This window comes from Pistacia vera, unplaced genomic scaffold (assembly GCF_008641045.1).
Source record: "Pistacia vera cultivar Batoury unplaced genomic scaffold, PisVer_v2 Contig973, whole genome shotgun sequence".
Classification (NCBI taxonomy): domain Eukaryota; kingdom Viridiplantae; phylum Streptophyta; class Magnoliopsida; order Sapindales; family Anacardiaceae; genus Pistacia; species Pistacia vera.
The window spans coordinates 204396-276484 of record NW_022196860.1 but is presented as its reverse complement, the minus strand read 5'-3'; the positions used below and the strand labels follow the sequence as shown (position 1 = coordinate 276484).

Genomic DNA, 72089 nt, shown 5'->3' with positions numbered 1-72089 from the left:
TATATCAAAAAATTGATTTAAGATTTTTTTAACCCTAAACCCAAAATTCATTCTCATTTCACTCAAATCTTCACTCTCTTCTCTGCAACCTTCACTCTTCTCCACAACTTTCACTCTTCTCACACAAATCGATCAAAACTTCAATCGTTCTTCTATTTTCTTGCACAAATTGATTAAAGAAACCACTCAATCACACAAACCTTTTGCAGCCTTTGATCTCTCCAAGACTCCACTGCTAAAGGTTTCTTCTCACTCTCTCTCTCTCTCTCTCTCTCTCTCTCTCTCTTTATGAACTTAGAGATTAAATTAGTTTTATGTATAATGTCAGTTTCTTGATGAGGTGATTTGGTTTGTTCTAGAGTGTTGGCTGATGGTGCTGAAGCTTGCATTTATTTTTTTCTCCTGTTGCTATTTGGTTTTTACTAGTTGCTTTGGATTTTTATGCTTCTGCTATTTGCTGGTTTGTTGTGGTCTTGTGTTAAGGTTTGGTATGGCTAGTCAGGGGAGGTTGGTTTTGGATATTACTATAGGGGTTCCTCTGTGGGAGGTTGGTTTTGGATATTACTATAGGGGTTCCTCTGTTGGATGTCAGTTTGGTTTTTCTAGTGGTCTAGGTTCTTTCCTCATGGTCGTGGGGTTGGCTTTCTGCTGAGTGCTAGGTCTGTTTTTTTTAGGCTGGTGGTTGGGTTGACTAGAGTTGTGTTAGTCGTGGGGCAAGGCCTTGGGTCTAGAATCTCTCAACTCTCATTTGATCTGTTCTCCATCTTCTTTTTGCTGGGTTTGTTGGCGTTTGGGTTGGCTATTGCTGGATCTTAGTTTGGAGTTCTTGGAGGTTCTAGGTTGGAGAGCTACTATTGATGTTCTTCTAGGATTTGTTTATGGTTTCTTTGGAATTTATACAATTGCCTAGTTTGTATTGGTTTGTGAAGTTGCTGGTGTGTTGTCGGCTCTTGTCTTTTGGAATTGGTGTTGCTTTGGAGTAGAGTTGGGTGTTGTTGGGTTCTTTTAAAAAAAATTACAGGTTATTAGGTTTAAAAACTGCAAGCTGATGGAGGTTTTTTTTTTTTGTTGCTTACTTGGTGCTTTGCTGATTCTTTGTGTAGATGCTTCTGGTGTTTTTATTTTCTAGTTTTTTTAATTTGTTTTGGCTTTGATCTAGCTCCCCTTGCTCTTGATCTGCTTTGGGTTTTTTTCAAACTAAGAAATAATAAACACATAACATAAGATTCTTTCAAACTAAGAAAACTGGAGTGGTATGAGAATCGTTTATAGAAAAGATAAAGTCTAATTAAATAATTTGTTTTTTTTTGTTTTTGTTTTTTTTTTTTTTTTTGTTTCCACTCAAGGATTGGATGGTGTTAATGGAGCTTGGTTTAGATTAGTTTTCATTTCTTTTTTAATTTTTTGTCATGCTAACTCAACATGATGATGTTACTGGTCCAACTGATCAGTTAAACTGGTCGACCTATGACCTGGCTCCCTAGCCGAGTTAGCAGAAAGGTCGGGTTCCTAAACATTGCATGTAATAGTGATTTTGGCTTCTTTTATAGTTAGTGAATTTGGACAATATTATTTCAGTCCAAAACTTTACATGACATTCCTGCAAGTATTCCTCCACCAGTCATATATGTTTTAGCCCACTATTATCTCATACTTGACATGACAATCATATAAGTCTTTCTTCACAAATATATTAAACTATTTAATACATTTAATGCATATCTCTGAATACCCTCTAATTTAATTTTTCGAACTATTCTAAATAGTCAAATTAAATTAGAATAAATTATTTTTCACACATGTTATCCTGGATAACTTTTATCAGCTACTTAAAGGACCCATATATGGAAATGTTTAATAACAGGCTTCAATGAATTTGGTTCCGTACACCTTTATCTCATAAATATAAGGTACCGAATGTGTTAGCGTTATCCAACTCCACTATAGGGACAACATGCACTTCTGAATTAAACATTTTGTTTATTTAGAAACTTTAATAATTTAATCTAATTAAATTATCTCATTAAAGCATTTCCATTTAGCGATATCTCAATATATATCCTAATGGAATACCAAAAATTGGAACTAGGTCACTATACCGATATACCCTCTAGTTACATCTTTTCCTTGCGACTAGTTTTACTCCTACTAAATGATAAATGATTAATGAATTGAACACTTCATTAAATGCTTCGCCAAGTCCCATCATCCAGGACCTTGTAAAACCCACAAGGCGGTATCGCTTAAACTTTTCAGAGTTATGAATTCCGTATCTATGGAATAGTGTACTCGAAGCCATAAAGCTACAATCCCAATCAACTGGGGTATTGATATGTTAAATAATAGAATTCATCTTCTACTCTAATCAAAGACTGCAGTCTACAAATCAAAGGTACCATTTAGGATTAAGGTACATATGCCTAAGCGCTAAGGTGTGAAGTTTATATCTTTTATGTTACGGTAGTTACACAAAATTACTAACTTTGCTTGGTCCAATTCAATGCATATCGAATGCACAAGTGTCTTTGTCTTAAAATCCTTACTTTAGTGATTCGAGATTATCACCCCCACAGAGGTAGACAACATAACAACCTTATAAAAACAGAGTGCCCAACTCTTGTTTCTTGGTTGTGAACATAATTTCGAGCTACGATAAAATCTTGTATCTCCTATACATGACTATTTCATATAAACGAGGATTTTATCTTATTCAGTAGCTTAGGAACCTTTGACCGTTGATGTACATACATATACATATGTGTTATAAAGGACATATAAGATGGTAATATATATATAAAAAAATTATTTATTTAACAATTGTTTATACCGTTTTAGAAAAACATTGTACTCTTAAGGCATAACCCCAACAGAGAACACCCTTTCAACTGTTACAGTAGCCATGGGCAAAACCAAATGCTAATTTAATAAGCAAAAAAATTTCTTGTAAGCAACACCCTTCTTAAACTCAACCATTTTTTTTAGCAAGGTTGGCAATCCCTTCGACATGAGTGAAATTAGTGTTGGTTCTAGTTTTCAAGTTAATCATCGAGCAACCAAATATCGTGTGAGGAAAATCGGCAGGATAGAACTTTGCAAATTCAAGTAATCTATCTTTGTTAAATGCAGCAAAAGAGTTACTTGGATCAAGAGATGTCATACATTGAAGCAACCTCATATTTACTTCATCAAAACGATTATTGAGTTCTTATTGTGTTATTTAAAACTATATACATGAATTCCACATCAAAATGATGTTTATTCCTAATTGACGCAATCCCCCATTTTGTCCTCCCAAAGTTATCTTCCATGTTCTCTGGGATTGGTATGTTATTATCTTTGAATAGATCAGAAGCTTCTTTTAACAATATGTCGAAGCAAGTGTCTTCATTTCTCATTTTATGCAATCGATGCTTCGAAATCTATACAAACTGCATGACATTAAGAAGACCCTGATATTTTCTTTGTAATGTTTGTGATAGTTCATTTGTGATTCCCAATACTCTTTTCATTAAGAATAACAAAAAGATGAATTCAAAATTCTCCATGATTCGTAATAAACTCATTGCTTGACTTTTGCTTTGCCAATCGTCTCCTTCAATCTCAATCACCTTGAGCACATCAACAACAGAAGAAAATAAGTTTGTGACACTATGAATTGTCCTTATGTACATGTGAACCCCAACGTGTATATCCTAGTCATTTACTAGTGTATTCTTGAATCAAACCTCATCTGGTCTGAAGATCACCATTAGAAATCAAAGATATCACATATTCATACTATTTATCACGTAGAAGATCTATGTGCTTGCAAAATGCTACTACGGTGTTTGATAACATAGAAAGAGATTGAAAAATTCACCCAATGTTGAATGGTTACTTACAACTTTGACTAGCGCCAGTTAGAGTTGATGAGAGAAAAAAAGAGTACAGAAAGCTGATTTATTTTCTCTCAATATCAAAATCTTCAAACCATTGAACTCACCTCATATTGCTTACTCCATCATAACCTTGCCCTCGTAAACTTGTCAAACTCAATCCATGCTTTACAAAAAAGGCATCTATTGCAATTTTCAAAGACTTTGCAGAAGTATTCTTAATGTGCACAACCCCAATAAAACATTCAATAACACAATCTATTTTGTCCACATAGCAAAAAACAATAGACATTTGTTCTTCCACTGTCACATCACGAGATTCATCAACTAGTAAAAAGAACGGTTGTTTATCTCTCACAATTTTTGTAATAATTTTCTTGGTCGTCTGATAAGCAAAAACACTAGTTAGATCCTTTTGGATTTTGGTGACCGTCATTTGATGGTTTTTCGGAGTATTTTCCTGCACAACTTTCTTTATATCATCATTGTGATTGGATAGAAACTTATATAGTTATATAAAGTTACCTTGATTTTCATATTCAATTCACTTGTCATTACCACAAAATGCCAATCCTCGATGTAAAAGAAATCTAATGCAATCAATTGATGCATTCAAGCGAATGCGATAGTCCAATTTGGCCTTTTTCGACATGCAAACAAGATTTACATCGATGCCTTTGGTTCATCAAATCAACACACTTGGCATGAAATTGGTTATAAGTACTAGAATGATCTCCAACATGTTTTTTCACTTTTGCTTTATCTTTCCAATTACTAAATCCCTTACTTAAAAAAACTTCACCACCTGCTTGATCACCATAATCAGTTTTGAAAAGATAACAATTCAAACAAAAGATACAATCTTTTGTAACACTATGTTCCATCCAACTTAGACCTTCTTTGTACCACTTTGATGTAAACCTATACTTTTTATCTCCGAAAAGACTGAAAGGAAAGTTATGATCTTTAGGTTGGCAAGGACCGTTAAGCAAATATGCTCTTCAATCTTCCTCCTTTTACTTGTCAGTACAACAAATCTCGTTAATTGGTAACCTCAATCCTGGATCAATTTCAAGTTCATCTAAATTGAACACCTCGATCGAAGGTTAAGCTTCTTTTACTTGGTGCTGTTGTCATTGTTGTGGGGCTTCTTCTTCTAATTGGATTTGATTAACCTCAATATCAGTAGAGTCTCTATCAATGTTTTCTGCAAGACTTTTCTTTAATTTCTTGAAATAATTGGATATCATAGCTATTAAATAAAAAAATATAATATGATACATGTAATATATTGTAATTTTTGTAACTTGAATTTAGAAAGAAGCTAGTAACACTATAAAAAAATTTCTATATTCAGACATAAAAGTTGTGTTACAAACGGAGCCATTAATTAATGTAATGGGTCCAAATGATATGCAGATTGATAATGAATGGTATGAGTTTCCGAATTGGGTAGCAAGATGGCGTGAGCATACAGAGGTTACTGGCTTAGGAAAAGGTTTAGCCTCTTAAAAATAAAGAGTACTAACTTGACATAAATAATTAAATTAATGGTAAGTTGGAGATCAAATTGATCTAAATTAAATAGGCAATCATATTATAAATGTATTTAATTGTGACAACTATAGTTTCTATTAAAATATGGTAACGAAGCAGGTTGACTTACTAAAGAAAGACTGATGAAACTTTAATTAACAAAATTACAAAGACTGACTTATCACGTTTTTAGATGTAACAATTAGATCTAACTAAAAGATCATTTTAGTAATTAATTAATCATTTTATTGTGTTAATTTTCTTCATGAATATATTTAAAAATCGTTTTAGTGAAATTTAAAAACTTATATAATTAGCAAATCAATTTCCTGGCTTATTTAAATTATTGGCGTAGATCAGGCTAGATTTAATTTATAATTACTATTAGAACACACTTAGCCAACTAATCACTTTATAAAATTATAAAAATATCATTATTGATATATTAACGGTTGGTGCAAATCAAGTTGTCTTTTAATTATATAAGAAACTAGTTTTATAAATGTATTTGTGATATCTAAAGTCAATGTATATAATGTATTTGTGATATCTAAAGTTAGTGTATGCAATGTATTTGTGATATCTAAAGTTAGTGTATACAATGTATTTGTCAATGGATATCAAGTTGTCCTTTAACTATATAAGAAACTAGTTTTATAAATGTATTTGTGATATCTAAAGTCAAAAAATTGATAATAATTTTTTCAACCAATAACAAAATCAAACAAACACAAGACAAATTCACAAGATCCATGTCTTTTCCATGAAATTAGAATAAAAAACCTCCACCAAACAAGCATGATTCAACCCTAAAATAAACTAAATTGAAATGAGTAATACACATACCTAAAATTGATAAAACAAAAAATGGAACTAATTGTGGTCCCTTGAGTAGTGAAAGCTTCAACAATTTTAGTCTTCAAAAGTTTTAAGAGCCAACGGGAAGAGAAAGAGAAAGAAAGACTAAGAGAGTAAAGAAATTTCGAGATAAAAAGCAGGTGGAGTTGTGGAGAAAACTGGAGAGAGTTTTAAACTTTTACTATGATATGGGCCTAACATATATATATTAATAGCAATTTTTTTGTGGGCTTAACCTATATGTATAATATCAATTTTTTTTTTAAAAAAAAAAAATTGAGGGTAAGCTTGGCTGCTTGGGCCTACCCTCAGAGGGGCTGGGTCCGCCCTTGGTTGTAGAACGAGATGGCTCCACCTTGGTAAGAGGTGGTTGTAGCTTGGCAAGAGGTGGCTGCAGTGACATGAGGTAGTTGCAACTTCCTTAGCAATGAAGAAACAGGTAACCTCCTTGAAGCTTTCTTATTAGCGAAGAAAATGCTTAGCAGCTTCTAGGAAGTTGTTGTTCAAGTAACCCACGACATTGCATAGGATGCTTATGTCATCGAGCAAGCTACTCGTGACATTAAGCACAAAACAGAGTAGCCAAACAGATAAGAAAAATATCCTTGGCTGCTGTAGAAACAAAAAAAAAAAAAACCCATATCCTTTACACGAGCAACAAAAGACTAATTAGACATAACATTATACAGTTGTGGCCCACACTAACTTGCAAAACCAGACTACAAAAACCAACAAGAGAAGGCAGTTGTCGATTGAAAAAGATTGCACCACCACTCCAGTTAGCAATAAGAAGGAAACACTAACTTCCATATCCTCTCACCTTGTTCAACTGGAAAAATATAGTTGCTGGCTACTGTCGTATTATGAACCACCAAGTTTTGCAACTACCAGCAATTTGTACACTACCCAACTATATCAACAAAACAAGAGAAAACTTTAATAGACCCTAAAGAGTCTATATAGAAAGAGCCAAGAAAAAAAGTAACAAGAACCACACTAGAGCCAGTTGTACAAAAAAAGATTGACCAAAAAACTGACAAAAGACAGAGATCAATTGTACAATCTCCATACCAAATTAGACCTTTAAGCACACCACTAGTACAGTCACCAATGGGGACGTAGCCAGAAATAAAACATAGGAGGGTCAAAGTTGAAAAACAATAAAAAATTAAATTAATATAAGCACAAATTTTGTATTTATAAAATTCTCATTAACTAATACATTTATAATTGTCCTCGATGAGATTTCATTTTTGAAAGTATTGTATAATGACTTCATTATCAATACTATCAAATACATATTTCTCTATATACACAACTAAGCTATCATTCAACCATTGATTACTCATTCTATTTGCAAACGATTCTTCACAAAATTCATTTTTGAAAATGCTTTCTCTACACTAGCAGTGGTAAAGGGTAGAATCAATGCTAATTTCATCAACAAATAAACTAATGGAAACACACTATCATTCTTAGTTTCAACAATCATTTTTGCAAGATCTTCAATCCCTTTCAATCCCACAAATTTGACATTAGATTGCATATCCAAAATGTAAACATCAAGTTAAGAATCAAGTGCCATGAGTTCTAAGTCAGAAAAATCATCTAAATAAAATTTGGCAAGGCACATCGATTTTTCTTTATCAAAAGCAACAAATGTTCATTTGGACAGAAAATATGCCAAACAAATAAGCAATTCAGTGTTTACCTCATTGAAACGATTATTCAACTCTTGAAATTGCATATTTAAGACATTATAAAATAATCGCCCTTGAATAAAAAACTTATCATCCATATTAGGAACATCAATGTCATGATTGGCACAAAAAGAGCAAACTTTGCTTAATAAAGTCTCCCATCCACTATTTCTCATCAATTGTAAAGCTTGCTTACATGCTTCAACTAAATTCATAGCATTTACAATATCTTGATCTTTTCTTTGTAGTGCTTGAGAAAGTTCATTTGTAAAGCCAAGTATACCTTTCATCAAAAATAGACTAAACACAAGTCGAATGATTACATCAATTTCAATATGTTTTTTGCATGAAATCTTTGCTCAGAGTTTGACCCATCTTTTGCCATAATTTCAAGAACATCGACAATGGATGAAAACATTAAGATTATGCTCACTAACGTACTATAATGCAAGCCCCAATGCGCATCATTGGCACATTGTAGATTAGTCTCTTGATTGAGTCCTTTTCCACTTGAAAGTTCACCAATAGAAAGAGCTTCAATAACTTTACAAACTTGCTTATCTTTAAGAATATCGCAACGCTTTGATGAAGCATCGACAATATTAACCACAATCATCATGATATTAAAAAGATCATTAACATGATCGTGGTTCTTTGCTAAAGCCAGAAGAGCCAACTGGTGTTGACGGGCAAAAATTGAATATAATAAGCACATCTATTCTCTTTCAAAACAAGTGTCTTCAAACCATTAAATTCTCCTTGCATATTTCTAGCTCCATCATAACCTTGTCCTCGCAGTCTAGAAAAACTCAACCCATGCCTTGAAAAGAAATTATCAAGTGATGCCTTGAGTGAGAAAGTTGTGGTATTGGTAACGTGTTTAACACCCAGAAAATGCTCCACAACAAGTCCATTCTTGTTAACATAACGTAATACAATAGCCATTTGTTCTTTTCTAGAGATATCACGAGATTCATCAATCATTATAACGAATAATGAATCTACTAAATCTCTAATGATAGCAGTTATGGTTTCATTTGAAGCACTTACAATGTCTTTTTGAATCACAAGTGATGTCACTTTGAGATTATCAGGAGCATTCTTGAAAGCTAAAGCATTGTAATCTTCATTATGATTAGCAAGAAATCATAGAAGCTCGAGAAAATTCCCTTGGTTGCTTGAATCATATGATTCATTATTACCACGAAATGCAAGTTCTTGCCTTAGAAGAAAATGAATACAGTCAACTATAGCATTTAAACGAGTTCGATACTTTGTTCATGCTTGAGAAGAGTGTTAATAAAAAAATGTATGAATATGTTGGTCTTGATTCAATAATGATTCACACATTCTTCGAGCTTTGTTATGAGTATTATCATAACCTCTAATGTGAATATTCAATTTTTCTTTCTTTTTCCAATTTGAAAACCCTTGACCAACAAAGCGATCATCACCCCCTTTATCACCATCTGGCTTAAAAAGATAGCAATAAAGACAAAACGTAGCATCTTTTGCTATGCTATATTCCAACCGTTGTTCAAATTCACTAAACCAAGAAACAATAAATCGTCTTGAAAATTCACCAAAATACCTGGAAAGAAACCCATGGCCCTTAGGTTGACAAGGACCCCTTTCAAAATATATTTTTTGGATTTGATCCTGAATATTAGGATCATAATCTAAAATTGGGGGTCTTAATCCTAGATCCGTAGGAATATCTCACAAATCAACATCCACTCTTTTACTTGAATCACCAATGTTTTCCTCATGTTCAAACGATGAGGTCATTGTTGATTTTCTTTTGAAATATCTCTCCATACTATTTCAAAACAACAATATATTATTACTTGATATAGAAAAATGCAACAACAAAATGGGTAAAAAAATGTGGTCCCAAGAACCCATCTTCTCCATTTAAAAAAAAACAAAAAAACAAAAAAAAAAGACCAATATGGGTAAAACAATGTGGTTCCAAGGCCAACTTCAAATGTATTAAACACTTTTATATAACAAAGATAAAAACGGGTAAAACAATGTGGTCCCAAGAACTCATCTTCTCCAAAAAAAAAAAAAAAAAAAAAAAAAAAAAAAATCGGCAATATGGGTAAACAATGTAGTCCCAAGGTCTCCTCCAAAATAACTTTAAAAACTATCTTCTTACTTCCTCTAACTTCAATGTATCATTACAAACAAATATAAAATTGATGCAATTTGTGGTCTCAATGGCAATGACAATTTAATAAATCATAATCTATAATTTAACCTTGAACTTTCAAAATTAAAAGAATACAAATAGAAAATTTATTACCTGAAAAATTGAAGAAAAAAGGGGCTCGTTGGCTTCGTAGGGGGAGAAAACTACACTTGGTGGATAAAAGGAAAAAATTGGCTTTATAGGTTGCTAAAGAGAAAGAAGTCGTCTAGGGAAGAAGAAGGTGGGATTTAGCACTTTAGTTTGAGTTTGATAGGCCCAAAATAGAAAATAGTTTAATTTATTGGGTGTAGTGAAGTTTTTGGGTATTTTAGGCTCCGTTTGTTTTGTTATTTTAGATAGGATTTCGGGAATAATATTGGGTAATTGAGTAGGGTTATTATTACGAGAATAGGATTTAAAGAATATGTGTTTGGTAGAGTATTTTGACCTTGTTATTTATGTTGAATATTTGATTGATATATATATATTTTTTAAAATGATTTATTAATATAATATTTTGGTGCATTTTGTTAAAATAATGTATTATTATAACCTTAAAACTTATTAATTTACATTTTAATAATATTAAACATTTTATTGGTAATTTTGTAACAAGTAAATATTAAAAAACAAAAACTCATATTAATTTCAAGTACTAATCCAACTGTTTAAAAACATCACATTAATACATATATGACAAAAGTACTAATTATCAACCCTTACAATCGTTCATACACATATACTCCATTAACAACTACGACATGGTCATATGTGCTGCCCACAGCGCAGTGGTTATGTTATCCCGTACAGTCGTCATGTTGTCTATAATACCTTGCTGCGGTTGACTCAATCCTTCTCCATTTCGGCCATCTTCTGCCCCATTTTGGGGATCACAATATACTTGCTCATTACCCGTATTTTCAGTATACAGTTCAAAGATAGGGTCCTCCATATTATACATTCTGATAAAATTATGAAGTACACAACATGCCATAACAATCTTCCCTTGTTTGTCCAACGGGTAATTGTTTATTCCATTTAGAATATGGAACCGTCTTTTCAAAACACCAAAGGTTCTCTCAACAACATTGCGGAGTGAAGCATGTCTGTAGTTAAACAACTCTTGTGGCCCTTTTCGGTTACTTTGTTGATCAGAAATATGGTAAGCCACTCGCCTATGAGGGGCGAGTAACCCCTCTATATTTGGATAACCCGCATCAACGAAATAGTATTCCCCTGTAATAAAATCAGACATGTTATTTGAATTCCAGGGCCTTAACAGTAGAGCAAATATGCTATAATACATCAAGAAAATACTTATACCTGGTGGAGGATGTGGGAATCCAGAATTAGAATCATCAAGAATTTAATTTAAAACTCTTGAATCATGCGCAAATCCTTCCCATCCAGTAACAACATAAGTGAACATCATCCTAAAGTTGCATACATCTATTACATTATGTGACAACGTTCCTTTGTGATTCTGGTACCTATCACCAAATTCATGTGGAACCGAAGCGTATACATGTGTGTCATCAATGGCTCCAATATAGTACTATCATCAAAATTGAATTTTACTCATATTAATTGACTATCAACATTAATAACATAATGAACTTAACTATCCACTAATAGAAAACATAATGAACCAGTACCTTAAAGAAAGGGTAATATTTTCGATTGGGTGATATTTCCCACGGAACATCATTGAAGTCAGGTTGTCTAATAAACTCTGTCTTCAACTCATATATCGCCTCGCAAACTGCGCTAACATATCTAGAGATCGTCTCACCCGAATGTTGGAAATCCTCCATCATCGTTTTGATTGTCTCGTTTTTACCAACGATTGTTAGAAATATCATAACTTGTTCTTCCAAACTCGTCTTCTTGGTTGGTCGCAATTTGCCTTGCTGTGCCAAAATGTCACATAAGTATGTAAAACAGTCTTTGTCCATGCGGCACTTGTCAAAGATCCTATCAGGATGACCATTGAGTACTTCCAACATGTACTCATGACCAGTTAATATGGATGTATGTCGTAGTTGACGCCTAGTTGTTTCTAACGCGGCAACACCACAGAGTGCAATGGCTATATCTATCAGTATTTCTTCTTCGTAATCTTTAGAACGTTGTCTTCTTCCTGTACGGCTAGACAATGCCATTTAAACTTGCACATTTGCAAAACATTGATCAACAATTAACAATTGTTGTACTACTTAGCAAAATATAACAATCAATATTTAATTCTAATAACAATCCAAAACTCATATGAAGCATGTAATCTCACATAAAACAATAACACAATTAATAAGTTCATACAGTAGCACACATTTGGGGACATTTTCAAATCAATGTGCTGCATAGAAGTTTGGTTTAGCCATAAAAGGACAAGTGCCTACTGACGCATACAAAAGTGTTGACAAACACTTATGACATATAGTGTCATCTACAAATTGCAAAAGTCGTTATAAATCCAATTAGCCTTTTCCTCGGGTAGGAGTTTCACGAATATCTCCCGCCACCCTAGATTTTGATATAAGTACTTGACAACTGGCATGTAAAACTTTGTGGGTACTAGCATGGCCGTCATGATGTCAATACAATTGCTCATGGAAAATGGATTAGATGGACCACTGGTGTTCTCTTCGTCCCTCTCATCTCCACTGCGATTGCTAGCCCTCGATCTCATACTCTGCCTTTCCACAAGCTCGTCCGTCAATCTACTAATGACATTCGCAAGTGATTGTCTCGAACCGCTTCTATTCCTCCTATTTCTCGCTCTTCCATGGCCAGATGTGTTTGCCCGGTTTTCCCTTGTCGTTCGATCTAGATCAGGTTCAAAGTCGCTATCATCCATGTCAACTATGCCCTAATTGGAATAAGTAAAGGTCTCCACCTGTTGAGACGTAGATGTGTACGCATATCTCCCAATGGCAGTTTACTTCTCAAATATGATTTCATAAAACTTCTTGTGAGGAAGTCCCTTGTGGTAGAATTGTTGCGCCAGTGGGTTTTGCTAGTAATGCAAAAGAATAATATATTAATATTTGGCAATAAAAAAAAAATGCATACAAATACGGTGTCGTTGATTAATATGAGTTAAAAAAGTTGAAAATTTAAATTGACATATTCTTGCCAAACCTCTACGGGACACATTGGACTCTGCGACTCATGATCCCACCCGAACCCCGTGTGTTGCAGCAATTTCTGCCATGCTTGATATACTCTTCGCAGACAAAAGTACTTAGAGGTTAGTTGTGTGACGTTGAGTCTCCTCCTGGCCACTGATGATAAGTCGTCCAATATTTCCTTGTAATCTGCTATTTTTATTGAAGTACTGTGCGAAGTGTTTGTCCACTCAGACAACAGGACTAGAAATTTGTGGGTCATCTCAACGGACCAGTTCACAGTATCACTCATCTAAGGACAGTACGGTAAGAACAACAACCAAGATTAGGACACCATACCAATCACCAATAACATTACAAACAGACATACGCACATGTAAACGTAATCAAGTAAACACAGATAAATCGTTACCTCATTCGATTTAACACTACTTGAAGACATCAATGCAGGGGAAGATATCGGCAATGTCGACCAACAGGGTGTATGACAAACTCCAAGTCTAGAAAAATTTTAAAACTTTTGCCTCTGCTACAAGTAGTAATCAATCCTGTGACGTCGAGACAAATTATACTGACATCTGTGCATATGAGCATAATTTGTTCTTACCATAAAAGAACGATGTCGAATCTATAGAACAAATATATCAGTTAGTGAAATCCCAAAAAAATATTTCCAATAATCCAATAATTTTTCACTCCCAAAATTCATCCATTACATACAGCATGCTACATACATAACATATAAAGCTGCACAATATTTTGACGCAAGTGCTAAACACTGTAAGCAACATGGCACATGCTCTAACCATTAAACCCCACAAACAAATCCACTAGATCCAAGTATCTCATGTGCAGAAATCACTTCGACTCCACCAATTGTAAAACGCATTATTAAATTCCAAAATAAAAGGAATAATGAAAGGAAATAAGACCCCTAAAACAAAGCCAAAAATAAAATAAAAATCAACCCAATTGCGTCTCTGGGTGTCTTGAAAACAAACACGTCACAAGCTCAAACACAAACACAAGCTCACAATTGCCTCTCTCTTTCCCTTCCCTGATTTCTTTGGCCTAATAAACATCAAACACAAGCTCACAAATTCATGCGCAGATATATTCTACAAGAGATTTACAAACCTCCAAAACAAAAAAAATCAAAAACACCTTCAGGTGATTCACGAAAGTCACAAAAGTGAGATCGGCGATGATGGGCGATGACGATGGGCTGCTTCACGGTGTTCACGGAAGTTAGATCGATGACGATGGGCCTTGGCCGTGGCAGATCAATGATGGCGGAGGGTCTTCGTGGATGGTTCATGACGATGGGCTTCTGATCGTGGCAGATTGGCGACAACGATATTCAATGAAGTGAGATCGACGATAATGGGGCTTCACAGTGACAGATCGGTGATGTCGGTGGGTCTTCGTGGATGGTTTGTGACCATCGGCTTCGGATCATGGGAGATCGACGACAGTGGGTCTCCGTGAATGGTTTGTGATGATGGTGTTGTTTTGTGATGATGGTGGCAGTGGATGATTGTTTGATTTTGGTTGATTTGTGTTGTGATGATGGTGGTAGATGGTGATGGGTGGTTGGGGTGGGGTGGTAATGCAATGATGGTGGAAGATGGTGATGGGTGGTGGCGGTGCGTTTCTGTTGTGATGATGTTGGAAGATTGATTGGGTGGTGTTGTGGGGTGGTTTTTTGATTTAGGTGGATGATCGTTTGGCCAATGTGCTTTGTTTTATATTTACAGGTGGAAGATTGTGTTGGAGAAGAATTTGTTGGAAGGGTAACAAGATGGTTTGTGATGGTGGTGAAGCACTAAAGCAGGTAACCAAACTGAGAAAGTGAAATAAAAGCAGACAGGACTGCAAACTGTCTTCAACAGTCAAAAAACTGTCAGGATACCTATCAGGATTTTATTTTCAGGACTGTATTGTCTGAATAATAAACCGAACATTATTCATAAAATCGGGTTGGGAAAATGAATAGAAATAATAAGCCAAACGGAGCCTTAATTTCATATAAGGGCAATTTTGTAAAAACATAGCAAAAAAATTCAACTATTAAGGAGGGTCAACTTCATATAAGGGCATTTTTTTATGTACTTAGCAAAAGATTTAGAAAGTCAAGTAGGGTCAACTGACCCTCCTTCCCCCCCCACCGGTTACCAACACAACCCTCAATAGTCATCATAGATCCAAAACTACCACACCACTGGACAACAAGTAAACTTAAGAAGAGTAAGAGAAGAAGATCACGAACTAAACTCAGAATGAGATACAACGAACAACTCAATTAAGCAAAAACCTACATTCAAGAGAAACCTAGTAAATGCACAAACGAGAAGCAAACAGGAGATCGGTAAAAATGGGAAAACGTAAGTGCAACATTCCCATATTATAACTCCTTTTAGTTACTCGACTGAGACCAGAATTAGCCACCTTATATTTCCTGTTGACTTGCCGCAATCATTCACCCACACACAACCAACTGTAAACGGAATCCAAGCAATTAAATAGGGAAGAATGTTACATCCCTTGATTAATCTACTCAAAGTACCATCCTTTGAACTAAATAAAAATGTCAAATGGATCAGATTGTCATGAATCAGCCAAAAAAAGATAGTCTATCACCTGCAAAACCAATTACATAACTGTTGGATTTTGCAAACACATCATAATCGCGAGCATAATGCATCAAATTCACCTTTTAGTACCATCTGCCTTTCCTTTTTCTAAGAAACATCAGAGAATCAAGTATGTCTACGAACTCTAGCAGAAATACATTCGTTGGGAAGATTCCATCCCTTTACCACTCTACGAGTTCTAACTGTATCTTTAAACAGCAAGCTACTCAATCTAAGTCTAACAACCTCAATAACTTGTCACTTCACACAAGCAAGACTCTTGACTTTTCCTTGAAACAGGCATAAATTCCTCTCCTGTTACACTATGAACATAGATGCCCCAAGATGGAGATGACCTATCATAGCTCTTATGTTTTTTCCTTTGAAGTTGTTAGCAGACCAAGCAACAATATTATCTCAACCAACCATATTAGTGCAAAAATTCCCTTTGGCTTAGGCAGTTCTCCAAATGGACTGGGAAAAAGGGCAATAAAAAAAAAAGATGGTCATGACTATCTATGATATTGCCACACAACACACATGCGAGATCCTCGGGTCTTCTCCAAGCCTACATCATATCTTGAGTTATAAGTTTCCTCTTGATAGCAAGCCATAAAATAAAGGAGTGTTTAGGAATACAAGTGTTATTCCATGCAATAGGACACCATGTCACCACATTATTCCTAAGAGACAAATCTCACCATGTCTGACTCGAGGAAAATTTGGCTCTTCTCCAATCGGTAGTCCTCCAAAACTTTCATCTGCCCTTAAATCCCTAGCAATAATAGGAATTTGACCCACTATGTGGGGAAATCTTTCCTTAATAATATTAGGCCATCCCCACTAACCGTTTTCCAACAGATCACTCACATTGGCTTGATATCCCAGACCCGAATCATAGAAAAGTCTTTAAGAAATAATGAGGTCAAACAGACCTAACGGGTGCCATGTTTCATACCAAATGGAAGGAAACTGAACATCCACTAGATTGACCCCAAAATGTCTTGACAATAAAACTCTCATCAAAAGAAGTTTATGCCAACACCAACTACTGTCTCAATGAGTTTAATACTCCAAAAGTTGTGTCCTTGAAGTCTATAGGTGTGAATCCATTTTACCCATAAAGACACTTTCCAAGTCACCACATTCTAAACATGATAGGCCATTAAAGAAATATTCCACATGGTTAAGGGTTGAATACCCAATCCTCCCTCAAATTTTAGAGAGCATAGGTCCTTCCAAGCCACTTTCGCTTTGCCTTTCCCCAAATCACAACCAATCTATAAAAAGGCTCTCAAGATCTTCTATATAGCTTTAGTAACAGAAGTAGCTAGGAAGTATAAAAACCAAGGCCAAATAAACATGCATGGATAACAAGATAGAAATAACCAGGCATAACCTACCAACATAAAACATGTCCTTGTTCTTCCATAAAGACACCATTTTCTCCACCTTTTCAATAAGAGAGATGCAATCCTTATGATAAAGGCGAGTAGTAACCAAAGGCACCTCCAAATATTTAACAAGCATCTATCCAATCTCAAATCCCATAAAAGGTATTGTTCAACTGATCAATGTTGCAAAGGAATGTGGAGCTTTTAGAAATGTTAAGGTGTCTCTCGACATGGCCGAAAACTCATTCAAAGAATCCCTAAGAACCTTTACTGAGTAGGGGTCCCCATGACAAAAAAAAGAATAAATCATTCGAAAAACATAAGTGAGTGATTTCTTGAGCAGCACATCTAAAGTGAAACTGGAAGCCATCACTCTTATGAACTTATCTACAAATAATCAAGGAAAAACCTACATCACCAATGTAAATAAATAACGGGATAAAGTGTCACCCTACCTCAAACTTAGGGATGGGCATGGGCCAGGGAAAGGCCAGCGACCCTTGTCTCTGGCCCCAGCTTGAAAGCCTAAAGGGATTCCCTGGTCTTGACTTGTAGCCTGAATGGGGAATTCAGAGAATTGGGCCCGATCCCCAAATGGGGAATTAAGGGAATCCCCGAATTCCCCGTTTAGGGGTTTTGCCTCCTTGATTCTACTTTATTACCATTTTCTCCAAATTAATGTACATCATCCAAAAAGAAATTAAATCTATAATGTACATATTAAACATAAAGACCATCAGACTAAATTTATAATATATTACAATACATGACAAATTTATAATAAAAAAACCAAAACATAAGGAGTCAAACTGCCAAAAAGACCCCACAATCCACATCAGTAGATTCAATACATCACACTATCAAGTTCAACATTCAAGAGTAACACCTAGACAGCCAGACCACAATAGACAACACCTAACATTCCATTTCCATGTGTAGCCCACAAACAACCTATAGACAAATTTTAAATTATTAAATACCTCAAAAAAATCTAAACCATATTAAATTGCATACAAATAAAATATGGAGAAATAAACCTGTCACATAAGAAATCCAGAACTTTTCACCAAAAGCATCCATATTATCAAAATTATACCACTTCGATTTCCTCCTAAATAAGCGAAAAATATAAATTAAATGATATTTAAGTAACATGCACACAAATTTTAACTATCATACAAATGACTAAAGAAGAGGAAAGAAAAAGAATACATTACAAAATACAAATCTATAATGTCTCATCGTTTGCATCATTGTCATCATAAATTGATGAACCATATCCTAGCCCTGGGCCTAACATAACAGTAAAAATAAACATTAACAACTAACATATGCTAATAGGTTTTCTAATTTTTAATGTAGAAGAAACAAAAATTTCTTTTTGATTACATTTGATATTAGCTCATTTCCAATTCCGTAAACACATCAACACATCAATTGTATCAGAATGAAGCTTGTTGCAATGTGGACTCACTATGTTGTCAGCAATGCTAGATGTAGACTCAAAAACAATTGTGGACACAGGAACAGCTAGGATATCTCGAGCAATCCTTTGTCGGATAGGATATTTGACCCCAAATGACCTTCACCAAGTCAATAAATCAAAGTTTGGAGTTCTAGGAATAATTTTCTCCTCTAATTAAGAATCCAACTCAGACTTTTCTTGGCTAATACTAGATTCATCCTGGCCAAACTAGCCAGTACCCCCATCCTTTCAAACTCAGCCTGAGAAATGGTACCAAGGGATGTAGTGAAACTATAAGATTGATGTGTTTGGCAGCTTTGGTGGTTACTCTCATACTGAATATACAAATCATTACATAATCTTCGGATCCTCATAATCTCATCTACACCATCCTCTCCATAGAGCAAAGGAAAAAAGAAATCTAACAACTTCGTTTTAAACCTAGGGTCTAAAACCATCGCAATCCCCATGACACCATAAATCACACTCCAATATTGTTTTAACTTTTCATCCATCTAAGTCACCATCTTCCTTACCAAATCATCCTCATCTATTAGCATTTTAGTCACATGAAGTCTAACTTCACAAATCTTGGGAAAATAAGAATTGGTAGAGGGTTTTTTCGTTGTAGAGAATACGAGTGTGGTATCATAAAATATTTCAAGCTTCTCACTGATATTTTCTGCAAACTCCCATTCTTCATCACTTGGTAAACATCTAAAATTTGAATCTTGACACTTTAAACACCTAAATATCCCTTTATAAATGAAAGCTGTTTGAAGCTTCAAATACATTGAATTCCAACGTGTCTTACAATCAAGACCTAACTTCTTTGTGCTTAGAATGCTTGCATGACATGCCATTTCCACAAATTTTTGCTTCCTTTTAGGCGATGTCATTCAATAGGAAACAGTTTCACGGATTTTGAATATTGTTACTCTAATAACCGATAAGCCATCTTGAACAGCTAAATTGAGAATATGCACGCAACAATGCATATGAAAAAAATTGCCATGTAACATAAGGGTGGAACGTTGAAGCTCTCCTAAGATATACTGGACAACCGCATCATTGGTGGAGCAATTGTCAACCGTCAATGTGGACAGCTTCAAATCAATATTCCACTCATAAAAATAGTCTATTAACACTGCAGAAAACACATCTCTAGTATGTGGGCAACGCACATATACGAACCTACAATATAAATTGTAGATAATTAATATTTTAATTTATCTTAAAATTTTACAAAAAAATAAGAATAATGAAACATAAAAATTAAAAAAACACAATACCTTAAAAGTCGATTATTTAAGACCCAATTATTATCGATAAAGTGTGTTGTGATGGTCATATATCCTTTGTTCTGGTTGCTAGCAGTCCACAAATCAATAGTGATGGCAACTCTACTCCGGTTGTTGTTGAACATTTTCATGGACTTCATACATCTTCATAATGTCCCTCTTAATAGTTCTCCTAGAGACAATAGATACTTTTTTGGATGTCTCAGAAGATCAGTTGATATCCTCTTCTAAATCCCTTCTTTTGGTTGATGTTGACATGGTGTAATGTAACCTATTAATAACGTACAGATAACACCCACAAAAGAATAAAGATGTTAAAAAATAACGGCAAAAAAACCCTTACAACAATTTAGACATTTGTTAAAAAAAATTGCAAAAGAACTCGACTCGCAATAGATGTAAATTGCAGGTTCCATTTGCCAACTACACTACAGTTTGCAAATACAAATAGCAGATGGAACCTGCTACAGTTTGCATTTCCAAAGTGTAGATGTAGTTTGCATGTGTGAACTACAGTGCAGTTTGCTTGGCAAACTACACAGTAGGTACCAACATAAACTTCAAGCAAACTACACTACAGGTGCAAACATAAACTTCACTGCAGTTTGCTAGTGCAAACTGCACAGCAGGTGCAAACATAAACTACATTGCAGTTTGCACAAGCAAACTGCACAACAGGTGCAAACATAAACTACACTGCAGTTTGCACAAGCAAACTGCATAGCAAGTGCAAACATATCTCATACAAAAACTCAGATCGGATCATAACTCAATCAATCTAAACCCTTAAACCCCACATAAAATCTTCAATCACACGAACCAATCTAAACCCTTAAACCCCACATAAAATCTTCAAGCATAACTCAATCAATCAATCTAAACGGCAAATACGAAAACAAGCTTGGATCATAACTCAATTAATGTAAACCTTTAAACCCACATAAAATTTTCAATCATACAAACCAAAATTGATGAAAGCCCAAAACTTTAAAAGAAAACAAACCTCTTTTTCTTGAATCTTGACACAAAGGGCATGGAGAAAGACCTTGTTTGTGCAGGACTTACAAAGTTGATTAATAAAAGAACCATAAAAACAGACAAAATAGAAAGTGGGTTAAACCTTTCAATTGAAAAAACACTCTCTCAATTCAATGCAACCAAATATTGAAGTTCCAGAAAAGAGAATCGAATGGGTAGAATTTAAGACATACAAATGAATTGTGGAAGCCAGAATCGGCGAAGAGGCGATGATATCCCAATAAAGGTTTGATGATGAAGAGGCGGACTAGGCGGTAACGTTTTAACTAGATAAGGGATTTAGGGTTTCAAACTTTGAATCCATTGTGAGTTGAGTTGAGTTATGGACTTGGGCATAATTTGAATTTATAAATGAAGGGCAAAACCATTATTATAAAAATATAACAAAGGCAAATGGGTAATTACGTAATGGAATTGAAAATTTGAAACAATAATTAAATCATTTAATTTAAATGAAGGACAAGGTCCACAAGGACTTTATTTATAATGATTTATGGATTTATTATAATGAATCAAAATATCAAAATAATAATTATGATACATTATACATATATATAAATATATTATATATTAACAGTATAATATTATGTATTATTGTATTAAGTAATAAGTATTAACATGTGATATTATGATTACGGATAATAACATATTATGTATAATCAATAATGTATAATGTATAATATATAATCTTTGTTTTATAGTATATTATGTATAATGTATAATATATAATACATTATGATAATTTCTGAATAAATTATACCATATATATTATACTAATATTCTAAATAATACATAACATTATACGTAATGTATTACATATGATACATTAAACATATATATTATAATAAATTCTAAATAAATAACTACCATATATATTATAATAAATTCTAAATAAGTAGCTACCATAATATAACAAGGGCTATTAGGTAATGGAAATATGGAATTGAAATAATGATTCACTGAGGGACAAAAAAAAAAAATTATAATGATTTATTGATTTATTATAATCAATCAAAATATCAAATGATACATTATACATATATAACATATATATTATGTATTAACATATAATTATAGATAATGACATATTATGTATAATATATGTATAATATATGTATAATATATATATATATATTATACATATATATCAAATGATACATTATACATATATAACATATATATTATGTATTAACATATAATTATAGATAATGACATATTATGTATAATATATATATATATATATGTTATATATTATACGTAATATATGGGGCTCAGCGAGGAATTCGAGGCGGGGACAAAACGGGGTTGGGCTGAGGCGGGACAAGACCAATCCCGCCCTCGACCTATCCCCGAATTTGGGGACCAATTTTGGGCCCATGCCCGACCTAAACCCTGAATAATTCGAGGAAATTCTACCTTGTTTGAGGCGGGTCGGGGCAGGTCTCCATGAGGCCGGGTATTATGCCCATCCCTACTCAAACCCCTTTTCCCCCAAAAAAACCCATGGAATCGCCATTAATAGACACAGAGAAGGAAGTTGTGGTAATACACTCTCGAATCCAGTTGATCATTCGGGGAGGGAAACCAGACATGTGAAGTGTCTATAACATAAAGCTCAAGTCCACACAATCATAAGCTTTTTGAATGTCCACCTAAAAGCACATAAAAAAAACCCCACTATTTTTGTGGTAGTTCCTGAATAGCTCTTGCGCTGATAACACTTTATCACTAATCCATCTCCCGGACACAAGCAATCTGGGTCTCATCCACCAAGCTAGCCAAGCAACTTATCATTCTATTCACGATGATTTTGGATGTACACTTGTAAAGGGCAATACAACAGGAAATAGGCTGAAAGTCACTAACTCTTAACAACACCTGCAATTTTGGGTTTTCAACATATTTCCGAAATATAATACATAGAAAAGAAAACTAAAAGAAGAAGAAGAATAAACAAGAAGCTAATAAAGAACTTTCCAAAAGAAGATCAAACGGTGTAGTTATGTTTGCTTTAGGTCTAGAAGGATATGAGATCAAAACATTAATTTTTATTGTAAAAGAGTAGCATTAAGTAATTTTGATAATTATCACGAGTTTGCTTGTGAAATTATGAATTCTAATTGACCTCTATTTTTTTATTTTTTATTTTTTTTGTAGCTGCAAATATTAAAGCTTTGAAGTAAAAGTCTGGAGAAAGAATAATAATATTTTATGACAATTATATCCCCACTTAAAGTAGAAGAGGGTTGAAGAAAAAAATGATGGGGTTTAAAAATTACTTCCCTAAACTTTATTTGCATTGGACGTTATGTGGAATTTCAGATTCAAAGGTTAAAATAAGAGATATAACTCGTAGAAGATAAGGCTAATATTGAAATAAAGTTTGTGCTTAATTTTATTAAATAAATTTAATTTAATATGAGGCTTGCAAAAAATTTTGAGGGGTTCAAATAATCAGTCCATGCCTTGGTCTATTGTTCTTGATATTTCTTAATGAGCAACTATAATTGGGCTTTTTGTTGATCCACTTCCATGAATGGACTGCAAGGAAAGCCCAAGAGAAACAATTTGAACCAGCCCAATATCTAACGACTAACAGTGTGCTACCAGTACCGGCCCACTGCTTGATGTCCACGCCACGCAACAGGAACTGAGTTGGGACTTGGGAGTATGGTAATAGAATACAAGGGCGTAAAGGGTCGAAATTTATTCTGCCTAAGCGTAATACATATGCAATGTGGTAAAATCCTGTGCCGCCGTCTCTCATTTTCTCCTGTCTTGCTTCACTCTCAAAGCCATTTCTTAAAACCCTGGTCTTATCTCCGCTCCTTCTCTTCTTTCGCCATGGCGGCCCCAAATCACCCCAAAGACGAAGACTATCTGAAGAACGTCATACCGAAACGAATTAGTCTTTTCCAATCCATTCAGTCACAACAACAAGCCCACATTCAGTCGCTACCTCACGACCCTATCGAGTTCGTTTTTCTTCCTTTATCTTTTCTTCTTCTTTTTAAATCTTTTTTTTTTTTTTTGTCTAATTAGTAATATTAGTTGGTTGTTTTTGAAAGGATTGTGTTGCCGGATGGGTCTGTGAAGGAAGGAAAAAGATGGCTAACTTCGCCCATGGATATTGCCAAAGGGATATCAAAGAGTTTGGCAGCCAATGCTCTCATTTCTATGGTGGATGGAGTTTTGTGGGACATGAATAGACCGTTGGAAGGCAATTGTCAACTCAAACTGTTCACATTTGAGACTGATGAAGGTCGTGATACTTTTTGGCACTCTAGCGCCCATATTCTTGGACAGGTTGTTTGAATCTCTACGGTTGATCTTTGGGTCTTTAATGGCTATATTCTTAATTACATTTGTTGTTTGTTGTGCTGCAGGCAGTGGAAATGGAGTATGGTTGCAAATTATGTATTGGACCCTGTACCACAAGGGGAGAGGTACATGTTGGACACTTTTTCTTTTTTTGAATTCGTTTTATTAGTGTTATAGAGTATAACGAATTTCTTTTATTTGTTGTTTCGTACCAAACTAGATGTTGGAATGAGGAGGAAAAGTATGGATTTTAAAAAATATTGGTTGTAGAGTAATTACAACGCTTTCGAAATTTTGTGCTGATTTTTGTAGTTGCATTGCAAAGAAGCGAAGATTGGTTGTAGAGTAATTACAATGTTTTTTAAAATTTGCTCAAGTTGGGTAGAGATTCATGTTAGGTTGATTGAGAGAGGCTTTGACTTGGATGTGTGCTGATGAATTTTTAGGGCAGTTTCGGGTTGTAGAGAGTGATAATTATTAATGTTCTTATATGAAAACAAATTGTTGGATAGCTGCTACTAAAGTGTCATGGGAACTTGTCTCATCTCAGAATTAGTAGATTCTTTAATGTTTGGTCCTACTGGATGTATCCTGTTTAGAGAGAAGCTGGTTGAGAATAAGAAGGCGTCCATTAGCATGTTTCAAAAGTATTTCAGGAGTTACATATAGAGATATGAGAACTTATTTATGATATGATGGCAGCTGAAATTGTTTCTGGACTGCAAGCTGGTGACATTTTCTTGTTTTGGTTAACCTAGGAAACAAAGTCAGTAAACTTCATTTATTGTTTTGGAAGACATTAATACTTATAGCTTGAGATTGATTTGATTATGTTATGAAATCACGAACCAGTGGTGGAGAAAAGATGTTTTCTTATGTCCTTGATCAATCTTTGTGATAAGCCATAAATTGATAAACTCTTATACCTCTCACATGCAGCTAGTAGGATTTGGTTATTATTGGATTCAAGTTTTATGCATCATTACTAGTTTTTACTCTTCACATTACTTGTTGGACTGCATCCTTTGAGTTAATTTTTACATCCAAGAGCAGTATTCTTTATCTTGAAGTTCTATGCGTCTTCTTTACAATATCAGCCCATGATATTAAAGATTCATTAGTCAAAGTGGTGGAGGATTGTTACATTCATACCAAGTATTCTTTAAATTTGATGTTGTTGATGCTTACTTTTCTTTTTCTTATTTTTTTTTTTTAAATTATTACTGAGTTATTATTGTCGTTTATTTGTCATGGATAATATATATCTATTAATCGCAACATGTATGGTGTTACAAATAAATTTGATTAAAATACCACTGTTGCATGTTTATTTTGACACAAACATTTTGTTACTACTTATGATATGCAAATAAGATTCTTTTTTTACAAGATGTGACATGCCTTTGCAGGGTTTCTACTATGATGCATTTTATGGTGACTTGGGCTTGAATCAGGACCACTTTAAGTCAATTGATGCAGGGGCCGCGAAAGCTGTTGCGGTATTTCTGTTTCCTTGTTTTTAGTACTCTGTATATTCTTGATTATTTATACTTGTGCGTTTATGGAGAAAGTGCTGTTACTACCTTGTTGTGCATTCACTTTTTGTTCTTCTCATTTTATTGTAATTCTGGTAAATGAAGGACCTCTTGTGAAAAAGAATGGTTAAAAGAGTAGATGGCTTGAATTGTCAACATGGAGTTATTAGTGACCAAAGGATAACTATCATCATCTGTTTTCAGGGTTTTTGTCGAACTTTGTTGTAGATTGTGGTAGAATTTGATTAGGATGAATTGGGGCTTACCTCAGTTGCACAGATTGTTAAATCTTTTCTGTCAACTCACTGTGGAAAATTTGGAATTGCATCATAAAGTTTAATTTCTTTATTGTAGAAAAATAATCAGGTTGACCTTTGTATAAATCTGTAAACAAAGCTGAATATATGTATATCAGTTTGGTATCTACCTTGGTCAAATGTGTTTGCAGTTTTACAGAAGATTTGAGATTGGGTAGTGTACACTACTTCTCCTTCTCCTCTTCTTATTTTCATAACCCAAAAGTCCACCAAATCTACTTAGCAAGGACATAGAAGGGGCGGTGAGAGTCACATGTGTTGGTTTTGTGTAATAATCATAGGCGACTAAACTTTTTCTTGCATTTTCTTGCATATTCTTAAAATGCAGATGTTTGAGTTCAGTGGTTCAGTTTTCTTGTATGCTCCTACTACTTGAGAATGATGAAACTTGTAGGTAATCATTGGATAATTCCATGTTTCAGGAAAAGCAGCCTTTTGAACGCATTGAAGTAACAAAAGAACAGGCTCTTGAGATGTTTTCTGATAATAGTTTCAAGGTGAGTGAAGCTGCTTGGCTCTATCATCTACATCAAATGTATCTTTACTATATAGTTAAGATGGTATTTCATTTAAAATTCTTATCTGATTCTTTTTTCTTTTCATAATTAGGTTGAGATCATCAATGATCTACCTGCCGACAAAACTATTACAGTATATAGATGCGGTCCCTTGGTTGACTTGTGTCGTGGACCCCATATACCAAATACATCTTTTGTGAAAGCATTTGCGTGTTTGAAGGTGATGTCTTATATGGCATGTTAAACCTTGTGTTTTGCAAATATTTGTCATGCTAATAAATTTATATTTCAGGCTTCGTCAGCTTATTGGAGGGGAAACAAAGATCGTGAGAGTTTACAGAGAGTATATGGGATATCTTTTCCTGATAAAAAAAGTTTGCTGGTAATTTTTATTTTCAGCCATTGTAGTTAGGTTTCTTCTTTGATTGTGCATTTTTTGATGCATCAGTTCCTTTTGTTAAACTGCTGATTGTCTATGGATTTTGCTTTGAAACTGGCTGGTATGTTTATTGGTCTCAGCATTCCCACTTCAATGAATTGTAGTCTTAAGAAGAATCTATAAAAATGGTTTTTTCAGTGATTCATTGTCAATCCAAATGCAATGATATACAAATATATAATGCATCAAGGAATTCATAAAGTATGAAGAAAATTTTGGGAATATGGGGGTTTTTAGCTGGATTTTTTCTTTTTCCTTTTTTTTTTTTTTTTTTTTTACATTTAAAAGAACAAAATATTTGTTTCTGGAAACAATTGGTTGTTAGCAAACAGAAGTTCTTTATGACATTTGCAAGTACGTGCTGCTTATATGCCTTGATGCTCTTTGTTTGATATAATTTTATGTAATAAAAATTTGCAGAAAGATGAAGCATGCATTATTTCTTAAGTAAGTTAACGCTTGCTTTCTAAACCACAATGGTAAATATTATAGACACGAGTTTGTGATATTGGGGTGGACTGCTAGTTGTTTTCAAAGATGAGAAAAGTCCTTTTGCGTCATCCATTTCTCATTGGTTTCCAAATGATATCTTGTTCTTCTCAACAATGTTGATCTATATCCAGGAGCATATTAAACTGTTGAAAGAAGCAGAGCAATATGACCATAGAGAAGTGGGTAAAAAGCAAGAACTTTTCTTTAATCATCCTCTTAGGTACGAATCAGATTAATGAACCATACAATACTTACAACATTCTATGATATGAACTTGATGCATCTTTTGTGAAAGCAGCCCTGGAAGCTGGTTCTTCCTTCCACACGGTACTCGTGTTTACAACAAATTGATGGAGTTTATTAAAAAACAGTATTGGGAGAGAGGTTATCAGGAGGTAAAAATTATTCTTGATTATTGTACATCATATTATAGTATACTTTTATAAATAAGTGCCTAAATTACTTGAATTGGCAGGTTATATCGCCAAATATGTATAACATGAAACTCTGGGAAACATCTGGTCATGCAGCAAATTACAAGGAGAATATGTTTCTGATTGATGTAAGCTTCTGAATAATATTGTATTTATTTTTTTCTATTTTTTGATTGGACACAATTTCAATTTATCCTCCTGTATAGAGAATCAAGATTGAGAACTATATTTGTGTTTTACTATGCATGGCTAGATCGAGGTATTTGTAAGATTTAGTCGTTTATATGCATAAGTTTCACTATTACATATTTTAGGAAGTAGTAGTAGGTAATGGCATGACTGGAAGGGTGATGGTGCAAACATTATATGGAAAAATTTACTCAAGTAATTAAGTGGAGGTGAGGAGAACATTTATTTCAGATTTAGCTCATTTTGGAAAGATAGCAACCATAACATGTACACATTACTAATTTCAGGACTATGTATTAATTTGTTAAGAGATATCTGATCAATGGTTTATTTCTGGTGGGGACTCCAAAGAAATTCATGACAATATGCTAGCTTGTGTCAAGGTTGTGGGCAAAGATAATAGATTGAATCTTGAAGTTTCTTATTTGGTGCTTTGAGAGAGAGAGAGAGAGAGAGAAAGGGGGGGAGGACTCATGTTTATCATTTGTAATTTTGTTGTGGATATGGGACTCATGTTTATCTTGTGGACAGTCACTGCCCTTGTGTGCAAGTATGATCTTTGCAAATTTCAAGTTAAGTGGAAAGGAGGACACTAAGTTCGCTTGTGAATTCTGTAATATAAAGGGAGATATGCTTGTGTATTTATGGATTTAACACCTTATTATAAGTCTTTAGGCAAAGAAGATAATGTCTTATTTTAGAATACTGTTATCTTTTCTTCTTTGATGTGCTGTATTCAATTTTTTGGCATAGATTGAGAAACAAGAATTTGGATTGAAGCCAATGAATTGTCCAGGGCACTGTTTGATGTTTGACCACAAGGTTCGTTCTTATAGAGGTAAGTTCATTTAATATCAGCATTTTTCTGTAAAAATGTCATGCATTTTCTTCACTTGAATTGTTTTTAGTTAGTCACTCTGCATTTGAAAGGTTTGGTTTAATCAAATCAAATAGATATGTTTAAGTATCCCTTATGTCATGCTAGTCCGTATGGATGTGCCTATATGCATGAGGCCAACGATTTGTATGATGGAGGAGAAGTTTGATAATAAAATAATTCAAGTTGGTCATGAAAACTGAATCACTTTATCATCTTTTTCTTTTACATGCATCACGTGCTGGACTTCTCCTAAAAAAAAAAAGAATGATGCGAACTGTGTCGTAACAGAAATTTTTGCATTAACTTCTTCTTCTTCTTGGGCTAACAAACATCTTCCTTTATACTAGAATCAAAACCATTATCAGTCAACAAATTTTCTTTAAAATTCAACAATCTTTTAGCAAGCCATAACATTGATTGATCTATCTCTCAATTTGCAGAACTACCACTTCGACTGGCTGATTTTGGGGTGTTGCATCGGAATGAGGCAAGTGGTGCACTGACTGGATTAACTCGTGTCAGGAGATTTCAGCAGGTATCTTTTTGGATGTGGTTTGCTATCACTAAATTTTACTCTATAATCATTGGACTGCTCGTCATTCAATGTTTGGGTTCCTTGGCTTTCTGCACCTTTTAAAGCTAAAGCTAAACATTTAGTTTATTTTTTCTTGTAAATCTTATGCTCCTTGGCTTTCTGCACCTTTTAAAGCTAAAGCTAAATGTTTACTTTATTTTTTCTTGTAAATCTTATGCTATTTAATCTGTCACAAACATCCATTTAATTTCTTGGGTTGAAAGTAGGATATAATCTGTCTAGGATTGTCTATTCAGGGTGTGGTCAATAATCTCATGAACAATCAAACCCTGTCATTTATAGTTATAATTGTCCCTTGAATTTATTTCTTGGTTTGTTAGAATACCATTCTTTTGATTAATTTTATGCTGTTTTTTGTTGCAGGATGATGCTCATATTTTCTGCAGGGAATCCCAGGTGAGTTGAGTTCAATTGATATCTCATAGAAGCTTCTTTTTTCTTTTCTTTTTTTTTTTTTTTTGGTGTAATTGTTTTGTTGTTCATTTTTCAGATAAAAGACGAAGTAAAGGGTGTCCTGGAATTCATCGATTACGCATATACAATATTTGGGTTCACATATGAACTGAAGCTGTCAACTGTATGATATTTTCTCTTTATCTGCTTTTACAGTGTTGACTATGTTGATGGCTTAAATGTTTATCAATGAGATTCTAATGATTATTTGCTACAGAACTGCTTATTCTTTTACTGTTTGTTGCATTAATTCATTTTCCTGGATCCCTCTTCTTTTTCCAATATTGAAAGAAAAAAATCTCTGTTTTATCCATATATCCTCTTTTGCAGTCGATATTGTGTGTGTGGTGGGTGTGTTGAAGTGGAATATATGCGTCATTTCTGTGATGCGTGTATTGGTTCATATGGGTAAATCATTCGTTGTACCTATTTGTTTGTTAATGTATTCAAAGTAAGGATATTTACCTAAAATATTTCCTTGCACGTTTATGGATGTTTGAATGAAGTTTTATATTAGTTGTGCTACAAATATTTACTCTTATCTACTGAATTTTGTGTGCTCAAATGGATGACATTCATTAATCTTTGTTGCAAATACCTATATTTTAGAGGCCAGAAAAGTATCTAGGTGACTTGGCAACATGGGAGAAAGCAGAAGCTGCTCTTACAGAAGCATTGAATGAGTTCGGTAAGCCATGGCAGGTAATTTTTTCTTTACCTTAAATCGATGTACATGTGGAAGTTTTCTTCATTGGGTTCTTCTGTGAATTTAGCATACTAATATTCTACCATGAGTTTTTCCCTCTGGGCATACCATAGCTGTCTTAAGCAGCTTCGTCTCTGTACTTGATGTGTAAATTATGCGTTCGGTACCAAACTAGGGCATCCAATTCATTACTTTTTAGAATAAATCATGAAGTATGAGTACTATTGATGCCCAATTATAAGAATTTATATTCTGAAACATTGAGCCAGGTGAATATGTTGTTGCTTTCTTTTCTTTTTCTTGATTTAGGTTTTGACACTTTTAAAACTCCAATTGTTTTTACAATCAGTTTATGAAATCAGTATGTTGAACTTGTTGGGGGCTAATTTAATCTTTCTGGGAAAAAAACTTGGTGTAACCAATGAGATTAAACATGATTTTTTTTGTGTTAATAAGCATAAGAAGCAAAATCTCACTTGATTGCTTGGATATCTGATTGTGTTGGCTTTCTGTTATCTTTATTTGCATTGCATGATGTGCAGATAAATGAAGGGGATGGAGCATTTTATGGACCAAAAATAGATATCAGTGTATCTGATGCATTGAAGAGGAAATTTCAGTGTGCAACTTTACAGGTGTGATGGTCATTGTTATTTTGCTCTTCTATTCTTCTTGTAATGTTTCAGAATTATCACTTAATAGATGAATTTCTGGGTTACAGCTTGACTTCCAGCTACCTGATCGATTCAACTTGGGTTACTCAGCTGAAGATGAAGCGAAGACAGAAAGACCTGTTATGATACACAGGGCCATATTGGGTTCTGTTGAGCGTATGTTTGCTATACTGTTGGAACATTACAAGGGGAAGTGGCCCTTTTGGCTTAGTCCCCGTCAAGCAATTGTTTGCCCTGTCTCAGAGAAATCACAGCCATATGCGTTGCAGGTAGTGTAGTTGTTTTGTTGCCAGTGCTTATTGTTTGTACCCTATGATGTTAATCAGTGTAAAACTTCTGGAATCCCATGGTAGGTCTATGCAGCTTGTCGGACTGTGTTAACTTGGTTGCAGAATATGTGTGACATTCGGTTGTTAAAGACTTGTGACTTTTGTCTTGTCTGACTGTTGGGTGCTTTGCACTTGATCTCATGAAAACTTGAATCTGCTTAGATAAATTTATTTACCTTGTTTGATGCACTCTTCCTTGATTCATGAAGATTTTGGTTGTCTGGCTTATGGTTTTCTGTCTGTTTGTAAGATGATATAAGAATTTTTGTTATCTTCCTCATTTTTTTTTAATTTTGTTATACCGTAGTTGAAGGGATGCATATGAAATGTAAGTATCTATATTAGTTTGACTTTTTCATCATTTTATCTCTTTTTGTAATTTTATAGGTACGGGATCAAATTCAGCAAGTGGGTTATTATGTTGATGCAGATACAACAGATAGAAAGATCCAGAAAAAGGTTCATTTCAACCTCCATCTACACAATGATTTTCCTTTCTTTTATTATTTGAACTGCCTTGTGTTTTTGGGGATCTTGCATATTGTTGTTTCTCCCCACTTAAATATATAATCATGTATGCTTTGGTTTTATATGAATATATGTTGCCTATGTAAATTCGTCCTTCTGGTGCTTCAGATAGTCGTGGTGGATTGTTAGGTTTTCCTTTGGAATTGCTGACAACAGTTTAAGTCGTGTGTTTGGTGATGTTAAGCCGAACTTATTCATTTACTTATACTGGAGCATTTGGTGTTCATGAACATATTCTACTGCCAAATGGTTATGCATTACAGAGCATGTGACTTAAATTATTTTTCTAAAGAGTTAAAATATTTACATCACTGTTTACCATGTTTATTGTTGTATTTCTTCCAAAATTGAAGCATTTTAGCTTGTGTGATATAAACGCTGGTTTAGGCAATCTGCTTCGTTCTTTGAACATGAAATGTTGTGCCAACATGAGAAATTAGTGCATATGACATAGTTTCATTGGTAGATGTTAGTATAGGCAAGTGAAGTGTGATGGATTGTCTTTTTCATTGAAATATTTTTGTTCGCTTCTCTTTGATGTTACATTGCTTAGTTATGATTTGAGACATGATTTTTATGTCATACTACATCAATCTGACTATCCTTAACGAAGTAGCTACCTAATATAACAAGGGCTATTAGGTAATGGAAATATGGAATTGAAATAGATTCAATGAGGGACAAAAATTTTTTTATAATGATTTATTGATTTATTATAATCAATCAAAATATCAAATGATACATTATACATATATAAAATATATTATTTATTAACATATAATTATAGATAATAGACATATTATGTATAATATATATATGGGCTGGGGGGGACAAAAAGGGCTAGGTCAAGGCGGGACAAGACCAATCCTGCCCCGGCCTGTCCTGAATTTGAGGACCAATTTTCGGCCCGGGTGACCAAACCCTGAATAATTCGCGAGAAATTTCCCTCATTCGAGGTGGGTGGGGCAGGTCCCCACGAGGATGGGTATTATGCCCATCCCTACTCAAACCCCTTTTCCCCGAAAAGAACCATGGACTCACCATTAATAGACACAGAGAAGGAAGTTGTGGTAATACACTCCCGAATCCAGTTGATCATTCGGGGAGGGAATCAAAAATGTGAAGTGTCTATAACATAAAGCTTAGTCCACACAATCATAAGCTTTTTGAATGTCCACCTAAAAGCACATAAAAAAACCCACTATTTTGTGGTAGTTCCTGAAAAGCTCTTGTGCTGATAACACTTTATCACTAATCATCTCCCGGACACAAAGCAACTAGGTCTCATCCACCAAGCTAGCCAACCAACTTATCATTCTATTCGCGAGATTTTGGATGTGCACTTGTAAAAGGATACAATTATACAACACGAAATAGGCTGAAAGTCACTAACTCTTAACAACACCTGCATTTTGGGTTTTCAACTATTTCCGAAATATAATACTTAGAAAAGAAAACTAAAAGAAGAAGAAGGAAAGAAATCTCCCAAAGAAGATCAAACGGTGTAGTTATCTTTGCTTTAGGTCTAGAAGGATATGAGATCAAAACATTAATTTTTATTGTAAAAGAGTAGCATTAAGTAATTTTGATAATATTACAGAGTTTGCTTGTGAAATTATGAATTCTAATTGACCCCTATACTTCTTTTTTTTTTTTTTTTTTTTTTTTTTTTGAATCTGCAAATATAAAGCTTTGAAGTAATAGTCTGGAGAGAAAAAGAATAATATTTTATGACAATTATATCCCCACTTAAAGTAGAGGGGTTGAAGAAAAAAAGATGGGGTTTAAAAATCACTTCCCTAAACTTGATTTGCATTGGACGTTATGTGGAATTTCAGATTCGAAGGTTAAAATAAGAGATATAAGTCGTAGAAGATAAGGCTAATATTGAAATAAAGTTTGTGCTTAATTTTATTAAATAAATTTAATTAATATGAGGCTTGCAAAAAATTGAGGGGTTCAAATAATCAGTCCGTGCTGGTCTAGTTCTTTATATCTTAATGAGCAACTATAATTGGGTTTTTATGATCATCTTCCATGAATGGACTACAGGAAAGCCCAAGAGAAACAATTTGAACCAGCCCAATATCTATAATAGTGACGATAACGACTAACAGGTGTTCTACCAGTACCAGCCCATGGTTGATGTCCACGCCCGCAACGGAGCTGAGTTGGGAATATAGTAATAGAATACAAGGGCGGAGGGTCGAAATTATTCCCTAAGCGTAATACATATGCAATGTGGGAAAACCCTGTGCCGCCGTCTCTCATTTTCTCCTTTCTGCTTCACTCCAAAGCCCTTTCTTTAAACCCTGGTCTTATCTGCGCTCTTCTCTTCTTTCGCCATGGCGGCCCAAATCACCCCAAAGACGAAGACTATCTGAGAACACCATACCGAAACGAATTAGTCTTTTCCAATCCATTCAGTCACAACAACAAGCCCACATTCAGTCGCTACCTCACGACCTATCGAGTTCGTTTTTCTTCCTTTATCTTTCCTTTTCTTTTTAAATCTTTTTTTTTTTTCTAATTAGTAATATTAGGTGGTGTTTTTGAAAGGATTGTGTTGCCGGATGGGTCTGTGAAGGAAGGAAAAAGATGGCTAACTTCGCCCATGGATTGCCAAAGGGATATCAAGAGTTTGGCCGCCAATGCTCTTATTCTATGGTGGATGGAGTTTTGTGGGACATGAATAGACCGTTGGAAGGCAATTGTCAACTCAAACTGTTCACATTTGGAGTGATGAAGGTCGTGATACCTTTGGCACTCTAGCGCCCATATTCTGGACAGGTTGTTTGAATCTTACGTGGATCTGGGTCTTTAATGGCTATATCTTAATTACATTTGTGTTTTGTTGTGCTGCAGGCAGTGGAAATGGAGTATGGTTGCAAATTTGTATTGGACCCTGTCCACAAGGGAGAGGTACATGTTGGACACTTTTTCTTTTTTTGAATTCGTTTTATTAGTGTTATAGAGTATAACGAATCTTTTATTTGTTGTTTCGTACCAAACTAGATGTTGGAATGAGGAAAAGTGGATTTAAAAATATGGTTGTAGAGAATTACAACGCTTTCGAATTTGTGCTGATTTTGTAGTGCATTGCAAAGAAGCGAGATTGGTGTAGAGTAATTACAATGTTTTTTAAATTTGCTCAAGTTGGTAGAGATTCATGTTAGGTTGATTGAGAGAGGCTTTGACTTGGATGTGTGCTGATGAACTTTAGGGCAGTTTCGGGTTGTAGAGAGTGATAATATTAATGTTCTTTATGAAAACAAATTGTTGGTAGCTGCTACTAAAGTGTCATGGGAACTTGTTCATCTCAGATTAGTAGATTCTTTAATGTTTGGTCCTACTGGATGTATCCTGTTTAGAGAGAAGTGGTTGAGAATAAGAAAGCGTCCATAGCATGTTTCAAAAGTATTTCAGGAGTTACATGAGAGATATGAGAAAATTATTATGTATGTGGCAGCGTGAATTGTTTCTGGACTGCAAGCTGGTGACATTTCTGTTTTGGTAACCTAGGAAACAAAGTCGTAACTTCATTTATTGTTTTGGAAGACATTAATACTTATAGCTTGAGATTGATTTGATTATGTTATGAAATCACGAACCAGTGGTGGAGAAAAGATGTTTCTTATGTCCTTGATCAATCTTTGTGATAAGCCAAAATTGATAAACTCTTATACCTCTCACATGCAGCTAGTAGGATTTGGTTATTATTGGATTCAAGTTTTTAGCATCATTACTAGTTTTTACTCTACACATTACTTGTTGGACTGCACCTTTGAGTTAATTTTTACATCCAAGGCAGTATTCTTTATCTTGAAGTTCTATGCGTTTTCTTTACAATTCAGCCCATGTATTAAGATTCATTAGTCAAAGTGGTGGAGGATTGTTACATCATACCAAGTATTCTTAAATTTGATGTTGTTGATGCTTACTTTTCTTTTTCTTATTTTTTTTTTAAATTATTACTGAGTTATTATTGTCGTTATTTGTCATGGAAATAATATCTATAATAGCAACATGTATGTTCAAGTTGGAATTTACAAATAAATTTGATTAAAATACCACTGTTGCATGTTTATTTTGACACAAACATTTTGTGACTACTTATGATATGCAAATAAGATTTTTTACAAGATGTGACATGCCTTTGCAGGGTTTCTACTATGATGCATTTTATGGTGACTTGGGCTTGAATCAGGACCACTTTAAGTCAATTGATGCAGGGGCAGCGAAAGCTGTTGGTATTTCTGTTTCCTTTTTTAGTACTCTGTATACTGATTATTATACTTGTGCGTTATGGAGAAAGTGCTGTTACTACTTGTTGTGCATACTCTTTGTCTTTTCATTTATTGTAATTCTGGTAATGAAGGACCTCTTGTGAAAAGAATGGTTAAAAGAGTAGATGGCTTGAATTGTCAACATGGAGTTATTAGTGACCAAAGGATAACTATCATCATGTTTCAGGGTTTTTGTCGAACTTTGTTGTAGATTGTGGTAGAATTTGATTAGGATGAATTGGGGCTTACCTCAGTTGCACAGATTGTTAAATCTTTTCTGTCAATCACTGTGGAAAATTTGGAATTGCATCATAAGTTTATTTTTATTGTAGAAAAATAATCAGGGGACCCTGTACAATCTGTAAACAAAGCTGAATATATGTTAATCAGTTTGGTATATACCTTGGTCAAATGTGTTTGCAGTTTTACAGAAGATCTGAGATTGGGTAGTGTACAACTACTTCTCCTTTCTCCTCTATTTATAACCCAAAAGTCCACCAAATCTACTAGCAAGGACATAGAAGGGGCGGTGAGAGTACCGTGTTGGTTTTGTCTAATAATCATAGGCGAATAAACTTTTTCTTGCATTTTCTTATATCTTAAAATGCAGATGTTTGAGTTCAGTGGTTCAGTTTTCTTGTATGCTCCTACTACTCAAGAATGATGAAACTGTGGGTAATCATTGGAAATTCCATGTTTCAGGAAAAGCAGCCTTTTGACGCATTGAAGTAACAAAAGAACAGGCTCTTGAGATGTTTTCTGATAATAGTTTCAAGGTGAGTGAAGCGCTTGGGTTTATCATCCATCAAATCTTTACTATATAGTTAAGATGGTATTTCATTTAAAATTCTTATCTGATTTTTTCTTTTCATAATTAGGTTGAGATCATCAATGACCTACCTGCCGACAAAACTATTACAGTATATAGATGCGGTCCCTTGGTTGACTGTGTTGGGACCCCATATACCAAATACATCTTTTGTGAAAGCATTTGGTGTTTGAAGGGATGTCTGTATGGCATGTTAAACCTTGTGTTTTGCAAATATTGTCATGCTAATAAATTTATATTTCAGCTTCGTCAGCTTATGGAGGGGAAACAAAGATCGTGAGAGTTTACAGAGAGTATATGGGATATCTTTCCTGATAAAAAAAGTTTGCTGGTATTTTTATTTTCAGCCATTGTAGTTAGGTTTCTTCTTTGATGTGCATTTTTTGATGCATCAGTTCCTTTTGTTTAACTGCTGATTGCTATGGATTTTGTTGAAACTGGCGGTATGTTTATTGGTCTCAGCATTCCCACTTCAATGAATTGTAGTCTAAGAAGAATATAAAAATGGTTTTTTCAGTGATCATTGTCAATCCAAATGAATGATATAAAAATATAAATGCATCAAGGAATTCATAAAGTATGAAGAAAATTTTGGGAATATGGGGTTTTTAGCTGGATTTTTTTTTCTTTTTTTTTTTTTTTTTTACATTTAAAGAACAAATATTTGTTTCTGGAAACGAGTGTTGTTAGCAAACAGAAGTTCTTTATGACATTTGCAAGTACGTGCTGCTTATAGCCTTGATGCTCTTTGTTTGATATAATTTTAGTATAAAAAATTTGCAGAAAGATGAAACAGCATTATTTCTTAAGTAAGTTAACGCTTGCTTTCTAAACCACAATGGTAAATATTATACACACGAGTTTGTGGTATTGGGGGGGACTAGTTTGTTTCAAAGATGAGAAAAGTCCTTTTGCGTCATCCATTTCTCATTGGTTTCCAAATGATATCTTGTTCTTCTCAACAATGTATCAGATACCAGGAGCATATTAAACTGTTGAAAGAGCAGAGCAATATGACCATAGAGAAGTGGGTAAAAAGCAAGAACTTTCTTTAATCATCCCTTAGGTACGAATCAGATTAATGAACACACAATACTTACAACATTCTATGATATGAACTTGATGCTCTTTTGTGAAAGCAGCCCTGGAAGCTGGTCTTCCTTCCACATGGTACTCGTTTACAACAAATTGATGGAGTTTATTAAAAACAGTATTGGGAGAGAGGTTATCAAGAGGTAAAATTATTCTTGTTATGTACATCATATTATAGTATACTTTTATAAATAAGTGCCTAAATTACTTGAATTGGCAGGTTATATCGCAAATATGTATAACATGAAACTCTGGGAAACATCTGGTCATGCAGCAAATTACAAGGAGAATATGTTTTCGATTGATGTAAGCTTCTGAATAATTGTATTTATTTTTTTCTATTTTTTGATTGGACACAATTTCAATTTATCCTCCTGTATAGAGAATCAAGATTGAGAACTATATTGTGTTTTTACTATGCATGGCTAGATCGAGGTATTTGTAAGATTTAGTCGTTTATATGCATAAGTTTCACTATTACATATTTAGGAAGTAGTAGTAGGTAATGGCATGACGGAGGGTGATGGTGCAAACATTATATGGAAAATTTACTCAAGTAATTAAGTGGAGGTGAGGAGAACATTTATTTCAGATTTAGCTCATTTAATGATGCAACCATAACATGTACACATTACTAATTCAGATATGTATTAATTTGTTAAGAGATATCTGATCAATGGTTTATTTTGGTGGGGACTCCAAGAAATTCATGACAATATGCTAGCTGTGTCAAGGTTGTGGGCAAAGTAATAGATGAATCTTGAGTTTCTTATTTGGTGTTTGAGAGAGAGAGAGAGAGAGAGAAAGGGGGGAGGACTCATGTTTATCATTTGTAATTTTGTTGTGTATGGGACTATGTTATCTTGTGGACAGTCACTGCCCTTGTGTGCAAGTATGATCTTTGCAAATTTCAAGTTAATGGAAGGAGGACACTAAGTTCGCTTGTGAATTCTGTAATAAAAGGGAGATATGCTTGTGTATAGGATTTAACACCTTATTATAAGTCTTTAGGCAAAGAAGATAATGTCTTATTTAGAATACTGTTATCTTTTTCTTTGATGTGCTGTATTCAATTTTTTGGCATAGATTGAGAAACAAGAATTTGGATTGAAGCCAATGAATTGTCAGGGCACTGTTTGATGTTTGACCACAAGGTTCGTTCTTATAGAGGTAAGTTCATTTATATAGCATTTTTCTGTAAAAATGTCATGCATTTTCTTCACTTGAATTGTTTTAGTTAGTCACTCTGCATTTGAAAGGTTTGGTTTAATCAAATCAAATAGAATGTTTAAGTATCCCTTATGTCATGCTAGCCGTATGGATGTGCCTATATGATGAGGCCAACGATTTGTATGATGGAGGAGAAGTTGATAAAAAAAATTCAAGTTGGTCATGAAAACTGATCACTTATCATCTTTTTCTTTTACATGCATCACGTGCTGGACTTCTCCTAAAAAAAAAAGAAGATGCGAACTGTGTCGTAACAGAAATTTTTGCATTAACTCTCTTCTTTGGGCTAACAAACATCTTCTTTATACTAGAATCAAAAACATTATCAGTCAACAAATTTTCTTTAAAATTCAACAATCTTTAGAAGCCATAACATTGATGATCTACTCTCAATTTGCAGAACTACCACTTCGACTGGCTGATTTGGGGGTGTTGCACGGATGAGGCAAGTGGTGCACTGACTGGATTAACTCGTGTCAGGAGATTTAGCAGGTATCTTTTGGATGTGGTTTGCTATCACTAAATTTTACTCTATAATCATGTGGACTGCTCGTCATTCAATGTTGGGTTCCTTGGCTTTCTGCACCTTTAAGTAAAGTAAACATTTAGTTTATTTTCTTGTAATCTTATGCTCTTGGCTCTGCACCTTTTAAAGCTAAAGCTAAATGTTTACTTTATTTTTCTTGTAAATCTTAGCTATTTAATCTGTCACAAACCTCCATTTAATTCTTGGGTTGAGTAGGATATAATCTGTCTAGGATTGTCTATTCAGGGTGTGGTCAATAATCTCATAACAATCAAACCTGTCATTTATAGTTATATGTCCCTTGAATTTATTTCTTGGTTGTTAGAATACCATTCTTTTGATAATTTTATGCTGTTTTTGTTGCAGGATGATGCTCATATTTTCTGCAGGGAATCCCAGGTGAGTTGAGGTCAATTGATATCTCATTAGCTTCTTTTTTTTTTTTTTTTTTTTTTTTTTGGTGTAATGTTTTGTTGTTCATTTTTCAGATAAAAGACGAAGTAAAGGGTGTCCTGGAATTCATGATTACGCATATACAATATTGGGTTCACATATGAACTGAAGCTGTAACTGTATGATTATTCTCTTTATCTGCTTTTACAGTGTTGACTATGTTGATGGCTTAAATGTTATCAATGAGATTCTAATGATTATTTGCTACAGAACTGCTTATCTTTTACTGTTTGTTGCATTAATTCATTTTCCGGATCCTCTTCTTTTTCCAATATGAAAGAAAAAAATCTCTGTTTTATCCATATTATCTTTTTGCATCATATTGTGTGTGGCTAGCACTTCTCATTCTCTTTACTCTTAGAGTAGTTCATTCACAAAGTTTTCTACTCTTTCTTAAGTCACTCCTTAATGCACAATTAATGCATATGGATGGTTCATTTCCCCTATTGCACTTATGAGATGCCAACATGCAATATTGCAAGAATTTAGGCTTGCTACTCATACTCAAACCTCTCTTAGGCATTTCATCAAACAACTCAAGTGCATATAAAGACTTTACTATAATAATAGCTCTATTCCTTTCTCTAACCATCCCAAATGGGAGACAACTCCCTCACATAGCTATAAATCCTGCTAAGGAGTAACACTTCTAAAAAGGTTTACTCAAAACCTTCCAAACCTCATCTCAACACATATCAACACTTCTCTTAAATGAAGTGTATTCAATCACAACATGGATAATTAATCTCAATTTCATAGCATATAACATGCACATAACATGCATACATAGTTGTTGTTAAATCTCTACTCAAGAATGTTCTCAAATCTCAACTTGGGTGGGGATTTACTTACCTTGTAATGGAGAACTCTCACTAATACTTTCTTTTCCTTTGCTTGCTTGACTTTTTTCTACCCTTTAAACAATAAAACCATATAACTTTAATATACAAATATACACAAAACCTCACATCCAAAGCAAGAATCCTTACCTTAGGATGCCTTAGCTTGATTTTCTACTCCAATCACTCCAAAAAGCCCTATAAAAATCCTTGAACTAATGAAAGAGGAGTTGAGAGGAAGTAGGAAAGGAGGAGAATGGCGGTGGAGAAGAAGAATGAAAGGTTTGCAATGACTTAAATCCTTTTAACTCAACTTATGGGCAAGCATTCCCATATTGCCCTTACTCTTCCTTGGGAATTCCATCTATATCCTTTAATTCATCACAATCACACCCCCACACCAACATATTTTCCATGAAATTTCCTTACATTTTACTCCCCACTTTTCCTACTAATTAGGGGTAGAATGGTCAAATTGCCCTTAGGGAAGAAAATATCTAAACTTCCATAAATTTTTCAGCCGACCCGTAGCCGTGGCGAAGACAATTCCATCGCCGCGGCGAAACACTCCAGTAGCTCACTGCGGGCTAAAACATCTCTTCACCGCGGCGAAGCCTGTAACCCCAAAATTTCGCCAATTCTTCATAATTTCCAAGGCAAACATTTAACCAACCAATACCTCCATTCAACTAAGGGCCAACCAAACAATATTAATAATAAACCGACTCAAATAAGTGCAAAATAAGAAACATTAGCTACATACCTCAAGTGGGGCGTTACAAGGATGCTTTAGGATTGAAAATATATGAAAATCCAAGCCAAATCCTATGATTTCTCCTTGAAATTTAGTGAAGAAAATTGAGAGAAAATGGGGTGAAGGTGGCATGAACAAGGGCTGCATATAAGGCTAGGGTTTCTTCAATGAAACCTTATATCAAATAATATATGCACGTATTCCCATTTTGCCCTTGCACTTTCTATGAAATTTCATTCATGTCCTTTAGTCAATTATTAAAATACCTTCATTTTTATTATCGTCTTCACATTATTTTGCTTCCTTTCACTTCCACTTTTTCATCTAATTAGGAGTGAAAAGACCATTTTACCCCTAATGGAGTTTTAAGGAATTTTCTTCACATTTGTCTACGGTAACATCAAAGACATCCAACTAAGGGTATTAGGGTATAAATAAAATTACGTACCTTGATGTGGGTGTTACAAAAATAGACAAAACAGAAAGTGGGTTAAGCCTTTCAGTTGAAAAAACACTCTTTCAATTCAATGCAACCAAATATTGAAGTTCTAGAAAAGAGAATTGAATGGGTAGAATTTAAGACATACAAATGAATTGTGGAGGCCGGAATCGGCGAAGAGGCGATGATATCCCAATGAAGGTTTGACGATGAAGAGGTGGACTAGGCAGTAGCGTTTTAACTAGATAAGGGATTTAGGGTTTCAAACTTTGAATCCATTGTGAGTTGAGTTGAGTTATGGACTTGGGCATAATTTGAATTTACAAATGAAGGGCAAAACCGTTATTATAAAAATATATCAAAGGCAAATGGGTAATTACGTAATGGAATTGAAAATTTGAAATAATAATTAAATCATTTAATTTAAATGAAGGACGTGAATCAAAATATCAAAATGATAATTATGATACATTATACATACATATAAATATATTATCTATTAATAGTATAATATTATGTATTATGTATTAAGTAATAAGTATTAACATGTGATATTATGATTACGAATAATAACATATTATGTATAATCAATAATGTATAATGTATAATGTATAATCTTTGTTTTATAGCATATTACGTATAATGTATAATATATAATATATTATAATAATTTCTAAATAAATTATACCATATATATTATAATGTCTCACTAATATTCTAAATAATACATAACATTATACGTAATATATTACATATGATACATTAAACATATATATTATAATAAATTCTAAATAAGTAGCTACCTTAATATAACAAGGGCTATTAGGTAATGGAAATATGGAATTGAAATAATGATTCAATGAGGGACAAAAATTTTTTTTATAATGATTTATTGATTTATTATAATCAATCAAAATATCAAATGATACATTATACATATATAAAATATATTATTTATTAACATATAATTATAGATAATGACATATTATGTATAATATATATATGGGCTGGGGCGGGGACAAAACAGGGCTAGGTCAAGGCGGGACAAGACCAATCCTGCCCCCGGCCTGTCCCTGAATTTGAGGACCAATTTTCGGCCCGGGTGACCCAAACCCTGAATAATTCGCAGAAATTTCACCTCATTCGAGGTGGGTTGGGGCAGGTCCCCACGAGGATGGGTATTATGCCCATCCCTACTCAAACCCCTTTTCCCCGAAAAGAACACATGGACTCACCATTAATAGACACAGAGAAGGAAGTTGTGGTAATACACTCCCGAATCCAGTTGATCATTCGGGGAGGGAAATCAAACATGTGAAGTGTCTATAACATAAAGCTCTAGTCCACACAATCATAAGCTTTTTGAATGTCCACCTAAAAGCACATAAAAAAAACCCCACTATTTTTGTGGTAGTTCCTGAAAAGCTCTTGGCTGATAACACTTTATCACTAATCATCTCCCGACACAAAGCAATCTAGGTCTCATCCACCAAGCTAGCCAACCAACTTATCATTCTATTCGCGATGATTTTGGATGTGCACTTGTAAAGGCAATACAAATTATACAACACATAGGCTGAAAGTCACTAACTCTTAACAACACCTGCAATTTTGGGTTTTCAACATATTTCCGAAATATAATACTAGAAAAGAAAACTAAAAGAAGAAGAAGGAAAACTCTCCAAAGAAATCAAACGGTGTGTTATCTTTGCTTTAGGTCTAGAAGGATAGAGATCAAAACATTAATTTTTATTGTAAAAGAGTAGCATTAAGTAATTTTGATAATTATCACGAGTTTGCTTGTGAAATTATGAATTCTAATTGACCCTATACTTCTTTTTTTTTTTTTTTTTTTTTTTTTTTGAATCTGCAAATATTAAAGCTTTGAAGTAATAGTCTGGAGAAAAAAGAATATATTTTATGACAATTATTCCCCACTTAAAGTAGAAGGGTTGAAGAAAAAAATGATGGGGTTTAAAATTACTTCCCTAAACTTGATTTGCATTGGACGTATGTGGAATTTCAGATTCGAAGGTTAAAATAAGAGATATAAGTCGTAGAAGATAAGGCTAATATTGAAATAAAGTTTGTGCTTAATTTTATTAATAAATTTAATTTAATATGAGGCTTGCAAAAAATTTGGGGTTCAAATAATCAGTCCATGCCTTGGTCTATTGTTCTTATATTTCTTAATGAGCAACTATAATTGGGCTTTTTATTGATCCTTTCCATGAATGGACTACAAGGAAAGCCCAAGAGAAACAATTTGAACCAGCCCATTCATACTAGTGTACGAGAACGACTAACAGTGTTCTACCAGTACCAGCCCCTGCTTGATGTCCACGCCGCGCAACAGGAGCTGAGTTGGGAATATAGTAATAGATACAAGGGCGGAAAGGGTCGAAATTTATTCCCCCTAAGCGTAATACATATGCAATGTGGTAAAACCCTGTGCCGCCGTCTCTCATTTTCTCCTTTCTGCTTCACTCTCAAAGCCTTTCTTAAAACCCTGGTCTTATCTGCGCTCTTCTCTTCTTTCGCCATGGCGGCCCCAAATCACCCCAAAGACGAAGACTATCTGAAGAACATACCGAAACGAATTAGTCTTTTCCAATCCATTCAGTCACAACAACAAGCCCACATTCAGTCGCTACCTCACGACCCTATCGAGTTCGTTTTTCTTCCTTATTTCTCTTTCCTTTTTCTTTTTAAATCTTTTTTTTTTTCTAATTAGTAATATTAGTGGTTGTTTTTGAAAGGATTGTTGCCGGATGGGTCTGTGTAGAGGAAAGATGGCTAACTTCGCCCATGGATTTGCCAAAGGGATATCAAAGAGTTTGGCAGCCAATGCTCTATTTCTATGGGATGGAGTTTTGTGGGACATGAATGACCGTTGGAAGGCAATTGTCAACTCACTGTTCACATTTGAGAGTGATGAAGGTCGTGATACCTTTTGGCACTCTAGCGCCCATATTCTGGACAGGTTGTTGAATCTCTACGGTTGTCTTTGGGTCTTTAATGGCTATATTCTTAATTACATTTGTGTTTGTTGTGCTGCAGCAGTGGAAATGGAGTATGGTTGCAAATTATGTTTGGACCCTGTACCACAAGGGGAGAGGTACATGTTGGACACTTTTTCTTTTTTGAATTCGTTTATTAGTGTTATAGAGTATAACGAATTTCTTTTATTTGTTTTTCGTACCAAACTAGATTTGATGAGAGAAAATTATGGATTTTAAAAAATTGGTGTAGAGTAATACACGCTTTCGAAATTTTGTGCTGATTTTTGTAGTGCATTGCAAAGACGAAGATTGGTTGTAGAGTAATTACATGTTTTTTAAATTTGCTCAAGTTGGGTAGAGATTCATGTTAGGTTGATTGAGAGAGGCTTTGACTTGGATGTGTGCTGATGAACTTTTAGGGCGTTTCGGGTTGTAGAGAGTGATAATATTAATGTTCTTATATGAAAACAAATTGTTGGATAGCTGCTACTAAAGTGTCATGGGAACTTCTCATCTCAGATTAGTAGATTCTTTAATGTTTGGTCCTACTGGATGTATCCTGTTTAGAGAGAAGCTGGTTGAGAATAGAAGGCGTCCATTAGCATGTTTCAAAAGTTTTCAGGATTACATGAGAGATATGAGAACTTATTTATATGATGGCAGCTGAAATTGTTTCTGGACTGCAACTGGTGACATTTTCTTGTTTTGGTTAACCTAGGAAACAAAGTCGTAAACTTCATTTATTGTTTTGGAAGACATTAATACTTTAGCTTGAGATTGATTTGATTATGTTATGAAATCACGAACCAGTGGTGGAGAAAAGATGTTTTCTAGTCCTTGATCAATCTTTGTGATAAGCCATAAATTAAACTCTTATCCTCTCACATGCAGCTAGTAGGATTTGGTTATTATTGGATTCAAGTTTTATGCATCATTACTAGTTTTTACTCTACACTTACTTGTTGGACTGCATCCTTTGAGTTAATTTTACATCCAAGAGCGTATTCTTTATCTTGAAGTTCTATGCGTCTTCTTTACAATATCAGCCCATGATTTAAAGATTCATTAGTCAAAGTGGTGGAGGATTGTTACATTCATACCAAGTATTCTTTAAATTTGATGTTGTTGATGCTTACTTTTCTTTTTCTTATTTTTTTTTTTAAATTATTACTGGTTATTATTGTCGTTTATTTGTCATGATAATATATCTATTAATGCAACATGTATGTATTGGAATGTTACAAATAAATTTGATTAAAATACCACTGTTGCATGTTTATTTTGACACAAACATTTTGTGACTACTTATGATATGCAAATAAGATTCTTTTTTTACAAGATGTGACATGCCTTTGCGGGTTTCTACTATGATGCATTTTATGACTTGGGCTTGAATCAGACCACTTAAGTCAATTGATGCAGGGCAGCGAAAGCTGTTGGTATTTTGTTTCCTTTTTTTAGTACTCTGTATATTCTGGATTATTTATACTTGTGCGTTTATGAGAAAGTGCTGTTACTACCTTGTTGTCATTCACTCTTTGTTCTTCTCATTTTATTGTAATTCTGGTAAATGAAGGACCTCTTTGAAAAAGATGGTTAAAAGGTAGATGCTTGAATTGTCAACATGGAGTTATTAGTGACCAGGATAACTTCTCATCTGTTTTCAGGGTTTTTGTCGAACTTTGTTGTAGTTGTGGTAGAATTTGATTAGGATGAATTGGGGCTTACCTCAGTGCACAGATTGTTAAATCTTTTCTGTCAATCACTGTGGAAAATTTGGAATTGCATCATAAAGTTTAATTTCTTATTGTAGAAAAATAATCAGGTTGACCTTGTATCAATCTGTAAACAAGCTGAATATATGTATATCAGTTGTGTATATACCTTGGTCAAATGGTTTGCAGTTTTACAGAAGATTGAGATTGGGTAGTGTACACTACTTCTCCTTCTCTCTCTTATTTTCATAACCCAAAAGTCCACCAAATCTTTAGCAAGGACATAGAAGGGGCGGTGAGAGTCACATGTGTTGGTTTTGTCTAATAATCATAGGCGAACTAAACTTTTTCTGCATTTTCTTGCATATTCTTAAAATGCAGATGTTTGAGTTCAGTGGTTCAGTTTTTTGTATGCTCCTACTACTAAGAATGATGAAACTTGTGGGTAATCATTGGATAATTCCATGTTTCAGGAAAAGCAGCCTTTTGAACGCATTGAAGTAACAAAAGAACAGGCTCTTGAGATGTTTCTGATAATAGTTTCAAGGTGAGTGAAGCTGCTTGGTGTTATCATCTACATCAATGTATCTTTACTATATAGTTAAGATGGTATTTCATTTAAAATTCTATCTGATTCTTTTTTCTTTCATAATTAGGTTGAGATCATCAATGACCTACCTGCGACAAAACTATTACAGTATATAGATGCGTCCTTGGTTGACTTGTGTCGTACCCCATATACCAAATACATCTTTTGTGAAAGCATTGCGTGTTTGAAGGTGATGTCTGATATGGCATGTTAAACCTTGTGTTTTGCAAATATTTGTCATGCTAATATTTATATTTCAGGCTTCGTCAGCTTATGGAGGGGAAACAAAGATCGTGAGTTTACAGAGAGTATATGGGATATCTTTTCCTGATAAAAAAAGTTTGCTGGTAATTTTTATTTTCAGCCATTGTAGTTAGGTTTCTTCTTGATTGTGCATTTTTTGATGCATCAGTTCCTTTGTTAAACTGCTGATTGCTATGGATTTTGCTTTGAAACTGGCTGGTATGTTTATTGGTCTCAGCATTCCCACTTCAATGAATTGTAGTCTAAGAAGAATCTATAAAATGGTTTTTTCAGTGATTCATTGTCAATCCAAATGCAATGATATACAAATATATAATCATCAAGGAATTCATAAGTATGAAGAAAATTTTGGGAATATGGGGGTTTTATGCTGGTTTTTTTTTTTTTTTTTTTTTTTTTTTTTTACATTTAAAAACAATATTTGTTTCTGGAAACATTGGTTGTTAGCAACAGAAGTTCTTTATGACATTTGCAATACGTGCTGCTTATATGCCTTGATGCTCTTTGTTTGATATAATTTTATGTAATAAAAATTTGCAGAAAGATGAAATGCATTATTTTTAAGTAAGTTAACGCTTGCTTTCTAAACCACAATGGTAAATATTATACACACGAGTTTGTGTATTGGGGTGACTGCTAGTTGTTTCAAAGATGAGAAAGTCCTTTTGCGTCATCCATTTCTCATTGGTTTCCAAATGATATCTTGTCTTCTCAACAATGTGATGATATCCAGGAGCATATTAAACTGTTAAAGAAGCAGAGCAATATGACCATAGAGAAGTGGGTAAAAGCAAGAACTTTTCTTTAATCATCCTCTTAGGTACGAATCAGATAATGAACCATACAATACTTACAACATCTATGATATGAACTTGATGCATCTTTTGTGAAAGCAGCCCTGGAAGCTGGTTCTTCCTTCCACAGGTACTCGTATTTACAACAAATTGATGGAGTTTATTAAAAAACAGTATTGGGAGAGAGTTATCAGGAGGTAAAAATTATTCTTGATTATTGTACATCATATTATAGTATACTTTTATATAGTGCCTAAATTACTTGAATTGGCAGGTTATGCCAAATATGTATAACATGAAACTCTGGGAAACATCTGGTCATGCAGCAAATTACAAGGAGAATATGTTTCTGATTGATGTAAGCTTCTGAATAATATTGTATTATTTTTTTCTATTTTTTGATTGGACAAATTTCAATTTATCCTCCTGTATAGAGAATCAAGATTGAGAACTATATTTGTGTTTTACTATGCATGGCTAGATCGAGGTATTTGTAAGATTTAGTCGTTTATTGCATAAGTTTCACTATTACTTTTTAGGAAGTAGTAGAGGTAATGGCATGACTGGAAGGGTATGGTGCAAACATTATATGGAAAATTTACTCAAGAATTAAGTGGAGGTGAGGAGAACATTTATTTCGATTTAGCTCATTTGGAAGATGCAACCATAACATGTACACATTACTAATTTCAGGACTATGTATTATTTGTTAAGAGATATTCTGATCAATGGTTTATTTCTGGTGGGGACTCCAAAGAAATTCATGACAATATGCTAGCTTGTGTCAAGGTTGTGGGCAAAGATAATAGATTGAATCTTGAAGTTTCTTATTTGGTGTTTGAAGAGAGAGAGAGAGAGAGAAAGGGGGGGAGGACTCATGTTTATCATTTGTAATTTGTTGTGGATATGGACTCAGTTATCTTGTGGACAGTCACTGCCCTTGTGTGCAAGTATGATCTTTGCAAATTTCAAGTTAATGGAAAGGAGACACTAAGTTCGCTTGTGAATTCTGTAATATAAAGGGAGATATGCTTGTGTATTTATGGATTTAACACCTTATATAAGTCTTTAGGCAAAGAAGATAATGTCTTATTTTAGAATACTGTTATTCTTTTCTTCTTTGATGTGCTGTATTCAATTTTTTGGCATAGATTGAGAAACAAGAATTTGGATTGAAGCCAATGAATTGTCCGGCACTGTTTGAGTGTTGACCACAAGGTTCGTTTCTATAGAGGATAGTCATTTAATATCAGCATTTTTCTGTAAAAATGTCATGCATTTTCTTCACTTGAATTGTTTTTAGTTAGTCACTCTGCATTTGAAAGGTTGGTTTAATCAAATCAAATAGATGTTTAAGATCCTTATGTCATGCTAGTCCGTATGGATGTGCCTATATCATGAGGCCAACGATTTGTATGATGGAGGAGAAGTTTGATAATAAAATAATTCAAGTTGGTCATGAAAACTGAATCACTTTATCATCTTTTTCTTTTACATGCATCACGTGCTGGACTTTCCTAAAAAAAAAAGAATGATGCGAACTGTGTCGTAACAGAAATTTTTGCATTAACTTCTTCTTCTTCTTGGGCTAACAAACATCTCCTTATACTAGAATCAAACCATTATCAGTCAACAAATTTTCTTTAAAATTCAACATCTTTTAGCAAGCCATAACATTGATTGATCTACTCTCAATTTGCAGAACTACCCACTTCGACTGGCTGATTTTGGGGTGTTGCATCGGAATGAGGCAGTGGGTCACTGACTGGATTAACTCTGTGTCAGGAGATTTCAGCAGGTATCTTTTGGATGTGGTTTGCTATCACTAAATTTTACTCTATAATCATTGGACTGCTCGCATTCAATGTTTGGGTTCCTTGGCTTTCTGCACCTTTTAAAGCTAAAGCTAACATTTAGTTTATTTTTCTTGTAAATCTTATGCTTGGCTTCTGCACCTTTAAAGCTAAAGCTAAATGTTTCTTTATTTTTTCTTGTAAACTCTATGCTATTTACTGTCACAAACATCCTTTAATTTCTTGGGTTGAAAGTAGGATATAATCGTCTAGGATTGTCATTCAGGGTGTGGTCAATAATCTCATGAACAATCAAACCTGTCATTTATAGTTTAAGTCCCTGAATTTATTTCTTGGTTTTTTAGAATACCATTCTTTTGATTAATTTTATGCTGTTTTTTGTTGCAGGATGATGCTCATTTTCTGCAGGGAATCCCAGTGAGTTGAGTTCAATTGATATCTCATAGAAGCTTCTTTTTTTTTTTTTTTTTTTTTTTTTGGTGTAATTGTTTTGTTGTTCATTTTTCAGATAAAAGACGAAGTATAAGGGTGTCCTGGAATTCATCGATTACGCATATACAATATTGGGTTCACATATGAACTGAAGCTGTCAACTGTATGATATTTTCTCTTTATCTGCTTTTACAGTGTTGACTATGTTGATGGCTTAAATGTTTATCAATGAGATTCTAATGTTATTTGCTACAGAACTGCTTATTCTTTTACTGTTTGTTGCATTAATTCATTTTCCTGGATCCCTCTTCTTTTTCCAATATTGAAAGAAAAAAATCTCTGTTTTATCATATATCCTCTTTGCATCGATATTGTGTGTGTGGTGGGTGTGTTGAAGTGGAATATATGCGTCATTTCTGTGATACGTGTATTGGTTCTATGGGTAAATCAATCGTTGTACTATTGTTTTGTTAATGTATTCAAAGTAAGGATATTTACTTAAAATATTTCCTTGCATGTTTGTTGAATGAAGTTTTATTTTAGTTGTGCTACAAATATTTACTCTTACTACTGAATTTTGTGTGCTCAAATGGATGACATTCATTAATCTTTGTTGCAAATACCTATATTTAGAGGCCAGAAAAGTATCTAGGTGACTTGGCAACATGGGAGAAAGCAGAAGCTGCTCTTACAGAAGCATTGAATGTTCGGTAAGCCATGGCAGGTAATTTTTTCTTTACCTTAAATCGATGTACATGTGAAGTTTTCTTCATTGGGTCTTCTGTGAATTAGCATACTATATTCTACCATGAGTTTTTCCCTCTGGGCATACCATAGCTGTCTTAAGCAGCTTCATCTCTGTACTTGATGTGTAAATTATGCTTCGGTACCAAACTGGGCATCCAATTCATTACTTTTAGAATAAATCATGAAGTATGAATACTATTGATGCCCGATTATAAGAATTTATATTCTGAAACATTGACCAGGTGAATATGTTGTTGCTTTCTTTTCTTTTCCTGATTTGGTTTTACACTTTTAAAACTCCATTGTTTTTACAATCAGTTTATGAAATCAGTATGTTGAACTTGTTGGCTAATTTAATCTTTCTGGGAAAAAAACTTGGTGATTAACATAATTTTTTTGTGTTAATAAGCATAAGAACAAAATCTCACTTGATTGCTTGGATATCTGATTGTGTTGGCTTCTGTTATCTTTATTTGCATTGCATGATGTGCAGATAAATGAAGGAGATGGAGCATTTATGGACCAAAAATAGATATCAGTGTATCTGATCATTGAAGAGAAATTTCAGTGTGCAACTTTACAGTGTGATGGTCATTGTTATTTTGCTTTCTTTCTGCTATTCTTCTTGTAATGTTTCGAATTATCACTTAATAGATGAATTTCTGGCTTACAGCTTGACTTCCAGCTACCTGATCGATCAACTTGGGTTACTCAGCCGAAGATGAAGCGAAGACAGAAAGACCTTTTATGATACACAGGGCCATATTGGGTTCTGTTGAGCGTATGTTTGCTATACTGTTGAACATTACAAGGGGAAGTGGCCCTTTTGGCTTAGTCCCCGTCAAGCAATTGTTTGCCCTGTCTCAGAGAAATCACAGCCATATGCGTTGCAGGTAGTGTAGTTGTTTTGTTGCCAGTGCTTATTGTTTGTACCCATGATGTTAATCAGTGTAAAACTTCTGGAATCCCATGTAGGCTATAGCTTGTCGGACTGTGTTAACTTGGTTGCAGAATATGTGTGACATTCGGTTGTTAAAGACTTGTGACGTTTGTCTTGTCTGACTGTTGGGGATTTGCACTTGATCTCATGAAAACTTGAATCTGCTTAGATAAATTTATTTACCTTGTTTTATGCACCTTCCTTGATTCATGAAGATTTTGTTGTCTGGCTTATGGTTTTCTGTCTGTTTGTAAGATGATATAGAATTTTTGTTATCTTCCTCATTTTTTATTTTATTTGTTGTACCGTAGTTGAAGGGATGCTATGAATGTAAGTTCTATATTAGTTTGACTTTTTCATCATGTTATCTCTTTTTGTAATTTTATAGTACGGGATCAAATTCAGCAAGTGGGTTATTATGTTGATGCAGATACAACAGATAGAAAGATCCAGAAAAAGGTTCATTTCAACCTCCATCTACACAATGATTTTCCTTTCTTTTATTATTTGAACTGCCTTGTGTTTTTGGGGTATTGCATTTGTTGTTTCTCCCCACTTAATATATAATCATGTATCTTTGGTTTTATATGAATATATGTTGCCTATGTAAACCGTCCTTCTGGTGCTTCAGATAGTCGTGGTGGATTGTTAGGTTTTCCTTTGGAATTGCTGACAACAGTTTAAGTCGTGTGTTTGGTGATGTTAACCGAACTTATTCATTACTTATACTGGAGCATTTGGTGTTCATGAACATATTCTACTGCCAAATGGTTATGCATTCAGAGCATGTGACTTATTATTTTTCTAAAGAGTTAAAATATTTACATCACGTTTACCATGTTTTTGTTGTATTTTCCAAAATTGAAGCATTTAGCTTGTGTGATATAACCTGGTTTAGCAATCTGCTTCGTCTTTGAACATGAAATGTTGTGCAACATGAGAAATTATGCATTGACATAGTTTCATTGGTAGATGTTAGTATAGGCAGTGAAGTGTGATGGATTGTCTTTCTATGAAATATTTTTGTTCGCTTCTCTTTGATGTACATTGCTTAGTTATGATTTGAGACTGATTTGTATGTCATACTACATCAATCTGACTATCCTTAACTTAAATGTTTTTATTGTTTCAATTATAATACATAGCAATCTTGCACCTTTAATAAAGTCATAGAATGTGTCTGTTCTGATGGTCTTTCTGCAGATACGGGAAGCTCAGTTGGCACAATACACTATATATTGGTTGTTGTGAAGAGGAAGCCAAACTGGACAGGTTGTATTATCCTATTTGTGTTTAATATACGCTCATACGGTCCGGTTTTATAGTTGTAGTAAGCAGCTACTTGGTACATCGACATGTCTGAGATAGATTTTATATATATGTGGCATAAACATGAATATTTCGGCTCCTCAAGGGCATGGGTTCACTAATCTCTTGAACTTTGTACACTGACATGTCTGGGAAAGTAGACCTAATTTATTTGATGATGTAACTAACTGGAGATTAATTAATGATGCTAATTACTTGTCCAAGAAGTGTTTAGGTGAAGTTGATGGCTAGATACTGTACAGATTGTTTTCTTATAAAAGTAAAAAAAGAAGCATAAAGAATACTAATTGCATGATTTATGAACAAATTGAACACAAAATGACGTGATTTTGATCAATTACAGGTGAGTGTACGGGAGAGAGATGTGAAAGATCAGAAAGACATTTCAGTAATGAGCATGGAGAACTTACTCAAGCTATTCAAGGAGAAGACAGAGGCCTATCATTAAGGCCAGGGGTACTTAACCATTAAAGTGATTACTTAAAGTTGGATGCAAAACTTCATTACAACACCTCAACCAGGGGGAAAATTATCAATTATTAAGCCTCCTTGTATTTTGATTTTTGAAGTCAATAGAAAGTTTCTTGGTTTGTACCACTTGCACTTCTCAGATTGTCAGGTCAATGTTTTTGCTGCTTCATATGCAGTCTTTGTTCAATTCAGTGAAAATTTTGCCATCGGTTACATTTACAAGTAAATTATTCTACAAGTTTGCCGTATTAGATTGGAGTAATTTTAAAGCTGTTACCCAAAAATGAAGTTGACTTGATTAGATTTTTGCAATGAGCTGTAAACTGAAGTTAAAAAACAGGCACTTGATGTTGGATTCATATAGACAGAACAAAACATACAACTGCATCTTGGTTAATAGTTGGTGTCTTAATTTTTTCTTTTTAATATTATTAATTTATTTAGTTAAAGAAAATGTTATTGAAATTACCGAAAAACATCGAGCAATTTGGTAATAGTAGAGGGTTGAACAGAATAATGATGATATGATATAATATCTACTAGAGGATGTAGGACTGGACTATATTAAAGTGGTTCCAAGGCTAATTCTGATACAAAATTACAAAGTCTTAGTACAAACACTGGTTGAGACTTGAGACATAAACTAACAGCTTTAAAGGATCACCCAATCACTTGATTTCTAGTTCTAGGTAACATTCTCAATAATGAAAGTGATGTTGACGATGATAACCCGGCATTGAACTGCTACTTTCACCTATTTCATGTTGACCCCTGTACTGATCTTCACGATCATCCATCTCTTCTTTGGCCCCTTTCTCCATTTCGATCAACTCCATCGGCCTTTGCGTTGTTGTTCCAAACCGTAAAACTACTGGCTGCTGTGACTCACAGTACCCAGGAGCCGATGGCGGCACCACTGATGGCAGCTTTGAGAGAAGGGCTTCAAGGCTGCTCATTGATGGAGTTATTTTCATTGGTTGATGGAATTGCTCATAGTATTCAGTTGGTGGTGCAAGGGTAGTAGGTTGATAGTGCCACGCGTTATTATCTGCTGTTAATCCATAATTATAACCATCTACCTTGAAAGGATATGCTGAAGACGATGGATGCGGCAAGAGCACTCCAGGAATGCTCTCTATGTAGCTAAACTTCTTTCTCAGTAGAACAACATAGCTCAGGTCTTCTATTACCTTTAAGGACATAACATATAATATAATTAATGTCACTGAAAAACAAAAACAAAAACAAGTTCTGTTTGTGAAAGAGATCTTGAGAGAGAAAGAAGAAGAAAAACCTTGTGTACAGCTCCCAATTGGACAACACCTTCTCTAACAGCAATCAGGGCTATGGTCTGCAAGGACAAATATTAAGGATGGAGTCAAAAAAGGAAAAGGCAGATCTAAGTTGTATTATGTTTAGCATATATATATATGGTGATGATGTTTATAAAAATATTATACCTTTATACCAGACTGGAACTGGGCTTCCCATGTCCTTGGATGCTGCAAAGATACATTTCAGTTAGAAAATGACAGATTTTTTTCTGCAGGAAAGTGCAACATGAAATCTTAAACTATAGTGTAAGATTATGCTTACTGAGTCTGCTGAGTTATGCCATGCTGACAAGAAGTTGATCTCTTGGTCATTTGGTTCTTTGTATATCCACTTATGACTGTGATCAGCAGCAACTTTTCCTATCAAACTGCTCATAAAATCATCCGAAACCAGATCAAGTTTCTTGCTTTTCAAAATCTTATGTATAGTTAATCCAATACAAAAAAGAAAAAGAAAAATATTTTCAGGCTTTCACTTACCCTTCTCCATAGTTGTAAATTTCATGGGACATCTTAAAGAAGAGCTCTGGTTGCAGCCCTTGATAGTGTTGAAATTCACAATTCCCATAAGCCGAGGAGGCTGCACAATCCCCAGTATTGATCTCTGCAGTTGAGGCTGCAAAGTTGCAGAAACCGTCTTCCCAAACCAATATCCTGCCATATGTATAATGTTATCAAGATGCAATATGAGTGGAATAAGAAGTTATTAATGTCATTAACAAATGAACTAAGAGCACATATACCAGTTTCTTCTGTTTCCTCTTGACCTATCATAAGCTCCTTGACCATCCCATCTATGTATGTTAAAAGACAAAAAAGAGTTATATATAATCTACTTAATTAGCACACTGATTAATAAAATAATATATGAAGACAATGCATTAATCTAGTCTATATAGTCTGTATTGCTTTTATATTTACTTACTTGGGTGGTGGATAATTTCTAGGCAAGATCCTCCAAAAGACTGCATAAACCCACTGAGAGTTTTCATGAATGCATAAACTTCTGAGAGTGTGTTGAAGGAGATGAGTAACAGCTAATGTGTTGAGATGTTCTTCCATAAATCAACTCCTCACAATTATATAATAGACCCTTTTCTTTTTTCTCTCTCTTTTTTCCCTCTCTTGATCTATAATTCTATATCTCCCTTTTAAAGAAGGATAAACCCAACATCCTATCCTNCAATGCATTAATCTAGGCTATACAGTCTGTATTGCTTTTATATTTACTTACTTGGGTGGTGGATAATTTCTAGGCAAGATCCTCCAAAAGACTGCATAAACCCACTGAGAGTTTTCATGAATGCATAAACTTCTGAGAGTGTGTTGAAGGAGATGAGTAACAGCTAATGTGTTGAGATGTTCTTCCATAAATCAACTCCTCACAATTATATAATAGACCCTTTTCTTTTTTCCCTCTCTTGATCTATAATTCTATATCTCCCTTTTAAAGAAGGATAAACCCAACATCCTATCCTCCTTTATATAAACTCTCACCAAGATGGAAATCTCACATTTATACCTAGCTCTCTCAGTCTCTCTCTCTCTATTTCTACTTATGCTTGTTGGTTACTGTATATACATATATATTTATTAATCATAGCTTTAAATTTTACCAATAATTTTGTTGAGAGCCAATCTTTTTTGCCTTCCCGGTTCCCAACGGCCCTCTTTATCAATCCTCCATTCATAACAAATCATCTCCAGTACTTTTTCTCTTTACTATGAATTGAATTATCATCAGAGACCAAACCTTATAATGATCTTACACACCACATCATCAATACATGGCACCATTTTTCTGAGGATGTGTATAAACCCCAATGTTTTATTTTCTTACCCTACTGACACACTTAAGTGTAATACCACTCATTTCAGTCCCAGAAAATAATAACTTCCTCACCACTATCTTCATTTATTATGAGCTTAATGTAAACAACAAACTGCACCGCCATTGTTTTTTAGCTGCGAATGTTAATTATACAAGTGGGGAAATTTTTATTTTTACATACTAACTAGTTTTATTGATTGGTACGTGGCTTATCTGCGAAGTTGCAAGTGTTGACAGATGAGTCACCAACCACGTCCAGACATTATTGCACCGAATTGCTTTACTTACTACCAATGAGTTAGAAAATTGGTGATATACTGATATCCCTTCTGTTTTTGTTTACATTGCTAAAAATTCAACTGTTAACTATACTAGATATTTAAAGCCCGTCAAATTAATTAGCTGGGTTTTTTTGCTACATCAACCTCAGTCACATGGTATGTTTCTTTTATATATATTATGCATACTAGCTTGTTAGCCAAAACAAGTAATCTTCGTCAAACTTTTCAACACAATTTACAGCTGCATGCCAGAGGAACCACTTCATGTATAAATCGTTCAACTTTTTGTTTGTGAACCTCATTTCTTAGTCTGAATGATGTACTTATCATGAGTCTGCGATCAAGGACCCCATTTCTAAAGTAGCTCTATATATTAAAGCACAAAATCACACGATAGATCCTTTTCCTGTGCTGGTATATATAATTCGATCAAAGTGTTTTCCTTGACTAACATTGATCTAGATGTAGACACTTTTATAGAAGGGTTGCACTAATGATTCCGCAAACTTAGATGAGAAGAAGGTTTGAATATTGTTGTATTAATGTTCAATTAATTTAAATAAGAGTTTTATGAGTTCTGGGATCTGAGGTATTTTCTCTCTCACTCAATCTAGCTAGTGTCTGACACTAAGCAAGTTCCATGATGACTAAAAGGAGCTTTCCTTTCAGTGCTTTCATTTTATCTTACCTGACACCAAGAAAGTTTTGACAGACCATTATGCATTGTCTTTGACCGCCTTTAATTAATTAATTAAGAAACTCTTCTCATTTCTCATTAGCAATATAATTAGTCTATAATTCAGCACATAATCCAATCCATCAATCATATATCCACCACACCAGCATCTGTCACTGGCCTTCAATTTCATGATTGTGACAGACATTGGTATCTCCATAATTTCATCCTCAGTCGTTTATTTTGAAGGTGACCCTATTTGTTTTTTAGTGTGCAGAGATATTGGGTGTTATAAATAGGTTCAGTTATTGCAGTTTAAATTTTTTATAATGCATGCATGAATGTACGGTCGCTTTAAAGTTTAAAATAATAGAGTTGGGGACAAGAGTGTGTTTGGTGATGTAAGCTAAAGGAGTTTGTTCTGGCTACAAGTAAATGAAGTTTTGGATGTTGTTGATAGTGGTGCTGGATGGTTTCTCTTCTTCTTATTATTTAATAAAAAAATTTGAATGAATCAATGGATTGGAGAAATGTTTGGTATGGGAAGCTGCTGCAAGAATGGCACAAAGAGTCTTGGTCAAGATAATAAATAGGTTTTGAAAAGCCCCATCCCTTTCTTCCATTAAGGAAGTGGAATCTCTGCTCTTCCCATGCTTCTCAGTATCCACATTTCATATATTATAAAATCTGTTTAATCCAACAAAGAACCAAATCCTTTATAATATTATATAATGAGTATCAATGTATAATTAATAATACATATCTCCAAAGCTGCAGGCAAATCTTCCTCTTCTCCGCACAATTCATTTTCTTTCATTTTTAATTTGCAATTAGAAAAGTTGGTGTGGGAGAAAGAATAACAAATGGGTATAATATGATATTATTTTGGAATTTTGATAGTATATAATAATAAGAAAAGAAAGGTTAGGCAAGATTGCCTTTTGTTTTTGTTATAAAATAACATAAACATAAACATAATCTACTTAGAAAGGCTAGGGTTGTGTAGTATAGGTATGTTGGCTAAAGATCTTATTAAATTCAGTGTTTCTTGGAGTGATGAAAAATATATATATCTTATCCCTCTAATTATTTTACACTGATATTCATATAATAATAGTACTAATGGAGCCACATTTCCCAAATAAAAGGAAAAAAAAAAACGCTTATAAAATATATCTGAATTCTATATAAGTTTGTCAATTCCATCACTTTAAACATGCATGCATTTGCATGCAATTATACACCCTCGTATATAACTGTGATTTAAGATTAATAACAGTATATGTCTGACACGGTGAACAATTCTTCGATGAACTCAATGACTATTAAATGAGAATTTGTATGTCATACATGCATGATAATGTTGTCTACCGTATGTGTATGGGATGCATGAAGAATTATTCTACCATGTGTAGTTTTTCTTTTTTTAAATTCATTTCCTGACAATTATGCATACATATACGATCTCTTGTCCAAGCACTGTTAGTAATGGAAGTGATATACTGTTACATGCATATAAAGAGGAAGAAACTGAAGCATTCATGATTTCACTAGTACCCACCAATTACAAGGTGCAGGCGGCAGGGCAGGCTGTGAATGTGAAGTTTATATCAAAAAACACCCACCCACCCAGCCAACACTTTTTATATCATTAAGAGAGAAGGTAGCAAACGATTCTAAGAATTAGGCTTGTTGTTTTAAAAACAAGAAAATTAGAAAAAACAATAATATCAAAGAGGTGATTGGTTTTGGGATGGGTTGAGTTGAGTTGGTCAAATATATATAAAAAATAACTGAGAATTAAACTTTTTCCACAGAGAGAAAAACTCCAAGGCATCACGTGAAGGCATTGTGGTCAGAATCTAGGCGTAGAAAAAGCTTGCGTTCGTGTACCCACCTAAGAAACAAAAGGCAAAGGTAGAAAAAGAAGAGACTTAAAAGAAAGATGATAAGATTTATATATACTCCTTTTCAATCAGTTTTTCATAGCTGTAAAATTAACTTAGTGTTTCCTCCGCTCCTACCCAACTTTTCTATTTCATCAATGTGGCTAAAAGGCCTCCGCTTCTTTGTTCCTCAAATATATGAGCACCATCGGACACGGAACCTGCCCATCCAATTACCTTACCCTTCACCACTTCAGCAGTGGAATACCCACCTAATCAATATCTTGGACGATTCAGAAGATCTGAGGGACCACCTACTCTTTTTGTGGACACATTCAAGTTCAATACTTCGATCCAGTACCTTTAGTTAATGCATGCTCTAATCTTTTAACTTAATTAAATTACTCAAACACTAATTACATAGAGAGTCAAGAAGAAGAGCATTGAAGTTTGGAAACCAAAATCAATTAGAGTCAAGTGAGAAATGAATCAAAAGGTAGATATGATTGGAGTTTGCAGGAGTTGAGTGGGGTTTTAGGTTTTGTTTGGTTGTTGCTAGCTTGTTGAAGCAACATGGCAGAGAGAAAGGGACTTGCAATCATAGAGAGATGGAATACGCATCTAAAGCTGTGTGGTTGATGACAATGTGACTGAGATACGTGGGTCACAATACACACAGACACATTTGATCATCAAAAATCAAAATGCCTCCGCTCCCTCCACTGTTTTAATGAATTGACAACACTCCCTACTCTTTGATTAATTTATTTATTAATCCTCACAATCACAACCACAACCCCATTTTGGAGAAAGACCTAACAGGCCTAACAAAACTATGACACTTTCTTGCATCTTCACCCCAACCACCAACCATAGTATGTCTGAAAATCAACATTATTATTTTTATATATATATTCGCTCTCAAAGATGTCACCAACAATGTCATTTCAATGTCAAACAATAGCAGTAAACCACTAGCCAGTACTTTGCCCATTTTTTTTCATGTCTTTACAGAAGGGATAGCACATGCGGATATGGCCACAGTGTAGGCAAGATGCTCTTTGTTTTCTCTCTTCTCAATGACAATGAAGAAAAATAAATTCTAAGGAAATGCATATTCATACACATTTTTTGATGATGGGTTTGATTAGATTCTTTTCTTTTCTTTCCTTTGATCAAAGTGATCAGTGATCAGGCCTAGTCATTTTGGGCCCTTGGTTCCTGATTATGATGACTTCTATTTGACACTTTATGTGATAAACATGCAACAGTATTGGTACATGTTTTATATGTTGCAGGACTTCCATATTGCGACTCTGCTATAGATGCTTATCTAATAAGGCTTCTCAAGTTGGTGGGTCATGACCTAAATAAAAAGAAAAAATGCTCCACTCTCTTTCAAAGTCTTAATCTCCTAACCTTAACCTTTCTTTCTTGGTTCTTGTATGTGCAAATTATGGACCGTTAGGTAACTGTCCAATTTTCACGTTTTACGCATATTTTTTCACAAAACATTCTCATACATACCTTGAAACTTTCTTAATACAAAATATTTCAGTGCTTCATAAAACCATTTCAGTGTACAAATCTTAATTATAAGCAAGAAGTATCAAAGTTGTTGAGAATGAATCAATGTAACATAAGAGCAAGGTGAGTAAGCGGACCCCGTTCAGCTTTTTATATTTTTCTCTCTCTCTCTCTCCATCAGTCAGTGAAGGTACTTTGTAGTAGCAGCCAATGGGTAGTACCGAGTGGTCTCTATCCTCCGCTAGCAGCCCAAAAAAGGGATGATGGATCAAACCCTGTTGTACTTCTTAAAACAGCTGGGACAACAGCATCTTCATTCCTCACACTTTCACATGTGACTTCCACGTGTTTAATATCTCTTCTCCTGGTGCCAACCTCCATTCTTCACTCCAATAATGCTACTGAAAGAAACCACGCAATCAATCATTTTTTTTCATTAATAGTCGCAATATATCCACCATATTAATGCAAAGTTCACTGTCTTGCTCCTTGCTGCTGCTGCTGCCGGATACTTGAGGAGTGATCATTAACCTGCATGTTACATTTTCAAACTGATTTAGCGCTCCTATAAAGTGATATTAGAGGGGAACTAAAAACATCAAGACCAATAATTGATTATCATTGTGGGATTATTACGTTCAACCAGAAAATTCTCAATATTAAAAGCATACAGCCAAAACCATATAACATAAATATTAAGGCAGTTAAAGGCACATGGGAAGCAAACCCTTATGCAATTGTAAGTGAAAATGCATTTCACGATGAGACAAGTGACATAGTCATCACAGATGTGCCACAGATAGATTATTCCAAGGAAGTGCTAAAATGAGCAACATATATACTCATGATTTTCTGAATGTGCAACCAAACAACTCAAAACATGCATTGCAAAATCCGCATCAATGATGCTTGAATTTCTACATCGAATAGTCTACACACCAAATGCAAGATGTTGTGCAATTTTGCTGCAAGAATTTCACTGTTGACTCGTTCATTTATGAATACCTTCACTGATTTTGTGCAGAATAAAGAGAAATAAGAAGGGAATGGTACAAGATTCGAATTTTAAAACTTGTAGATTATATGAGAATACCGTTTTGAAACACAAAGTCATTGATGGCTTCAGGATTTTAAACATAGACTAGTGATAGTAAGCTGAAAAATGCATTAATTGCTTCCAAAGGACTGGATGAAACAAAATTCCATTAAAAAAAAAAAAAAAAGCAGCCTGATATTGAGACCATTTATCAACAGGCATACAAACTTGAATGATAAATTTTAACAACTTAAGTGAGATCTCTGTGCTGGTCAAACCTCAGAAGCAACCTGAGAGTGAAAATACTAATGGCATGCTGAGTGACATGATTTGAAATCACCATGTTTCTCACACTTCAGAAGCAGTCAATATAACTTAACCGGCTTTCCAGTAAAATATGACTTCTAAAATGCTACCAATATTTTCGACTTGTTTAATTTGCTCATACTGAGATTATAATCCTCAAAATAAACTTGATGTGAGCTATGCTGATTAAGAGATGTAACCTTTTACATGATAGATAATCGAGGTCCACCATTAAGCAGGAATTCTCCAATGATGCCCCAAAAGATGTATATAGCCATCAAACATTAGGACCACGCAATTCAAGTATTTGGACCACCTTGAAACTGATAGAACTATGGTGGTCCGGTGCCTAAACATCCGAAAAGTGGTTTGCATTAGAAGCTAAACAGGATTCAGCACCACAGTCTATCTCAAACCTATCAATCAGCGCATATAAAGGTAAAATGTTCACTACAATCAGGCTCCAATAAGTAGTAGCATTTTAGAGGTGAAGTCAGACAAATGTCGCTTATTATTTATTTAATTTTTTTATTGCAGTTGCATCTGGTCCTAGAAAAGTTGTGTCTGATATAATTGAACTGTAATACTTGCCCTACGTAGTCATTTAAGACATAAAGAAGATAGAAAGTTTCGGAAATATAAGTCTACAGTTGTCAAACTAGCTAAGAAATACAGTAGGGACCTTTACTAATTACCAATAAATTATTTTGTATGGTGTGGCGCTATCAGCATCTACATATATCTCATGTGATGAACTTTACTACTTGTCAGATTCACAGTTCAATATTGCTCAATTTGTAAGAATGTCAACTGTCAAAAAATGAGCCAAAATCATAATATATTAATAGTGCCACATATATTAGTAGTGCATGCATCACAGCATCTAAAAGCATACCAAACAGAGATTTAACCTAGATTTTGTTAACAGCGATCGCCCAATTTCCCATTAATTTTTTTTCAACATAACTGAGACCTCCAACATTTTTGATGCATTGTAAATTGATCTTGCGAGCTAGTATCACATTATGATTCCCGGGAAGTCCTCTAATGATATGCTAACAACAATGTAGGAAGAAAATATTATTCATTCCAAAAAGAAGAAGAAATGCATAAGAGAATCATAGATTAACTAGCCTTCAATTAGAGCATGTATCAACAATCACACTGCATGAAGTGCTTCATAAAAACTGGAAATTTAATCCTCTGAACCCTGATCCTGTTCCGGGCTTCTACTGGTGTGCATTTCTCTGATCAATGATCCTCTGTGCACTAATGAACAAATAGTGTGCCTGTTGCTGTTAACTCAATGCCATAGTGATGGAATTACTTTAGAGTTGGCAGTTGCAGAGGAAGTCCAGGGGCCCAAAGACTTTACAGCGAATGATTTTGCAGGCTGAAGCCCAAATCCAGATGCAACAAGGCTTCAATTTGCTTCTATTGTGGGCTTCAATATGCCGAAACGTCAATAGTCAATATAAGATTCTCCTCATAACCTCCATGAGAAGGAGATAGGATTCTCACATGGCATAACACCCATTTTTTATTTATTCTCTCAGTCTTCCTTTCAGGCAGCTCTACTCTCCTGAAAATTCAATGTGCCTTCAGGGAAGAAGGGAGCATTGGGAACGAAAGTAGTGATAATGTGGAGCGTTATACATAAGTCAGCAAATGTCAAGGATAACACAGTATCAAACGAGACTGGATCTTGGACTCGGGCGGATCCGGCCCCTCCCTCATATTTTACAAAAAAAAATTACTAATATAGGGGCTCACAAAAATGTGTTATTAATATATATATTCAGACTTATTTTCAGATTTTTTGAAAATAAAAACTATTATACATATATCTAAGCTCACCAAAAAACTTGTTATTAATATATATAATCCAAACTCACATCATATTATAAGTTTATAATCCTCTCCACTCTTTTTTTCTACAGCTCTGCCTGTTTTTCATGATTTTATCTCTAGAATTATTTACTCTCTCATCCTCTTTTTCTTTTTCTCACGTTTTTTGCTCTTAAAACTTTTGAAGACTAAAATTATTGAAGCTTTCACTACTCAACGTGCCACAATTAGCTATGTTTTCTGTTTTATCAGTTTTAGGTATATATATTGTTTATTTCAATTTAGTTTATTTTAGGGTTGAATCATGCTTTTTTTTTGGAGGCTTTTTTATTCTAATTTAAGGGAAAATGACATGGATCTTATGAGTTAATTTTGTTTTTTATATCTAAGAATGTTCCTGCTTTCCTAAATTAAAACTTTAATTATATTTTAAAGGATAATATTCTTCACCATTCACCCACCACTTTCTTACATTTCAAACGTCACTATTCAGCTGCTCAAAATTATTAAAGAAATTTGAGTTATTATCTATGTTTATACCAAGAAAATTCTTTTTTTTTGTTTTTTAAATTAATTCATATTAAAAACCAACGCAATGTTGACTCGATTTAAGTTTTGGTTGACATTTACTTAAAATTTTGTTTTTCATAGATTTATTCAAGTAGGAAAGAGTAGGAAAATATTGTATTATTATATTCTTTTCTTTCGAGTTATTGATATTGTATTATTTTCTTTGCTTAAGGTTTGGTGATTTTTTAAAGTTTTTACTAATTATTTGACAAACAATGGTGGAATTGCAGAGGCCCCTCAGGCAAAAATCCTCAGTCGACCTCTGCTTAGATTGGTCAAGGATAAATTTGATTTGTATAAAAATGAATAGCATGGATAAGAATGAGAAGGAATAATACTCAAACCTCACTAATAGTAACAAGTTGTGTCAGGCATGGTTGTCAAATAGCGTATCGTATTGTGTATTAAAAACCTAATTTTTTTAATCGTGTATCGCGTATCATAAGATACGCCTTTAAAAATAATAATAATAATAATAAATAAAACAATAATTTTTTTTTTAAATTAATATCATTCCTAAGATTAATTAACAAATTTTGTGATATTATTGACTTTAAATTATGATATTTCATAATCAAAATTAGTCACAGAATGAAGAATCTATATCATTTTCTCTCAACCATTCATATCATTTCTAAGATTAATGTCAATATATATATATATATACTTGTGTTATTATTACCATACAAAATAGGCAATATATCTTCCTCTTCACTTTCTTCATACAAAATAGGTAAATTTGGATGGGTTTTAGTGAACCGGGTTGGGTGACCTAGATCCAACCTGTCCCGAAATTTTTTTTGGATCTTTAACTCAAAATAATAAAGTCGTATAAATTTATATTGATATTTTTAATGATACGAACCAATACGTATCATATTGTAAAATACATATCAATATATCGAAAGGTTTAAGATATACTTTGTGATATGTATCGTTGACGACCATATCGAATCGTATCATAAGATATGAATTACGTATCATAGGATATTAATAACCATGATGTCTAAGTATCAACCATTATTAATTACACCATGAAAAACCTTGTTTTAAACAGGACAAATTAACGACAAGAAGCTCCGTGCAACTGATGAGTTTATCAGAAGCGTCGTTGTCTTTCACATGAGATAAAACAGAGAGGTGAAATTAAAATTGATGATGTAAAGAAATTAGAGATATATTCAAAGTGGGTTTGGTTTTGATGGTGATTGAAGATGAAAGAATTCATGTGACGTAAGGGATTACGCATGCTACATTGCTACTGCATTCATCTTTTGTGTCTCATTGTACATCAATTCATTTGCTTTGGTCCCATTTGCAGAAAATTGGAAGACGTCAAGAAGCGTCATGGTCATGCTACTGCTCTATCTATGAATAATGGCTTTCTTACATAGGTAAGTTGAACTTCTTTTCCAGAAAATGGCCCATTTTTATTATTGAGTATATGAATTGGCAACGTTTTGTAATCATTAAAAAAAAAAAAATTAACTGGAATGATTTGTTAGGAACTTTTTGATTGTATTATTTAAAAGGTTTCTTTTCCGAAGCTAATAAGGATAATTACTAGAATAGCTGCAAATCACCATTTCTTTACAAAAGGGCCCTCGGCACATTTCAGATGAGAAGGGGTAGTCATGGTCTGCATTGTAATTTAAAAGTCAATTATTTTGTTGCTGAATTGTAGTGGTAGAGTTTGTTATTCTTTTTCTTTGAGAATCATCTGTACAGAAGATATATATAGGCTGTTTTTGTACTGGTTTACACACACAAATACAAATATACTCAATTGAGTAATTCTTCAGCCAAACACTGTTTTTTTCCTCCTTTGCCGAAGATTTTGTTGTGCTCTGTTTTCAACTGTAATAAGCAAGCCAGACTGCCAGAGAGAATGTTAGGTTTCGGTGTAACTACGGTGATGGTGGCAGTGGAGTTCTTGGAAGTGGGGTTAAGTACTCTTACTAAAGCTGCCATTAACAAAGGCATGAGTGATTTTGTGTTTATTGTCTACACTAATGCCTTTGCAGCTTCTTTTATTCTCCTTCCATCTACTCTTCTCTATTACAGGTAACTAATTCACTCCCACTACCACTCATTTATTCAACAAAGTTCTACGGAGATTGATGGAGCTTCGTATTTTCTTTTACACTACAGGAAAAGAAGTCGCCCTCTACTCACTGTCTCCATCGTTTCTAGAATCTTTCTTCTTGGGCTAATTGGGTACCTTTTCTTAATCAATTAAGATCAATTGCAAGAAAATTTTCCTACTTCTTTAGTTTATTTGGTGGGTTTGTAGTTGTTGTGTGCAGACTTTTATGATTACAGGGATAGGGTTTAGCTCTCCAACTTTGTCCTCTGCCATTACTAATCTCACCCCTGCATTCACATTCATACTTGCCATAATTTCCAGGTCAGTTTCTTCTCTGTTTTATCGTTTCCGGGCTGGCATTTTGGATATTTCCGCCAAAAGAATTTTCAAACTTAGAATTTGACAAGTCCTTTTTAGTTTGACTGCAACTGAAGTAAATTTTAGGTTTTGTTTATCTTATGAGAAAGTGAAGTAAATTTTAGGTTTGGTTTTCTGTTGAGTAAGAAGATAGAGCTAGAATTACTTATAATTGAACAATAATGTACGTGATTTCTCTGGAGGTCCTTTGTTTTTCATCAATCCTAGATAACATTCTCGAACAATTTGGCAATGAGGGAGATTTATGAATGAATCTTCAAACTATTACTTTGTAATTTGAAATCCTTTGAACTCTAATAGTTTAATCTGAAAGTTCATTATGATCTTATGGTGTGCCTTCAGAATGGAAAAGCTAAACTTGAAACTTCAAAGCAGTCTAGCCAAATCTATTGGCACTATGGTATCTATTGCGGGGGCATTAACTGTGACTTTATTTAAGGGCCCAGAAGTTGTAACTACTTCATCTCCATACAATTTACGCGATGAAATTTTGTTGGCGCATACAAATTGGTTGATTGGAGGTCTTCTCCTTACAGCTGGTAGCTTTTCCCTGTCGCTATTGTACATCGTTCAGGTAATATTGATCAGAAACATGCAGAGTAGCTGTCAGGCCACCGCTAGACACATGTTACCCATCGTAATTCTGAACTGAACAAGAACTCTTTTTGCATTTCCAGACCTCCATTGTTAAGGACTACCCTGAAGAGCTGATGGTAACATTCATTTGTTGTGTCTTTGTGACCCTTCAATCTGCTATACTCGCTCTAATTTTAGAGGGTGACCCAAATGCTTGGAGACTAAAGCCAGGCATGGAGTTGATGGCCATCCTGTACTCTGTAAGTGCAGAGATTAGTTTATGGTTATTAATTTCTAAGAATTATGGTGCTGTTGTAGTTATTTTAAATATTTTAATAACTTGAGCTGCTATTTGATATCCAGGCAGTTTTTGCTGTAGCACTTCGAACTCTTGTTCACACATGGGCATGTCACAAGAAGGGACCTGTCTATGTTTCCATGTTTAAACCACTTGGAATAGTCATTGCAATGGTAATGGGAGTTACTTTTCTTGGAGACACTCTTTATGTTGGAAGGTGCAGCTCTCTACCTGATATTTTCATATGGTTGTGTAATTATACAACTCGAGACTACATTTATTCTTTTAGTGTTTATTATCATGAACTTCTTTGAATTAGCTAAACCACATGCACTCGACTGCAACCAACTTCAAGAATGATTTCTATTTGCCATCACATGGTTCCTACATATATAGTTGAATGATAATAACTATACTACAGTTCCTCTTGGTTCAGTCATGTTCTAAACTATAAAATGGTTCAACCTTTATTTCTGTGCAGTGTTGTCGGAGCAGTTATTATTGCTTTTGGGTTTTATTCTGTGATGTGGGGCCAAACCCGAGAAGAAAAGATGGCTGATTACGAAGGAATGGACAGCTTGAGGCCCTCTTCACCCAAAATCCCTCTCCTTCAAAACAGTAGCATGGAAGCATAACAGTTTCGCATAGACCTAATGACAGATTATTTCGTTGCACAATAATTTCTAGGTCAATGCAATCAAGAAAGTATGTAAACTTATATAATAAACTTGTGTTCAGAAATTATTGTCATCTTTATTGAGATAGTTGTTTAATTAACTTAAAACTGGCAGATGACGTCGGTATCTGTATAGCTAGGAAAGAAGCTGATACGCTTGATAAAAATGTTCCGCATATATTAGGAGTTAATTTAATTTGTGCTGGATATTAACTTGTTTGTTTGTTTGTTCAAGGGTATATATTCTTAGAGTAAAAAAACACATATATTTTAGAGCAAACGACATATTCCCACCCAAGTTTAAATCTCAAGTTGATACGTTTAATTGCATCTTTAAAGTAACACCGTTTCCTTTATTTTAACAGATCCTAACTTTTTATTGTAGTGCGACGTACGTTAGTATGCTAAAATGTGCCAGAGTTTTCTTTGGTAGAAAATAGTCTCATTTTAGCTTTTCCGACCAATTCTGAAATCCAAATTCACTTTCGAGACCACCGTTGGACTCCGCACAATTTCTATATAAAATACATACCTTCACTTGCCAATTTCACTCACCATTTTTTATTACCTTCAATAATCACTGATGATATTAGTTTAAAAGTGAGAATTTAAAATAAATGCAATTAGAGGCATCAACTTGAAATTTTGCTTAACCTCATGTGCGAATACGTCGTTTACTCTATATTTTATATTATATTATCATATCATGTAACACATGTTAATATTTTCATTTGAAAGGACCCGGTTAGTTGGTTAGATTATAAGATACGTAGTCACACTCACAACAAACTTTTAACTATTTTATTCAGAGATGCTCGGAAACACTAGTCATAAATCATAACCAGAGAGAACAACTTGACTCAAGCAAAGAGCAGAAATAAGATTTTTTTGCATTAGTATTTGGTGGATGCAATAATTCACTATTAAACAATTGATCTCCTCAACACAAATGGCAAAGATAGATGTTTGAACATATGTACCTTTACTCTATTTAGCAACTGAATGAGTCTGTGTATAAGAAGTGAAAACAAAACTGTAGAATTCTGCAAAGAAGGGAAGGGAGATAGAAGATGTTGGGCGTTGGAGTAACGGCAGTGATGGTGGTAATGGAGTGCTTGGCCGTGGGCTTGGTTACTCTTACCAAAGCGGCTATGAACAAAGGCATGTGTAACTATGTCTATGTTGTTTACTCTACTGGTTTTGGAACCACCTTTATCCTTCTTCCAGCTACTTTCATCTATTACAGGTACATTCTCACTCACTAACACTAATTGATTCAAAAAAATAGCAAGACTTTATTTTCTTTTACTCTACAGGAAAAGAGGCTGCCGTCCACTCACAGCATCAATCATTTGCAGAATCTTTTTTCTTGCACTGATCGGGTACCTTTTATTTTTATTTTTCTTATTACTCAATTGAGATAGGAAAACGTGTACTAGTGGTGATTAATTTCTTTGGGTTAAATTTTTGGTGGGTTTGTAGATCTTGTCTGCAGATATGTTCTTTTGCAGGTATACGATATAGCTCACCAGTTTTGGGAGCAGTAATTGCTGATCTCACCCCAGCTTTTGCATTCTGTTATGCCTGAAAAATATAGGGCTGACATGGGGCCTAGTCAGCGTGCAAAAGTCAGAACATGGGTACACCCACAGCCTGCTTCTGTCAGAATAGTGGGTGCACGCCAGACCAGCCAGAAGCTGTGG

General features: G+C 34.3%; 3 protein-coding genes and 1 long non-coding RNA gene across 6 annotated transcripts; 3 read left to right on the top strand and 1 right to left on the bottom strand.

The window, feature by feature from the left end:
• The first annotated feature begins 23842 nt into the window (after positions 1-23842).
• LOC116121324 (threonine--tRNA ligase, mitochondrial 1) lies at positions 23843-55328 on the top strand. The gene is made up of 20 exons (XM_031407277.1): positions 23843-24097; positions 24191-24428; positions 24509-24568; positions 25853-25942; positions 26718-26792; positions 26905-27033; positions 27106-27195; positions 27876-27964; positions 28043-28139; positions 28220-28306; positions 29121-29205; positions 29688-29782; positions 30206-30238; positions 30333-30419; positions 30905-30997; positions 31544-31636; positions 31723-31944; positions 32392-32463; positions 54481-54549; positions 54950-55328. Exons 1-19 carry the CDS (start codon positions 23853-23855, stop codon positions 54526-54528), a joined length of 2028 nt encoding a protein of 675 aa, XP_031263137.1. The 5' UTR covers positions 23843-23852; the 3' UTR covers positions 54529-54549; positions 54950-55328.
• On the top strand, positions 36693-48244 carry LOC116121325. 2 transcript variants are annotated; one of them, XR_004126713.1, is made up of 4 exons: positions 36693-36782; positions 37443-37444; positions 37521-37594; positions 37697-37766. It is a non-coding gene; the product is annotated as an uncharacterized LOC116121325 (long non-coding RNA). The 2 variants fall into 2 exon arrangements; XR_004126712.1 differs by lacking the exons at positions 37521-37594; positions 37697-37766 and adding an exon at positions 48171-48244.
• Positions 55329-55728: 400 nt separating the features above from the next.
• On the bottom strand, positions 55729-57820 carry LOC116121349 (protein RICE SALT SENSITIVE 3-like). 2 transcript variants are annotated; one of them, XM_031407315.1, is made up of 7 exons: positions 57646-57820; positions 57155-57205; positions 56892-57065; positions 56674-56779; positions 56538-56579; positions 56372-56428; positions 55729-56267 (listed from the first exon to the last, which is right to left on the bottom strand). In XM_031407315.1, exons 1-7 carry the CDS (start codon positions 57780-57782, stop codon positions 55776-55778), a joined length of 1059 nt encoding a protein of 352 aa, XP_031263175.1. In that variant the 5' UTR covers positions 57783-57820; the 3' UTR covers positions 55729-55775. The 2 variants fall into 2 exon arrangements, with proteins under 2 accessions (XP_031263175.1, XP_031263173.1); XM_031407313.1 differs by lacking the exon at positions 57646-57820 and adding an exon at positions 57337-57582.
• A 10052-nt stretch (positions 57821-67872) lies between these two features.
• LOC116121342 (WAT1-related protein At3g28050-like) lies at positions 67873-70617 on the top strand. The gene is made up of 7 exons (XM_031407304.1): positions 67873-68436; positions 68524-68589; positions 68666-68779; positions 69179-69410; positions 69514-69672; positions 69776-69927; positions 70192-70617. Exons 1-7 carry the CDS (start codon positions 68261-68263, stop codon positions 70343-70345), a joined length of 1053 nt encoding a protein of 350 aa, XP_031263164.1. The 5' UTR covers positions 67873-68260; the 3' UTR covers positions 70346-70617.
• The last annotated feature ends 1472 nt before the right edge of the window (positions 70618-72089 follow it).

Coding starts and splice junctions, on each gene's coding strand:
- LOC116121324 (XM_031407277.1), top strand. CDS start 23,853: ATGCAATGTGGTAAAATCCTGTGCCGCCGTCTCTCATTTTCTCCTGTC. Junction 25,943..26,717: donor GGGCCGCGAAAGCTGTTGCG/GTATTTCTGTTT, acceptor TCCATGTTTCAG/GAAAAGCAGCCTTTTGAACG. Junction 30,998..31,543: donor AGTTCGGTAAGCCATGGCAG/GTAATTTTTTCT, acceptor CATGATGTGCAG/ATAAATGAAGGGGATGGAGC.
- LOC116121349 (XM_031407315.1), bottom strand. CDS start 57,782: ATGGAAGAACATCTCAACACATTAGCTGTTACTCATCTCCTTCAACAC. Junction 56,580..56,673: donor GGCATAACTCAGCAGACTCA/GTAAGCATAATC, acceptor GTATCTTTGCAG/CATCCAAGGACATGGGAAGC. Junction 56,429..56,537: donor AGTTCCAGTCTGGTATAAAG/GTATAATATTTT, acceptor TTGTCCTTGCAG/ACCATAGCCCTGATTGCTGT.
- LOC116121342 (XM_031407304.1), top strand. CDS start 68,261: ATGTTAGGTTTCGGTGTAACTACGGTGATGGTGGCAGTGGAGTTCTTG. Junction 69,673..69,775: donor TGATGGCCATCCTGTACTCT/GTAAGTGCAGAG, acceptor TTTGATATCCAG/GCAGTTTTTGCTGTAGCACT. Junction 69,928..70,191: donor GACACTCTTTATGTTGGAAG/GTGCAGCTCTCT, acceptor ATTTCTGTGCAG/TGTTGTCGGAGCAGTTATTA.